Consider the following 69,435-nt stretch of genomic DNA (forward strand, 5'->3'; position numbering starts at 1 on the left):
GCCAACGCTAATACATAGCGTGTTTTTTTTTCACCTTTTCGAGCCAGGCATGGATCTATGGACACACTTTCTTCCAAAAGAAACGTTTTTTAACAAATTAAATTATGGTCAATTTTGTTTCCTAAAAAATTGCAACAGAAATTCATCTGTATCTTCCAAGAGGTAAATGCTGCATACTCCTTGATCCTGATGTTTTTTATGATGTTGAGACAAAAATGGGCGTGAAACAACAAATTGCAAATCCCACGAGGTACAACCATCCTGTGTGCCAAGGGCCAAAAGTTTTGGAGATGGATGAGAAGCATGCAAGACTAAAAGAAAAAGGCGAAAGAAGAAACGATGGGCGGAGCTTGCCGGTCGCAACGGGCAACGGCATGCACCACCGTATCCCCATGCCGACGATGACGATGATGCTGATAGTGAAACGGTGACAAACAAAGCCGGACAACGATGGAGACGCCACCGGAGAATCTCTTCTTCCGCTCTTCGTCATGCGGCTCCTATCGGATCGGGTTCAGAGGCGAGCTGATGGGTGATTCAGCAGCCAAGACAATGCCATTACTGCCATGGTCAAAAGAAGAATGCATGGACAAAGTTCAACACGAGACTTGCTAAAAGACTCGAAGACAACAACATCTCGACCTCCTGGGTACACTCGTGTCGCTGCGTGCAAATCTGGAGTAGCTAGGATTAATTCCTCCCAAGGCTGAGATCACACCATCCTTTCTTTTGTTTCAAAACACACACACACACACACCCCATCCTTTCTGTAAACGAGAACTATTCGGAAAGTCGAATCGAGTAGTGATGCAATGACCTACCCGTACACAAGAGTTAGAATTTACTGATGTACGAGATCATCTGTAGCGTATATATGCATGGACAACATAATGTTGATGTTAAATTTTGCAAATGCAATTGTGTTCATCTATCTTCACAATAATATCACATAAAGGTAGGTATATGCTAATTAAAAAGGTGAACAATTTAAATAAGACTGATAACACCACAAGAGAAGTTAGTTGTCTTTTAAAAAAAAAGTTCAGTTGTCTCATTCAGCCCTCGAGCTTCTAACTTACTTTCCACACCCGCTTGATCTTGCAGGGAAGTAGCATTTCCTCCCTCTGGTGTCACTGGCTAGCATCTCCCCTATCCTCACCTATAAATAGCGAAACAATCAATTTTCCCTTTGAACCTCGCATAGTTATGTGATATCTTACAAGTTACGATTACTAATTTTACTATTACTAATTGGAGAAGTCTCACGTGAAGCCACCTAGGATCCTAGGTGGACACTTACAAAATAAAAAAATTCCAAACTTTCTTATAAAAACTAGAAACATCCTATCATCAATCCACAACTCTAATCATAATAATAATGGGATATGTTATCTTTCATAATAGATTACCCACCTCTATCATTATGAAAATAGACTAACGTTAGCCCCCTAAATATGTATCTAAATTACTCAACTCTACCATTATAAAAATAATACAAATAACCCCCTAAGTTTGTATATAAATTATCCAACTATATCATTATTAAAAATTAAAGTAACATCAAAATTTGAATATAAATTATATAATTAATAAAAGTATTAAATCGCACCAATATAAAATTCTAGATTACTATTTCTATCATTAATAATATATTATTTATATAAAAATACTACCCACGATATATGTCATCATGTATTCATGTATGATGAAAGAGACAAGAATACCAATTCACAAACAAATAGTTCGGATTAATATATATCAAACATACATGGAGATGAAGATGTGATGCAAAATAAAATCTATTGCAACTAGATAATGATAAATATATATTTAGAGTATGTGTTAGAATACTTAATAGGTGAAAGATGGCACGATAGATAATTATAATTATTCACTATAAATTTTATTCTTATATTAATTTTAGTTAGTCCTTGCGGGCGGGAGTACGGGTTCATAGGCTAGTGTTGATAATTTATTGGATTGTAAGTAAATTCAAATACAAATTAGTGACAAATTTGATTCTTTCACCATAGGTGGTGACAAAGAAACCGAGTTTTTTGTTTGAAAAACAGAATTATAATAATAAACTGTTTTAAGAAGAACATGAGGCAAAGGGGAAGCAAATCCCTACTGCTGCTGCAGCGTATTCGGCTCTCCCCCATAAATATGATTAGCCAGTGGCACCCAACCCAAACACCTGCTTGTGCTTGTTGGGCTCCCGGCGGCGTCTTCCTCTTTACTCCGTCCACCTTCTTGCTCGACCATCTACTCCACCTTCACTCGTCTCACCTCAGCCGCTCAGCGCCTCCTCCACCGCATCAGCATCAGCATGCGCGCGGCGGCTTGTTGTTGGCGTTTGTAGATGGGCTCCTCCTCGCTGCTCCTCTTCCCCTCGTCCTCCTCCGCCGCGCCACCGCCCACGGCTTCTGCTGCTTATTCCCATGCCACCTCCTCTCACTCCTTATTGCCGCCGCTCCCCTCCTCCCAAGACCATTTGCTCCTCCACTACCTTCACCTAGCAGAGCACCACCAAGAATCCGCCGCCGCCGCCATGGTCCGCAAGCGCCCGGCGCCCGACATGGACCTCCCCCCGCCGCGCCGCCACGTCACGGGCGACCTCTCCGACGTCACGGCCGCCGCCGCTGGTGCCGGCGGGCAGCCACCGCATCAGTCGCCCGCCAGCGCGCAGCTGCCCGCGCTGCCCACCCAGCTCCAGCTCCCCGCGTTCCAGCAGCAGCAGCAGCACGCGGAGGTGGACGCGCCCCCGGCTGCGGCGGGCGAGGTGGCGGCGTCCACCACGGCGTGGGTGGACGGCATCATCCGCGACATCATCGGCAGCAGCGGCGGCGCCGGGGTCTCCATCGCGCAGCTCATCCACAACGTCCGCGAGATCATCCACCCCTGCAACCCCGGCCTGGCCTCCCTCCTCGAGCTCCGCCTCCGCTCCCTCCTCAACGCCGACCCCGCCCCGCCGCCGCTCCCGCATCCTCCTGCTCTCCTGCACAGCACCCCGCCCGCCGCCGCCCCAGCAGTGCCCGCTCTCCCTCCCCCTCATCCGCTTCCAGACAAGCGCCGCCACGACCCGCAGCAGCAGGAGGAGCCCAACCCGTCGCCGCAGTCGCCCAAGCCCCCGACCGCGGAGGAGACCGCCGCGGCCGCCGCCGCCGCGGCTGCCGCGGCCGCCAAGGAGCGCAAGGAAGAGCAGCGGCGGAAGCAGCGCGACGAGGAGGGCCTCCACCTGCTGACGCTGCTGCTGCAGTGCGCCGAGTCGGTGAACGCCGACAACCTCGACGACGCGCACCAGACGTTGCTGGAGATCGCCGAGCTCGCCACGCCCTTCGGCACCTCCACCCAGCGCGTCGCCGCCTACTTCGCCGAGGCCATGTCCGCGCGCCTCGTCAGCTCCTGCCTCGGCCTGTACGCGCCGCTGCCGCCGGCGTCCCCCGCGGCGGCGCGGCTGCACGGGCGCGTCGCCGCCGCGTTCCAGGTGTTCAACGGCATCAGCCCGCTCGTCAAGTTCTCGCACTTCACGGCGAACCAGGCCATCCAGGAGGCGTTCGAGCGGGAGGAGCGCGTCCACATCATCGACCTCGACATCATGCAGGGGCTGCAGTGGCCGGGCCTCTTCCACATCCTCGCCTCCCGCCCCGGCGGCCCGCCCAGGGTCAGGCTCACCGGCCTCGGCGCCTCCATGGACGCGCTCCAGGCCACCGGCAAGCGCCTCTCCGACTTCGCCGACACGCTCGGCCTGCCATTCGAGTTCTGCGCCGTCGCGGAGAAGGCCGGCAATGTCGACCCGGACAAGCTGCTCGGCGGCGTCGCGCGGCGCGAGGCCGTCGCCGTCCACTGGCTCCACCACTCGCTCTACGACGTCACCGGCAACGACTCCAACACGCTCTGGCTCATCCAAAGGTGCCTGCCTCCTCTTCTCCTCCATTGCTACTAGCTTCCATGTCAAATCCTCCTTGTTGCTTCTACCATCATCATGACTACTTTTCAGCAACCACTTCACATTTGTGATATGCACATCTATCAAGCATCAATCGTAGCAATCGGGATTCCCTGACTTGCTGAAGGCAAGTCAGGGAATCACTGTAGCGGTGACTTTCGATCCGTTCCCGGCCGCAATCGTAGTACATCCGGTACAAGCATACTCCGTAGTAAAAAAATTGCGTTTTGGAGCTCTAAAAGTTTACTACCAGTGATCATGACCAACTTTCTAGGCTAAAAAGGTTGCATCTTTACAATGCTTTGACGATCTCTTCCATGGTCTTTGGTGATCCCAGAACCACAAAAGATCCCGCTTGAATTTGGTTAGTGGATCACTAGGAGCGAGCTGAAAGTTCTAATCATCATGACCAACTTTCTATGCCAAAAAGTTTTCTAGTTCCTAGTGCCGGAGTCATGATTACTGAAATGGAATAACTGTCATCTTCGACTAACCATATCATTTCGTAATAGATCAGGAAGCTAAACTCAAATGCTTATCAAAGGCGCTATCTTTAATAGTCGATTGACTGCTGCTGTTACATATCTGCCCAATGTACTTTTTGGTTGGGGAACCGTGAGTTAAACTGCATTGTCCTTGATTTGATGCATCATTAAAATGCTAGAGTGTTGGTTGCTGGTTGAATCTTGTCCTGCCAGCAGAATCTAATGGCCACGAAATGCACGTACTGATGCTGCTGTCTCCGTGGACCACGCACGGGTTGCAGGCTGGCCCCCAAGGTGGTGACAATGGTGGAGCAGGACCTCAGCCACTCGGGCTCCTTCCTGGCGCGCTTCGTGGAGGCCATCCACTACTACTCGGCGCTCTTCGACTCGCTGGACGCGAGCTACGGCGAGGACAGCCCGGAGCGGCACGTCGTGGAACAGCAGCTCCTGTCCAGGGAGATCCGCAACGTGCTCGCCGTCGGCGGCCCGGCGCGCACCGGCGACGTCAAGTTCGGGAGCTGGCGCGAGAAGCTCGCGCAGTCGGGATTCCGCTCGGCCTCGCTTGCCGGCAGCGCGGCGGCGCAGGCGTCGCTGCTGCTCGGCATGTTCCCCTCCGACGGGTACACGCTCGTCGAGGAGAATGGTGCTCTCAAGCTCGGGTGGAAGGATCTTTGCCTGCTCACTGCATCTGCCTGGCGCCCAATTCAGACCCCATGCCGTTAAATTTGAGAGCAAATTTACAGAGCTAAAGCATTACTATTACTGCTAGATCTTACTTGGCGTTATTGCTCAGATCTTTTGCCTGTTTAGCTAGCTGCTGCTCAATTTAATCAGTTCCGAGATTAGGAAAATGATAACATTTCTGATCACTAATTGCTAGATCTCTTCACAGTGATAGTTACTGATGTAAGCTTAGTTTTATGGTAGATTTTGTTCAGCTGTCGATCGGTTATCTTCACAAATCCTGCCAATCTGCCCTAGTTTCCATCTTCGTTTGTTAATTAATAGAATCACTGTTGCTTCATTATATGTAGAGCCCGTGATCACAAATTACATTATCGGGTGTTCGTTTAGGTTCTTGCTGAGAAGGTGGAGGCGCTTTTAGGAAAGTATTATTCTCCAGAAATTAGGAGAAGCTGGGGAATCCATTATCAGTCCAATACCAAAGCCACTGGTTTATTATTTTTCTTCTTTTTGGAGAAGTAACCGTTAAGGATTTTTTAACCTCAAATTTGTGGCCTTTTTTAGATAACAAACCTCAAATCTGTGGCTACATAAATGGCATCCTAAATCCATGTTTAAAACTAGTGCAGTGTGCAAATTGTTCCTTCTTATTCTCATCGTGTTGTTTACTACTCATTTGTGTCTTAGCTTGATAATAATGTTCATGTGTGTGTTGCATAAGGCATAGTTACCTTTAGTGGACTCCACCTTTTTTGTGTGGATATGCATTGTTTACTTTTAACATCGTTTTCACCTTTTCCTTCATGAGGTCATCAGCTTGTCAATTCTTGCTTCCTGAACATCTTAACCAATTAGCCTTGGCATGATGAGCTTGCATCCTTATTATTTTTCCCAGTGACATTCCACAAGTGAGAATATGGCGTATTTTGTCAGTTCACCATCCCCATCAAGCAATCCCACTTCACTAGTTGTTTGCTAGTACTATTGTACTTTTTTTTTGCTCTTCTTGGCTTAGCTCACTCAGAACTGTCTTTCTGTGTATTGCTTGTTAAACTGCTCGGTTGTGTTTTATTTAGTAATTAGTATACAAATGTTGTTGAGATCACAAGTGGGGCAAGAAGGAATTGTTGGTAGCACTGGGACCTGGCTTAGCTTGCTTCCTAGTCACATGTCCAAACTGGGTTATGAGGCAAGCAAACATGACAGTCATCAAAGCACTATGCAGGCACAGTGGGGCGGGCAGTCATGCCATTTGCAGGATTGTCCTGTGATAACATGCTGCTTGCTCATTATGGACTGGACATGAGAGAGGTTGATGAACGAGGGAGGCAAGTAAGGCCCTGTTTAGTTTTTTACATGTAAAGGCAAAAAAGCCGTAAACGCATTAAAGTAAAAAGGAATTTTGCTAATTTGAAGTACTAAATGAAGTTTATTTACAAAACTTTTTGCATGGATGGGCTGTAAATCGCGAGACGATTCTAATGAGGCTACTTAATCCATGATTGCAACAGTGATGCTACAGTAGCCATCCGCTAATTATTAATTAATCATGGATTAATTAGCATCATTAGATTCGTCTCGCGATTTACAACCCATCTATGCAAAAAGTTTTGCAAATAGACTTCATTTAGTACTTCAAATGCCCTGTTTACATCTTTACAAGTTTTTGCAAAATGAACTAAACACACCCTAAAGCATTGGCATCGTCCTAGAGAGTTTTTCTTCTTCTTTTTTTTTTTGAAAGAAGATGTCCTAGAGAGTAGAGAGTGAAATAAGGTGGCATGATTGGGGGATGGCGCTCCTCTCTCCCACTCGTACAATGCTTTTTTGCTCTGCCGTCCCTATCTTTTCCTGTCCGAGGGGCCCACCATTTCTTCTTCGGAATGACCAGTCCTTTTCTCACAGCAGAAGCAGAAGCAGAAGCCGTGCCCTGACCCCTGAGCTGTTGTCTTTTGCTCTCTCGTGTAGGGAGGTCAGCAGCACAGCATGGCAAAGACACTCCTTTGTTGCTCAGGGCAGAGGGCTGAGGCTTGGAGTTGCAGCAAAAGCTGTGGGGCTGTGTTTAGATGAGGTGAAAAGGGGAGAAAAAGTCACATCAGGCACTGTAGCACACTGTAGCACTTTTCGTTTGTTTGTGGTAAATATTGTCCTATCATGACCTAACTAGGCTCAAAAGATTCGTCTCGCAACGTACATCAAAACTATGCAATTAATTTTTTTATTTAACTATATTTAGTACTCCATGCATGGATTATTTGCTATATTTAATGTTTCGATGTGATAGGAGATGTGATGGATGTGATGGAAAGTTTGGAAATTTTGTGGGAACTAAACACACCCTGGATGGTTTTTGGGGGAGTGATGATGATAGTCGGGCGTGGTTGTTGGACTTGCCCAAACCTAGGGGCCGTTTAGTTCCAAACACGAAAATTTTTGGATGTCACGTCAATAGTTTGACTAAATATTGAGAGGGTTTTTTGAACACTAATTAAAAAACTAATTTCAGAACTCACTTGAAAACCACGAGACGAATCTTTTGAGGCCTTTGACCGCATCATTAACACATGTGGATTACTGTAGCCCTAATGACTAATCATGCACTAATTAGGCTTAAAAGATTCGTCTCGTCGTGTACATCCAAACTGTGTAATTAGTTTTGTTATTTAATTATATTTAGTGCTTCATACATGTATTTAAAGGGGAGTTGAAAATTTTTGGTAACTAAACGGCCCCATGGTTTGGTTTGATCTCATCTGATGATGTGGGATGTGATAGTTGCATCCTTACCAAGGTTGTGTTTAGTTCCCGAAAAAGTGTAAGTTTTGGTACCGTATATTTTGTTGTTATTTAACAATTAATGTCCAATCATAATCTAATTAGACTTAAAAGATTCATCTCGTATAGATCAGTTATATTGTGTAATTAGTTATTTTTTTCAACTGCATTTAATATTTCATGCATTTGCCTGAAAATTTGATGTGACAGATAGTGTAGGAACTTTTTTTGCCAACAAAACAGGGCCTAAGTTAAAGTTGCCACGAGAGTCTAGCGAAGCTTGGATGGCTAGCAATTGTGTGCGGGCGATGTGAGTGTCTCGTGTCCCAAAAATATTTGGACAACCTAGTCTACGTTGAATCCGGTCAGCATATAGGGTCTAACCTCTTGCATGACAGGCCAATGCTCCTGACTACTTAAAAAAAAGAGAGAGTCAAAGTTACCATGCGCTGCTTTGTTTGGCAGATTGAGGGGAGGAGCTCCATTATGAAATTGTGGGTGTGCAAGAAAAGAGATGGAATGGAATGGATGGGTGTGCCTCAAGTCCTATGGCGGAGCACCCTGTTGAGTTGTGGTCGTCGTCGTCCTGCAAAGAAAAGAGATTGGACTAGCAGCAGCAAAGTCAGCTGCCTTGCCTTGAAGCAAGTGTCGTGTCATGTGATGACATGTGATTCCAATTCCAACAGGAAGGAAGTCGAGTGAGTCTAGCCGTTTTCTATATTTTTATATTTTTCAAAATCGTTTTTATAAAAATATATTTTCGGTTTTACAATTTACAAGTTTATACCACTACCGCCGAGCAGGGGGCGGGAGGGGCCTATATGTAATTAAAATTTGTGTTTTATCGCATGTCGGGTGGCAGGCTCCCCCCAATATAAAAGCGGAGGTCCCCCCACCTGCATTTGCAGCAAACAACATCCATAAAGGGAAAACAACATCCATAAAGGGAAAAATGAGAGACGTGGGGTGAGGGAGGGAGTTGCAACAGCGAAACCCTACCGGATTCCGCACTTGTGATCTGCAGGTAAGTTACGTATGAATCCATTAATATTGTAAAGCAATTTAATTTAATTAATGTTATAGTATTAAAATTTCAGTTCAGTATTAAAATTTAAATTTATTACAGACTTGTTTCTAAATGAATTATAAATTAAAATAGAACTAAGTTTTGGATAGTGAAATATAGTATTAAACTTGTTTCTAAATATTGCAGCATAAGTCAATGGCTGTCTCCAATTTTGGAGGATTTTCATGGACCGAAGAAAAATCTAGTATAATACTTGAGATCATGACACATCTTATAATCAGTAAGAAGTTGGATGTATTAGCGGATGGTACGATAGAGATGGTGTTGTCAAAATTAGTTCAATTTAAAGATTTCACATTGTTTCGAGGTATTACAATGCAAGATGTAAAAGAACACCTGCTAGAACGTCGGAATATATACATGAGGGTATGTGAACTAACGAATCATCCTAATATTATTGGATTCTTACAAAGTACTTGAAAGATATGAATGCGGTCAGAGGTGTATGAGATGCACATTAAGGTAACTCTTATTGAGTTCTAATCTCATCCGTCATTTGTAATCCATATTTACGAAATAGTAAAATTATTGTGTAATTATATGCTAGGATTACCCTGAGGACACGGAGTTGATTAACAAATCGATACTAAATTTCCGTAAATTGGTATGTATCTTCGGTGGAGTTATGCCGCAAACTAGACGAAGGAGGTGGAAAAGATCTTCGGGTGATAGTTCTTGGCCTCCGCAAGAACAGATGACCGGAGATTCGTCAAGTCATGCTGCACCACCTCAAGCACCAACTTGTGTTAATTGGGATGATGATATGGATGACTTCATGCCCCCCAAATGATGGCCTCCAACACATGATGTTCCTCCCCCTGTACACGAACCTAGAACCAGAAAAGAGAGAAAGGGAAAGGCAAGAGGTTCGTCAAGTAATGCTGCACCACCTCAAGCACCAACTTGTGTTAACTGGGATGGCGATATGCATGACTTCATGCCCCCAAAACCATGGCCTCCATCACATGATGTTTGTCCCCCTATACATGAATCTAGAACCAGAAAAAAGAGAAAGGGAAAGTCGAGAGGTTCGTCAAGTCATGCTACACCACCTGCAGCACCACCATCTGTCAATTGGGATGACGACCTAAATGATTTCATGACATGATCTATAACATATGATGTTTATCGGTTTTAGATTGTGATGTAAATTGTGACAAGACGGCAGACCTCATGTACCTTTAATTGCAATATTTATATTGCAATATTTATATGTTTGCTATGTTTGATTGCAATGATTATATTTATTTATGAATCTTGAACCTCGTGTGGCTCTATGATACAATACCACATAAGATACAATGAACGAAATATAAATAGAACGTTAAACAAAATACCACATAACATATTACATTGAAGGTTTCATTCGTTACAACCAAATTCGAGAGAAATACGCACTGCCAACTAATAAAACAAGACATCTAGACATAGTATATACATAATATACTTAGTTTCGTACACACAAATATATTGCAAGATGTTACGTGCACAACTAGATGCAGCGAATTCTTGTAGGTGGAGCCGATCCATCCGTCAGATTCCCGGAAGGTCCAGCCTCGGCAGCAGCAGTGGGTACTGAAAGCTGTGGGCACTTCTTGTAAGTGTGACTGTCTGCTCCACACAAGTTGCAACATTTTTTCTTCTTTCCAACCTCGGACTCGTCCATTCCGTTCTGGATACGACGTGTCTGCCGTCGGCCTATGCCCCTCTTCATAGCTGGATCTGGGATGAGCATTGGATGGAATTTTTTTTGAGTGAATGGTCCTAAAATACTGATGCCGTATATCTCATGACACCAAGTTTGTGCAGCGACTTCCTTTGTGAAATAGTGAGAAATATACGATGCAGTATTTAACCCAGATACAGAACAAGCCGCGATGACATAGGAGCATGGTAAGTGATGAACCTTTGGCTTCTGACATCTGTAGAACACCCTCCCGTCAATGGTTATCAAAACTTCTTGAACTACCCTTTGTCTGCGGACACCCTGTTCGGTCCTGTCCCTGCATGATACCTCAAACCTTTGCTCTTTTGTGCATGATGAACTCAACAATTCCAACAAGAGAAAATCCACGAACACGACGGATTACCATATTGTAACACTCAGCATGGTTGGTCGTCTGGATCCCGTAACGCCTCCCATCTGTGTCATACAGAAGTGACCACTTCTCTTTAGGTGCACCATCAATCCACTGTGTAAATGATTTTGCACCTCGAACAAATAAATCTGTAGAACGTCTCCTATTGGATGATGAGGCCTGGCTCTTAAGCAATTCAGCGCTCATGTCATCAATTATACCCCCGCAAAGCATCGAACTTCCTCTGCTGATTCTGAGTGCACAATCGCTTGAACAAATTCATCAGATCCTTATTCTTGAACCGCTCATAAAAGTTAGCAGTCATATGCCTCACACACCACCTATTGACAACATCTGGCCATATAGGAGGTGAAAATTGACTACCTTCTTGGAGCTGCCTTATAGCTGCAAGTAGACCTGCATGCCTATCACTGATAAGGCAAACATTAGGCCTTCCAGCAACAACGTGATTCTTCAGACGTTCAAGAAACCAGTACCAGCTTTCTGTGTTCTCATTCTCAACAAAGGCAAAGGCGGTGGGAACTATCTGCTTGTTGCAATCAATTCCGATCGCCGTCAATATTGTTACCTTATATTTCCCTGTCAGAAAAGTGCCATCAATACACAGAACAGGAAGGAAGTAAATGAAGGCCCTCACACATGCACCAATGCAGAAGAAAGCTCGCAGCAAAATGCTTGGCCCCCCTGACAAGCTCGGTACACTGTATGTATCATAAGCACTTTCATGATTTCTGTGCACAATTGCTTCAAGCATACGAGGTAGGTTGTCATATGAAGCCTCATAAGTGCCAAACTGCATCTCAAACACTTTTTGTTTAGCCCACCAAGGCATTGCATAGCTGATCACATACTGGAAATTCTGTTCAATGTCCCTAATTATCAATGCAGGCTTGTAATCCATTTTGTCAAGAATCACCCCATACATCTTTTTGGCCACGAAAGTAGATGTGATATTACAGTGATGTCCCACAACACCTGTCAATCTACAAGTATGTGGTGTAACAATTGAACATTCCCAGTGTGTTTTGAACTTCCCCTTGTAGGCATGCACTCGCCATGTATAGTCTCTATCTGCACACCTCACCTCGTATTCTTTGCTGCTAGACTTCAACACTCTGAATTCCTTTCTCAGAGATATAGCCCAGACCTTCACAGCATCCTTCACATCTTCAATGGTACGATACTTTACCCCTTGTATGACCTCATTCACTCTGTATTCAAAACTCCGGACATCTAATATCTTGTACCACTGGATTCCCAAAACCCTCTTCACGCCATTCACTTAACACTGGGAAGCGCTCATCGTTCTCATCGTCCGATAAGTCCCCACATTGCTCCATTATTTGTGCATCATGGTCTTTTTTCTCCATGTCCCCCACAATTCCAGGTATCCGCTCGCCTTCATCTGCTAAACGTTGTGGTTCTGGTTCTATAGCTTGTACGTTCTCATCTTCTTTATCCTCTTTGAATGTTGTGTGTGTTGATCCTTCATCATATGTTGTGTGTGTTGATCCTTCACCTAAATCACCGACCTTCTGGTGAATCTGAATTACCATTGCGAGAGGCCACCGTCTTTGAAGAGCTGCGTGCATGTAATGTTTCCATTCTTCCGTACTACTTATAAGCGTCAACTCCTAGAAATCCCCATTTGTTTCCTAGGAAGTCACGGTATGAACCGTAAGCAAATGATTCTTTGGATTCACATTGAACTTCCCGTGAAGCCATTTGCGTATGGAACCAAAACTCATCTCTAGGGGTTTATCTAGACTGCACTGTCTTCGTTCCAACGATGATAGATTTACTCCATAGGAATCACGAGTAATTTTATAGAAATCACCGTAATGAACTTGAAACGCCACCTTGCTCGACATATCTGGCCATCCAAACACTTAATTTTCATTAAACCAGTTTCTAAAACCATGGTACGGCTTCAATTATAACTACTAATCCGAACCCTAAGCGGTTACAATTATAAAAAAACACTAATTATAGAATTAAAAATACAAAAAATTTAGAATGACAAAGTTGAGAAATATTGGTTACCTGCGGTTCGGATCCAAAATCCGATAGGGCTTCGCTGTTGCAACTCCCTCCCTCACCCCACGTCTCTCCTTTTTCTCTCTATGGATGTTGTTTGTTGCAAATGCAGGGGGGCTCGGCTTTTATATTTGGGGGAGCCTACCGCCCCCCTGCCGGGCGGTAGGGGCCTCCATGCGACAAAACAGAAATTTTAATTACATATAAGCCCCTACCTGTAAATTGTGAAACCGAAAATATATTTCTGTAAAAAACGATTTTGAAAAATATAAAAATATAAAAAAACGGGTGAGTCTGGTGTTCGTGAAGCCCATTGGCTTGAGTTGGTGGGCCAGGCCTGAAGCCTCAATGCAATGGCCTGGGCCGGCCGGCCCTTTATTTGATCTACAGCACAGGACGTTTTCCCCTTCCGGCCCACGAGCCCAACAAGGCCGCCATTTCCTTGTGGCGCGCGGCCGCCTCCCGCCTTCTCCTCCGCCGTCGCTCCCCGTCCTACGCACCTCTCCTCCTCCACACGCGCCCCTTCTCCCCGCCCCAGGCCGAGGTCACCCCCGCCGAGGCGCGGCGGCTCGTGCGCCTCCTCGCCCTCGAGGCGCTCAAGCGCCGCCTGTGGGACGGCCCGGAGGAGGTCGTGGGCTACGCCGACCTCCTCGACGCCGGCGCGGCGCGCACCCACGCCGATGCCGAGGCGCTCGCGCGGGCCATGGATGACGCCGGCGTCGTCCTGCTCTTCAGGGACAAGGCCTACCTCCACCCCGACAAGGTGGTTCACATTTCCAAATTCCAACCCATTTCCTCATTCACCATCAGTTACTACTCCACTTCCTTCCTTTAAATTTATTCTGAATTCCGATTCGGATATGTCCCTTTCACCGGCCTACTGCTTTGGATTTGGGTTCACATACTTGCTAACCACCTAAAAATGGAACTTTCCGTTTTTTAAAAAAGGAACTTAATTCATAAATTCCAACTTTCATGATTACAAAAATCCCATCAAATCCCAATATTCCTATATTATTCGAGATGATCTTGTCATACTGAATTTCTTAGTCATGTTTGTGACATGTAAGGAGGTACTGTTTGCCAAATGGGGTTCTAGCATCAATTACCACAAGTCTGAGTAAATGAGGTGACAGACACAGGTCAAGATGCACATGGAATTCTCAGCAATGTACGTATGCAGTTAGCTGAACTACCATAGGATCAACATTTACATGGAATTACAGTAACGTAAAGATTCAACGTAGGATGGTTATACGCTCAATTGTGTAGGCTCCAGTCCTCCTCAACCGTTGTTTGCTCCTCACCTACCCTGGTCAGAACAACGACCAAATAATTCTCTCGGAGGAAAAGTGGAATCTTGTTATTGACGTCCACGGCACTTAAGACATCTAAGCATCCACCTGAGATAAAGCTGCTGCCTGCTGCTTTATTCTTTGAGTGTTACACAATACATTAATAAAGGCTAAAGTTTTATCCAACAAGGATTGCATCACCAGTGTGAGATTTTTCCTTTTCTGTTGCTTTCAGCTGACTGCCTGTAGGAAAGCAACAATTTCGCAACCCTTGACAGTTAAAATAACACATATCAGCCTATTTAGTAAGAGTCAATTGCTTTCTGTACTCAACATGTAAAGATGGGCAAAAGGAGTCATTTGTGTAATTTTCTGACTGAATCTTGTATTGTTGATTATTGACCATTTTAGGTGGTGGACCTGGTTAGAAGAGCTGTGCCACTCGCGCTCGGACCTGAGAATGACCCGAGAAAAGAGGAGTTCAAGCAGCTCCAGGAAAAGAAGGGAGAGATTGACAAGTTGGCGCACAAGCAAGTACGGTGTATCCTGTGGTCTGGCTTAGGGTTCTTCATGTGCCAAGTAGGGCTCTTCTTCCGTCTCACATTCTGGGAATTCTCATGGGATGTAATGGAGCCGATCGCCTTCTTCACCACTGCTTCTGGCCTCCTTGTTGGCTACGCCTATTTCCTCGTCACCTCAAGGGACCCGACGTATCAGGACTTTATGGAGAGACTGTTTTTGTCGAGGCAGAGAAAGCTTTGTGCCGGACAGAAGTTTGATATGGAGAGGTATCTGGAGTTGCAGAAGCACTGTAGGTGCCCTCTGGAAGGCCATCACCCTCATGGTCCTAAGCTTCATGGCTTGTGACAGCCAAGGAACTATAGTTTCTCCTCTGTTACCTGATGCTTCACTGTGCATTCTCTAGGTTGTAGTTGTAGCCTTCATCTGAGACTATAGTTCGAGATAGCAACGTGGTCCTGATAGAATGCCTGGATCATATATAAGAGTTACCCTTTAGCTACATATCAAGGGTGAATGGTGAACCAAACTGAATGTTCAGACCTTGCAAATATATCCTGTGTGTTTTGACAGAATGTTTCGAGGACCCTAACGTTCTGAGCTGTGCCGGTATATGTTGCAGGCATAGCCACCAAGAAAACAAGATGACAGTTATGCAAATATCAAAGAATATATTTTTTTTCTTTTTTCGTTTGCTGTGCTTGGTTGCAGGCCCTAAATCCAAATTATGTTAGGCACAGCCGTCTTAATTCTCATTCCTTCACTCTTTGTAATAATGGCTGGATGCACTGCACTGCGATGTAAAAGCAAAAATATTGCTTTATTCCTTTATCTAAAAAAGAGAAGCAATCAAGCGAATGAGATTTGTACGACAGAAAGGTCCCCCCAAAAAAAAATGAATGCCATTTGGTAAAACAAACAACCGTCCATTATGCTGTCAATGGGATATCAGCGTCCCACAATAACAATAGCAAGCCTTACGGCAAAGAATTACAAGCGACTGCTCGCTAATTCAAGCAACATTTGCTGTTCCCTGTACACGATGTGCTGCAGTGAGCATTTGCCTTAGTATTGCTCTTATACAATGAGCAAAAGAATAAAATTAAATATTTTATACAAAATATCGGCAGCAAGGGGACTGCACTTTTGCAACTCCAAGCAGCAAATGAAAAAGGTCATCCAACCGTGCACAATCGGGTGAAAGAAATCGTCACATATCTTGGTACTCAGAGGTTTCACACTGGTGTCCTGACAGACGCTTACAGTTGCAAGTTTTTGCAGAAGGCATTTCAGTTTATTCTCCTTTTGGAATTTGGGCACTGTCTCCACAGGGTTGTATGCGGGCCATCTCCAGGTCCGGATTGTTTTTCTGTTCACCATAACCTTGTGGTTTAAGCAAATACATGAGGTCAGAGGTTCAAATGTTGAGTTTGGTGCATGTCATGTGATTCTTTATTAGTGAATGTTGCATTCCCTCATGAATATCTCTCCTGTAGTCATGTACTTCCTCCAGTAGCTTTTGTAATTGTGTATCCCCAAATCAAGCCAAGGTTTCATGACACCATTGTAGTGTAGAGTAGCAGCCTTTTCTATATGGTCTTTACTAATTCCATAATCATGTCCAAGGCCTGACTGAACCCATGAGTCCTCCAAAGGGTATATCAGATCTTGAAATGCAAGCATACTAACAGGGAGTGCTTTCAGTCTCTTTGATAGCAGGCTCTCCTTTTGCAACTGTAAGAAAAGCATAGGCAGTGCATCAGAAGAGATATATATTGTAGGTCATGAAAAAGGGTAATTCTCACTATGCCCCTGAAATATCATAGTTCCATTCACGGTCAAATGTCAATGAAACATCAGTGGCATACATGGGAACATCAATTTTTCAGCGGCATACGAGGAATTTATCTGGAAAAAGTAAGATAGCACTAAAGCTACTAGATGAAAACCAAACAAAATTTTCTAAGACAAGCATTGATAATTTAAGGTGAATTCTTTGGATAGGACTAAGGGGAATGGTGAGTTCTACTGACCTTTTGGAGTGATTGATCATACAAACTGGTGACATGGAGGTCCCTCCATTTTTCCAATTCAATGACATTCAGACCAGACAACCACACACATGCATCGGAGTTGAAACTATGTTCAGAAATATAAGATCTTAGCTGTCCTAATTTAACTCCACAGAACTGGACAGCACCAATCACTTTGCCATCCATATTGAGGTTCCACAGAGATGACAAATCTTTCTGGACAATCAAATCATCATCCAGAACAACTACTCTATTCAAACCAGGAAGAAGGTCAGGCAACAGGAAATGTGAATGGCCAAAAACAGATATGTACTCAGTTTTCATCTGCCTCAGGGAAGGTTCAGAATAATTACGAATTGTGACACGGAATTCCTCTGAAGGCAATAATTGTTGCATCTCTGCATGCTTTGGGAGTTTCAGATGATCCTCAATGTTAGTTACATGAACAGTAGCCTCCGAGTATGAATTTCTCTCAAACCAATGCTTCATCGCATAAAAATTTTGCGCATCAGTGAACAAATGGAAAACAATGCTGCCAGAATCCTGAAATGTGTTCGATTACAGAAGTTAGCAATCAGACGGATATCTCAACACGTTTTCAGTTTTTTCTTCTTCAAAATAACAGTATACCTGGCAATTTAAAACTGTTGAATTAATAGTGGTTGAAACTGCAAGTACGTTTCTGGAAAATATTACGTAGTGCTGGAAGGCAGGACTTTCAAGCTTCTGCCTATTTTGTTGGTCAGTGCGAATTGATCTAGATTTGAAATATTCTAATGTTAATCTCATGTTCAAGCAATGATGAGTTTTTGGCATAGTCTGGACACCAAGATGATATAGAATTGCACTCTGTCTTGTATGGAAATAAGCTTCATCTTCAGTTATATCAAGTAGCTGCCTAAGTTTCCGTTCAACATTAGAGCATCCTACTTCACAAGACTTGGCTCTCTCAATCGTGTGCTCCATTTTCTCTAGCTTCTTTGCAAAACTGAAAAGATCAAGCAGGCATTACCTTCAGAAACAATTTGAGAACAGAATAAATAAAAATAATTTGGAATGCAATATTTTGCAAAATTAAATCACACGCATCATAATGATCTATGCTACATTCTTCATAGATCATAGTTCATACAACAACAACAACAACATAGCCTTTTTTCCCAAGCAAGTTGGGGTAGGCTAGAGATGAAACCCGAAAGAAATAAGTTCAAGGTTCAGGCACATTGATAGCTAGTCTCCAAGCGCTCCTATCCAAAACTATCTCTTTAGAGATATTCCAATCCTTAAGGTCTCTCTTAACCAACTCATCCCACGTCAGTTTAGGTCTACCTCTACCCCTCTTTACATTATCGACCCGCTCAAAAACCCCATTACGCACCGGCGCCTCAGGAGGCCTTCGTTGGACATGTCCAAACCATCTCAGCCGATGCTGAGTAAGTTTCTCCTCAATTGGTACCACCCCGACCCTATCCCGAATAACTTCGTTCCGGACTCTATCCCTCATTGTGTGCCCGCAAAACCACCGCAGCATCCGCATCTCTGCTACACTCAGTTGCTGCACATGTCGCCTTTTTGTAGGCCAACATTCAGCACCGTATAACATCGCCGGACGAATTGCTGTCCTATAGAATTTGCCCTTTAGCTTTTGTGGCACCCTCTTGTCACAAAGGATGCCAGAAGCTTGCCGCCATTTCAACCAGCCAGCTGAAATTCTATGCCTAACATCTTCATCAATGTCGCCATCCTTTTGTAGCACCGATCCTAAATACCGAAAAGTATCCTTCTGGACCACCACTTGCCCATCTAGACTAACGTCTCTCCCCTCATGCCTAGTCGCGCTGAAATCGCACATCATGTACTCGGTTTTGGTCCTACTAAGTCTGAACCCTTTCGACTCTAACGTGCGTCTCCACAGCTCTAACTTCCTATTAACCCCTGCCCTATTCTCGTCAACTAGCACCACATCATCAGCAAAGAGCATACACCAAGGGATCTCACCTTGTATATCCCTTGTGACCTCATCCATCACTAAAACAAATAAATAAGGGCTCAATGCTGACCCCTGGTGTAGGAATCAGATGTCAAGACAAGAAGGCGTTATAGAAGGCATGTCAAGCCATGGAGATTTTGGTCATGCAGTTCTTTGCCAACCATGGATGGAGGTTTAGCAATAGGATTTGCTCTTAATAAACGTCTTCATCAAAACTTTCAGGTTGGCTGTTAGTCTTATCAGTGTTCTAGCAAACGGATGTTTTGAAAAATTTGTAATAATCGGTTGTAGCCTCTTTTGAGGTCAAGGCTGGGTGCTCTCTTTCCCATTATCTAAAAAAAATTGAAATAAGAAACCAAGCCATGTAAATGAATTACCACAGCAATGTGGGCGAAAAAATTTATTAAAAAAAAGAGATCGTATAAGGTTTAAAATATAAGATGATACTAACACTGTTGGCAGATCAGCATCTGTGATGGTGTCACTTAGCATGCGTTCATGTTCTTGAATGCTTTGCTTCAGTTCACGGGTAAATCTTTCGCGCTGCTTTATTTTTGCAATACTAGGATAATGAGCCCTTGCAATAAAAAGTTGATCCTTAAGCCTCTTCACAATAGCATCTTTCATAACTTCCCTATGCTCAGTAGACCAGAGGCAGTAACTTCCATATTCATGTTCACAGGACTTGGGATTCCCCTCATGCACTGTCTCTTGACCACGGTTCTGTTTGCCGTTAACAACAGTATCCTGTTGCAAAACGGTGTCAGATTCCTACGGGACAAAATTAAAGCAGTTATGAAGGATCCCTAGTAAAAAAAATTCCTGGCCTTAATTTAAAACAGTATGTAAAACCAATTTCACAACTAAGGAATAGTTGATCAATATGGCCTTAAATGTTGAGTGGTTGTAGAATTGCCGTAAAAGCCTCATACCATGAACTGAGCTCAGGCCCTGTTTAGTTCCCAAAAAATTTCCTACAGTACCCGTCACATCAAATTTTTGGACACATGCATGGAGTATTAAATGTAGTTGAAAAAAATAACTAATTACACAGTCTAACTGATTAGCACGAGATGAATCTTTTAAGCCTAATTAGTCCATGATTGGACACTATTTGTCAAGTAACAACGAAATGTGCTACAGTACCAAAACCCAAACATTTTCGCGAACTAAACACAGCCTCACTTTTTTTTGTGTGTAAAGCCGTTGAGTCTACTCCACTATTATTCAAATCCGAAAAATGCAGAGTTGCAGACTACTTTAATACTAAAAAAACGCAGGACAATGAAGAGATTGTTTGTTACCTTTGATCTCCCGGACAGGTCCTTCCTTTGATATCTTTTCAGCATATGAGGTCCTGAAACACCGATGGATACTGGTATAGTGTTTTTCGAACAAAACTACTAGCAATTTTTGTTGTTTGTATGCTCCAAATACTTACCTATACTTTCGAAGGTGTCATTATTTAGCTCAACTAAAGAGAAAGCACCTTTGAGCTTTGCTTTTGATTTGGATCTAGTAGATTTCTCAACCAGGATCCCGTTAGATCCAGATGTCTTCTTTTTGGAAACATCCTGCATACAAATTTTAAAAAGAAAGGAGGTTAGTCAAGATTGAAAAGGAAACATTTGAAATTTTTTGTATAGCTGGCAAGCCAGGAAACATTGATGCGGCGAAGTGATTCATCTAACTAGCTAATTGGGCAGCAGTTTCAGATTTGAGCAAAGTTTCATCAGCAGTGTTGGACACACCACACGCAGCCGGTGTTAATTCAGATTTCAGAGGCTATGTAATAATATTTCGCGTTCATTTTCAATTCAGCTATGGATTGGCAAAAAAGTGGTCACAGAATATAGAAAAGTGCAGCCACCAATTTTTTGAAGAAAATAAAAAAAGCCAAGCAATGGGCGAGGAATCCCACAATGGAATTCTAGAAGGTATAGCAAGGGAGCATCTTGCCAGCAGCAGCAGTTTTGGGAACATTTTTATCGGAGGCATGGCATGGCATGATGAAAGAAGCAATTTTTCGTTGCTACATACAAGAATAGCAACTTCGGAATGGAGACAAAGGCTGTAGGTTGTTAAGCGTCACTGCGCGCAGATGCAGACGTGCGCAGAACACGGACGCACACGCTTAGCGCGTGAACGCCCTAAATCTGCAGCTCAGTTTCTCATTTCCACGAAAACAGGGTGGGAGAAAAAAAACCAACTTGATTCTCGTTGTCGATGACATAAATTTTTACCGCATTTCGCGCAACTTGGCGTGGAGACGCAGTTATCTCGCTTTCGCCAAGATAGGAAAGCGAAGAGCAGTGGCTGTGTGAATGCAGTAAGGGAGCGCTGTAGCAGGCAGTGGTAGTTGAGTGGTAGCAGCAGTACCTTGAGCAGCTTGTGCTTCATGGCGCCCCCATTCTCCAGATGCTGCTTGTTACGCGCCCCGACACCGGCCAACTTCTAATTTCACAGAAGGAATCAAGGAAATCAACAATCAGAAGATGGAGTCTGGTTGGTACCCCGAGAATGAGAATGCAGTAGAGTTGGAGAGGAGAATGTGAAGTTGGCGCGAGAAGATGCTAGTTTACGGTGCTGATGACAACCGCGGCGTGCTCCTCCGATCCATAGCCTGCAGGGATGACAGAGCAACACGGTTAGAGGGGCAAGCAAGAGAGGCGCACAGATCCGGGTGGCCGACCCTAGAGGAGGCAGCGTACACACCAGGGCGATGGAGGCCGAGGAGGAAGACGAGCGGGAGCAGGATGGAGCAGACGACGAGCGCCGGCACGGCGGCGGCGAGGGCGGTGCAGCGGCGCTTATTGGGCGGCAGCAACAGGGGAGAGGAATGCTGCTGGTGCCCCTTCATGTTCATGGTAGTGGGCTCTGGGCAGTCTGCTCCCGCTACCGCCTGTGCTCTGCTCTGGCTCCGCTCCTAGCGCCGCCTGCTGCAGCTCGGTGGTGGGGCTGGTGATGCAATTACTTCCGCATTTAAGCTACAGGAAACAAGGAAAGCAGGCCGCTTTCTTCCTCCTCGGTTCTGCAACTGCAATGGAACCAAGTGCACCACTGCTACGCCTACACCAGGCAGGGGTGGAGTGGAGAGAGGCTGGAGTGAGGAATGGGGCGGGCGGAGGAACACTCTCAACTCTGAATCACTGAATGGACCCCTCCGTATGGCCCAAAACCCCTGCTTTTGCAGTTTTGCTTTGGACGCGTCTTTCTCTCTCTTCGTCTTTGACAGAAAACAAGTGGACTACCTTGCTCTGCAGGGGCCAGCTTGTGTGCTGGAAAACACAGAAACTGCTCCTTCCAGTTCCTGATACAAAGTTTATTTCTTTCTTTCTTTTTCTGTCGCTCCTCAGTAAAAAAATGGATAATTTAGAACAGTGGCTCTGCTTGTTAAACGTCTCAAGAATCAAGACAATATTACTGATTACTCCCTCAGTTATTTGTGTGAAAATAGTATGAGTAGATAGGATTGTACGGGAAAGTATTTTTCATATCAATACACTTTTGCTATGTACTAAAAATATGTTATAACAAAAATAGAATCAAAATTTTATTTTAACTGCCACATCAATTGTTCAATATTCGTCACTAGAGGACGTGGAGAAGACAAGTTTAGGGGTTAGTTGCTCTTCTTTTGAGTGACATGTTTCTATCATTGATTCATTTCCTTTCATTTCCCCACAGGTAGAAACGGAAAAGCACCCGGAGATGATGCCGCCGGAAAACTGAACCGAAAGGAGGAAAAGAGTCTGAACTCCTGACCACGATGGCCATCTCTGTAATGTGCACGGCGTTGAAGACAGGTTGGTGCCTCGCTTGCCATTTTGCACGAGACGGAGAAGACAGGTCGGCCAGGCGGCCACCGGACGACGGATTCATCTCGGGTCCACACTTTTTTTTTCCTTGTTGTATACCGACCGTGGATGATTGCTTTGGTACCGTCTAGTAATCGACCGACCGGATCGGATCTCTTTTTTTCATGGCCCTCTTTCACTGCTGTCTTCACATGCATGCTGCATCTGCCGCCCGTGGATGTGTTGGGTACCTAGTACTAGTTACTGCTTACTGTTCAGCGCCAGCTACGCCACCCAAAGTTTAAGCTGGTCTCGTCATTAGTTATTAGGAGCAAAAGGAAAAGTGATTTTGGAAAGAAGATAAACAAGTTCAATTCAGTTTACCTGGAAGCTAGCACTATTACAGTAGTACACTAAGGCCGTGTTTAGTTCCCTTTTTTTAAAATTTTGAAAAAGAATCTTTTCATATTTGAAGTACTAAATATAAACTAATCACAAAATTAATTACAAAACTCGTCTGTAAACTACGAGACAAACCTAATGAGTCTAATTAATCCATCATTAGAGACATTTAATATACTATGCAAGCGATTTACAAAAAATTTGGAATTTTGAAGTTTGAAACTAAACACACCCTAAACAAATTTGAGTAGTAGAAACACCATCTACCATCTGCGCGCACATGACATCATCAAACACGTCAGCCTAGCTCTCACTTGAATATGATATACTAGTATTCTACAATGCCAGATTGCCAGTGTCTGTCAGTCAGTCAGGCGCTCGAATCTCTGTTGCATCAGACACAAGGGTGATATCCTAGTAGTACTCCTGTAGTAATTAGTATTAAACTCGATGGTCGGCGGTGAAACGCTGCGTGATTCGTGCTGATCCATGACCGATATCATCGGGGTTCCCATTTTCTTCTCTTACTCTTTACTCATCACACAGTTCACGACAGTAGTATATACAGTATTATATGCTGGTTGCTGCTGATCCGGCCGGCATGCCCATTCTTGACTAATTAACCAACATCCTGCTGGTGAAGTGAGTGAATCAGATCAGAGTGTCGTCGCTGTATTGTTCCCTGCAGTTGCTTAATTTAATCTGCATGTGATGCCAATAATCTCATGCGTTGCATGCATCAGAAATTCAGAATGAGAGCTAGTATAGTATGTGTGTCGCCCACACTTGCAAGATCGCACTAACGCAGACTAGTACTAGTACTACAGTACAAAGATGGGCCTGGCATCCTGGCTTCTTTCTTTCTTTCTTTCGCGTCTTGATATCAATCAAGATCAAGATGGTTGGAGGTTGGTGCCAGCAGAATTAACCATACTATACCACTTCAGGTCACTCACAATCAATGCCCACCCGACTCGACTGGATGAAGCTTCAAAATAAGGAGCAATGCAGTAAAAGTAAAAAAGAAGCAGCAACGACTTCACCCGACTCGACTGGTTGAAGACGCTCCGTTTGGCTCGCTATGATTGGTGATTGATGTTAATTTATTATGAGAGAAAAATACTGTTGACTGACTGCTGCTGGTTTGGTATGAGAGAAAAATATTGTTGGCTGGTTGCAGCAGAACAGAGTGGAGTCGTGATACACATAATACGTTTCACTGTACGACACGATACGACATACGAGCAGGTACTTGTTGCAACGCAACACAAAAAGGAACTGATGAGCCAACTTCCAACAATCTCAATTCTAAAAAAAGAGAGTAACGCAGTACTTTCAAGCTACTGCAAAGCAGAACATCCGAGGGCAGGTGGTCGAAACTGAAATGCTGAATGCCTCTGTATTCAATAAGAGGATCAGACACTGGCTTGGGATAGATACACACAACCATCAGGAAGTCGACCAGCACGTTCGTGCAACATTTTTGGGTAGCACTATTCGCCGGCGACCAAAGCGGCCAAGCCACCGCAAACATGTCCATTATGCAGCACTAGAATGCTGCACATTATGCAGCACATCTTTTAGCACCAAGTTCTCAAAGAGTGGAGTAGCGGGCCAGATCGAGGCACATGCTGGGAACAAGATAGGTAGCCATGTCTGTATGCCTATCGACTGAGCGTGCAAACCACTTCGACTCGACTCCATGCATCACAACTAGGGTTCCATCATCATTTCCTCTCTTTTCTTTTCTTTTTTCTATTATTACCCTCAGGGTCAAAAGCCAAAACTAGAGGCGGCCGTACATCAAGAGCCTTCCTTTGAGACAAAAGTCCCATAACCATATATCATATGCTTGGCCTGGGCCCAACAAAAATACAAGCTTCAAAGTTTCCGTTGTATGTTTCCGTGATCTCTGATGGCCTGCTTCGTCAGTCTTCACACGGTGGGAAAAAAAAGGAAGGCAAAGCATCGTGAAAGCAAAGATACGGCCACCGGCTTTAGCTTACCACTTCACCTGCTATCATACCTATCCAGATTCTCCTATGCTTTTCTTTAACCTTCAGAGTTCCAGCAACGCTCAAAATGATAAATAAATTTCAACTTCCTGTGGGATTATACGGGATGGGTGTATGTGTACACCATTTTGCCCTCAATCAACAGTGCAGATTATACAGCAGGCCCATAAGCCATAATGGTGGTTTAATGTCATTCTAAGTCAGAGGGTTAGATGGTGCCAAAAAGAACGGGATGCGCCTATACTCATCATTTAGTAACAAACCAAAATTTTCAGTTTCTCAACAAATACAAATGCCCGCCCTTTGTACCATGGGTCCATGGATAGACAACACCAATAGTAACCATTGATGCCAGCCGGGATGGTCTGTTTCGCCCAAGCAGGTTTACCAAAATAAAATTCAGAATACTGCAAACTACGGACAGCATCAGGAAAAAAAAAGTGGTGGCTTGTCCCACAAATTAGGGGGCACGCTACTGTCTGCATCAGCTAGACATGAACTGAGAGCATTTGAGATAGTTAATGCTGGCAGCATCCAGTTTTTGTCTCGTCTTATAGCCTGGTCAATCGATCAGTAATGAGTCTAGAAGCAGAACAGAATAAGGGAGATGTAAACACAACTGTGAATTAAAACTCATCAACTGCATACTTTACATCACCTCTTGTCATGACTTAATGGTGGCAGCAGTTTCCTCATCAACTTGAAGATTTCCAGATGTTTCCATCTTGCCGCCATCCACTGAGAACAGAATAATATTGTTGTGATTTATAGTGCCCTAGCATATAAATTGAGCTCATGCAGCTTGGGGGGATACTCTAAAGATAAAATAACACTTGTCACATATCCTCCTAAAAAGAACTAAGTTCTTCATGTGAGGCAAATGGAAATTTCACAGGCGTGGTGCATAATGTCTGAAAGAACTTTTTCACATGAGGAATGGAAACTAACCGCCTGTCTTATTCATCTCAGTCCTTTTGGATTTGGAGCCTTTCTTTCGATCACCCCGAGATGGCTTGTTGTATAAATCTTTGTATTTTTCAAGCAACATTTTCTTTTCTTCTATTAGTCCAAGCATTTCATATGCATCTTCAACTTTCCGTATAATATCTTTGCGTGGAGGTTTACGACCACATGCTTCTAGTTCTTTGAAGAGCTAAGTCATCAGAAAAGGCAGGAAAATTCATTCAAATAAGTTATGTTTTCATATGAAAATAAGTGGAGCATAATCTAAACTGGATCAGAAGTGACAGAGTTCAGGTTCAAACCTTCACGAGCCTATCTATCCTATTATTTCTGTAATAGATTGCCAACATTAGATGACAGAAACGCCAAGGAACTGAATGCAAGTCATGGGATATTTTCTTCTGCCAGAATCCATGTGCTTCCTCAGCTCTATTATCCTTCTCAAGTGCACGCACTAATTGCTCATATGTTCCCATTGTGTTTCCTTGCCCTTTGCTTAGCATCCATTTTATCACCTGAGTATGTCATCAGACGAAATATACTTAAGAATGCATAGAAGACAAAAACAGTTGAAAGTAATTTAGAATACAGTACCTGGACAATTCTATGCCATTGTTCCTCCTTTTCAAGAGCTAGAAGTGCTTGCCTTAGTGGAGCCAGAGGGAAATCCTGCTCAAAGGCAACCCAAGCATCAAGGGTGCCATAAACAACTTCTCTTGAATCTTCAAGGCCAAGGAGCTGCAGTTAGATAACACTGTATTTAGTAATTTTGTTGCACTGGGTGTTGGAGTATATTGAGCCCATGTATAGAGGCCCATCCAGAGGCCAATGTATAGGAACTATATATCCCACCCTTCTAGGGTTTGGAGGAATACAAGCCACTATTCTCTCCTATCCTCTCTTCTACATGGTATCAGATAGGGTTTCCTGGCTACTGTAGCCGCCGCCGCCGGCGGCGCCATGGCCGGCCGACAGCCGGCGTCCTGATCTCCCGACACGTCGTCTTCGACGAGTCGGATTTCCCCTACTCCACCTCCTCTACACCTTCTCCTAACCCCGAGCTGGAGTCTCTGTTTCTGACTGACCCGGTGGTTCAGCCACCGTTACCTGTCTGTCCTTTTCCTGCAGGTTTTCCCGGCACGCCGGCACCGTTTCCGGTGATCCCTGCTGCGCCGAGCGCGGCACCGATGCCCGCGGTCGCGCCACGCGCGGTCCCCGGACCTCCGGTCGTGCCGCGCGCGGACCCGGTGTCACCCGCTGCGCCACGCGCGGCCCTGGTGCCTTCCCCTGAACCTGCGCGGTACGCTCAGCCGGTGCAGGTGTACCGGCGCCGCTCGGCGCCGACCCCGACACCGCAGCGGTACGCTGAGCCGGTGCAGGTGTACCGGCGTCGTTCGGCGTCGACACCGGCGCCGCCTCCTGCTCCCACTCCACACCACGCTCTCTTCGGTACCCCTCCTCGCTACGACCACCTTCGGGTCTTCGGGTGTGCGTGTTACCCTAACACCTCCGCCACCGCTCCTCACAAGCTGGCGCCCCGCTTGACTCGTTGTGTGTTCCTCGGTTACTCCCCTGACCACAAGGGGTACCGATGCTTTGCAGTACCTCACCTTCACCAGGCCGGACCTCACCTACGCTGTTCAGCAGGTCTGTCTCCATATGCATGATCCCCGGGAGTCACACCTTGCTGCACTGAAGCGTCTCCTCCGGTACGTCCGTGGCACTGTGGACCTCGGCCTGGTACTTCACCGCTCGTCCTCTGCTGAGCTGGTGGTCTACACCGACGCTGACTGGGCTGGCTGCCCGGACACTCGTCGCTCCACCTCCGGCTACGCCGTCTTCCTGGGCGGCAACCTGGTCTCCTAGTCGTCCAAGCGGCAGCCAGTTGTCTCCCGCTCCAGTGCCGAGGCGGAGTACCGGGCTGTCGCCAACGGCGTGGCGGAGGCGTCCTGGCTACGACAGCTCTTGGCGGAGCTTCACAGCCCGCTCGCCAAGAGCACGCTCGTCTACTGCGACAACGTCAGCGCTGTGTACCTCTCCACCAACCCCGTCCAGCATCAGCGGACGAAGCACGTGGAGATCGACCTACACTTCGTGCGCGGCAGAGTCACCATCGGCGATGTTCGGGTACTCCATGTCCCGACTACCTCACAGTTTACTGACATCTTCACCAAGGGGCTGCCCTCGTCGACCTTCTCGGAGTTTCGATCCAGCCTCAACGTAGCCGGTGGCTAGTTGTGGCTGCGGGGGGGTATTTGCCCTTTGTACTCTATTTGTACTCTCTTCTTGTCCAGTCTTGAACACCGCTGCGTCGGTAGTTCAGACTGCGGGGGGTGTTAGCTTTCTTGTTGTCCAGTCTTGAACACCGCTGCGCCGGTAGTTCAGACTGCGGGGGGGTGTTGGAGTATATTGAGCCCATGTATAGAGGCTCATCCAGAGGCCCATGTATAGGAACTATATATCCCACCCTTCTAGGGTTTGGAGGAATACAAGCCATTATTCTCTCCTATCCTCTCTTCTACACTGGGCAATATCAGCTAGGTGACTGGAAAAAATAACTTCTTGAAAAAATTTAATAGGCACAAGTGGTGTAATTTTATCCATGCTGAACAATAATATACTATGTGCACCCAGGTCAATACCAAATGATTAACACACTGTTTGACTGTTTTATTCATGGAGGATACAATCCTATTAGTCATTCAAAGAAGAGCTAACAGGTGCTAGCATAATCTACTTTCCTAGGAGACCAATTCATCACATAACAAATTAGCTGCTCTCATTCTTCTACCGAAGTCAAGAAAACCATGGAGAGATGTGAACTAACTACTATCTGCCATCATTCTTCTACCAAAGTCAAGAAAATCATGGAGAGATGTGAACTAACTATATCTATTATCCTTCAAGTGAAAGAAAACTGTCTATAAAATGTACCATACAATTTGAATCTGGTAAATAAAAAAAATGGAATTACATGCATGCTAAAAAATTCGTCACTGTACTTTGTTGTCAGTTATAATTTTCAAAATGTTTCTGTAGAGTGTAGACACATTATTAGTGCATGTATCATCATCATTTGAATTTGAAACATAATATGCTATCTGAACATACATACAGTATTGACAAGATATTCTCTTTTCTCCGCCGAAGACAAATTTTTTCCAATAGGCCCTCGTTCCAATTCCCTTGTGCTCTTTTTTATGCGATCAATTATTATATCAGTATCCTGTGTAAGAAAGATAAATTCTGTAATCCACATCTCATATAACGCCACAGTTTTGAAGCTAAACATAATCTACCAACCTCAAGAATCATAAATGCTCATATGGAAGCAACCTGGAAATGTGCAATAAACTATTCTATTTAGTCAGTGCACCCAAGTAGAAGCACTGAAGAAATTCATCTGGTTTGGATATCTACTGGGTTGTTTGACATGCTGCTGGGCAAATAAAAATAATATAGGATCTCTGAATAGTAACAACAAGAAGGAAAGACTGGCAAACAAAATAATTACAAGATATATAGAAATATCTCAATACAAAACAGAGTGATATTGTTGTGGGTACCTTTGCAGGTGTAGTTGGTTCTAACTCCTCAGGCTGATATACTCGACCTCTGGTAACTTTTTCGGAAGTAGAGAATTCTCTAGTAGCATGCTTGTTATACCAACCAGATATGGGCTAAAAAGATGAGCCAGAGGCGCAAATAGTTTAGGACTAAACCATGGTTCTTAAGGCGAAAAGGCATCCTGTGGCGCCATAGGTACATCTTGCCGCCTAGGCGATGCTTTAAGAACACTGGACTAAACAGAATTAAGGAAAATGAAATTCTTTATTCAGATGCAGAGGTGTGTACCACTATATGCGAACTCCAGAACCTGCACAGTGTAAATAAAAAGGAAGAGTTTATGAAACATTGTCTCCTTAAGAAATCAACTATGAACCTTGTAAGGGGGAATGCAAAAGTTAATACTTGCAATTTATAGTTCGGCAATCAAATATTTAGAAATGCAATTTCCAGCATCATCGATATAGACGCTTGCCATCGGATAAAAACTACTTGAAAAATGTTTTCACTCTGAACCCCTACAATGGCATCAGCGCACAAACTACTGCTTGAAAAATGTAGCAAGTATCAGTCCTAAGTAGTTAATCGTTGCATTTAGGTTGGACCAGAATTACAGAACTCAAATTTCGAAACAAGAATGAGTGAGAGAAGAAGAAAAGGAGAAGTTCGAACCGTCTCTTGTACTGTCACATTGGCAACTCCATTCAGTACTTGACAACATCCGGGGGAATGGGATGAAGTATCGACGTATCGTAGTTTGAAAGAAGAGGTAAACATAAACAAAGTGCGGCGCGGCAAAGTGAACTGGCCGTTGTACACCGCTACTCTGGCTAGGTAAGTGGTAGCAGTACTGATTTGCTGGGAGACGGGCATGACAATTTGAAGGAAGGGGGAAAAAAGGTGGGTTTACAGAGTAATGGTATGGGCCTGGGCAAACTCACCAGTGGAGAGGGATGGGATCGCAGGCTGCGTGTCCGGTGGTGGATAGGCGGTGAAAAGCGCGGAGGGGTCGCCGGAGATGCCTGAGCATGGCTGCGGCGATGGGAAGCACTGGACGGCGGCACGTCTGGGAGTGGCAGACCCAGGATTTGAACCTTGGGTAGTTCTAGCAAAAGAATTTCAAATGCAATATGGTACAAACAAAACAAAATCCATCCATTCGAAATATCTCCAAACAATTCGGAAATAACCAAAAGTGCAGTAATACATTAAAAATGTCTCCAAATAACAACTTAAATTGGACATAACATCTCTTGATTTAACCCCCTCCCACTTTTCTGACAAATGACAAGACATAACAGTAGTAACAAGAAGATATCAACCTCTAATTCTAAGGCTAAATTATTGCAATTTGTCAAACCAAGTGCTCTACTGACTAATAAATCCCTAAATTGCTTTACTACTAATTCACCACTACTAGCGTATCCTAGTCCCAATTTGTACACAAATATGATGGAAAGAAAAAAGATCAACTTGTTGGAGAGACCCTAACCTGTAGAGCAGTGAGCACAAGGGTGAAGGACTGAAGGGACGGCCGGTCGAGCGAGCGAGTTGGCGTCTCAGGCGGCCGAGCCCCTGAGGTCGAGGCCGGCAAGGTCAGGTCGGGGCACCGCGAGTCGCTAGGGCTGGTTGGTGGGGGCAGGGGCGTGGGGTTGTATGGGAGGCGGTGAGCCGCGCTGCTGCTGCGGCGCCGCCAGCCGGTGACGACCGCGGGAGCCGCGCCGCCGAGCCTGGTGACGGGGAGATGCGGTCCGGGAGTGGGCTGGGCTGGGCCACCTCCGATCCTTTTATGGGCCAAATCAGTAGGCCCGCCAGTGGCAGCGAAGGCCTGAGGGCTGGGCTCCAAAGTTACTTTCACACGGGCAGGTAGAGGTAGAGTAGATACAGGCCCATATGTTTACCCAAAATCGTCAAAGTGACGTTTTTTTATATGCGGAAAATGCCAAATGGATGCTCTAGAGTAGAGTAGACTAGTATTTTTTTGCCTTTTTCCGATGATGTAATGAATGGAGTACTAACTTGTTGAATGAATCCATTTGTCGCCGTTGGGAGTTGTTATTACAATCTAACAATAATATTTTTTTTTCTGAGGGATAATAACAATAATAATTAGTAAAAGAGGAGGAGGTAGTGTGGGATCCAGCTTTATTGCCTATATATATATATATATATATATATATATATATATATATATATATATATATACACACACACACACACATACATACCAAGTCCTTTGCATATTGTGAGATTATTTTATATTATAGACCGTGTGGGCCCCGCCCTAATGCCTAATTTGTTTGTTGAATCCATTTGTCGCCGTTGGGAGTTGTTATTACAATCTAACAATAATATTTTTTTTCTGAGGGATAATAACAATAATAATTAGTAAAAGAGGAGGAGGTCGAGGGGATCGAATAGAGATATTTTTTTTAACGTAGTGTGGGATCCAGCTTTATTGCCTATATATATACATATATATATACATATGTATATATATACATATATATACATATGTATATGTATATATACATATATATACACACACACACCAAGTTCTTTGCGTATTGTGAGATTATTTTATATTATAGACCGTGTGGGCCCCGCCCTAATGCCTAATTTGTTTGTTGAATCCATTTGTGGCCGTTGGGAGTTACAACATTCCTAAGGGGGGCTAATACTAATATAACGTTGTTTCCTTGGATGTGTCCGATCAGCGTGTTTACACCGGCAGCTGATTGACAGACAAGAGGCGCGCGATAATGACAATTAAAATGAATTAATCGATACAGACTGTATATGTACTCCTATAGGGATAGATACAGCAAGCAGAGAAGAGAAGTCGTCAGATCGGAGATGGCAAAGCTCATCAAGGTGAAAAGCGGGATCAAGGTGGCCGTAATTGTGTTCACGAAAGAGACTTGGTTGCCGGAAGCAATACTCTTCGTGAGTGGTTCAACAACGTGGATGTAGGGGCGCTTTTATGGCAATCCGAACCACGGGATAAATCTTCGTGTCAAGAGTTTGGTTCCTCTCATCCATCTTTTAAGCTTCCACATTTCTTATTGCAATTTGAGTGCCTTTACTTTCATAGAGTAATATCTTATTAGGAATGGCTATAGGTTGCAAAATTCTTTTGGGACGAGGGTTTTCACACTAGATGAACTATAGTTGCACATCTAGATAGCATACAATAGTTTAATTTTATGTGCAAACTAGTTGGAGCAATAGGTTAAGTTTTTAAAGAGCCTAATTCACCCCCTCCTCCTCTTAGGCTAGAGTACCCGATCACTTTCAGGGATCTAGCTTTATTGCCTATATATACCAAGTCGTTTGCCTATTGTGAGATTATTTTATATTATAGACCGCGTGGGCCCTGCCCTAATGCCTAATTTGTTGAATCCATTTGTCACCGCCGTTGGGAGTTACAATCAAACAATATTAGTGTTGAAGGATAGTAGTGATTACTGAACCAATGCAAGGTAAAATAAATATTCCTAAGGGGGGCTAATACTAATATAATGTTGTTTCCTTGGATGTGTCCGATCAGCGTGTTTGCACCGCCAGCTGATTGACGGAGACAAGAGGCGCGCGATAATGACAATAAAAATGAATTAATCGATACAGTCCACATGCATATATATGCAGCTTGCTTCTTCCATCATCCAGCTCGATCATATAGTATATCGATATCCAAGCAGAGAAGAGAAGTCAGAAGTGGTGGAGGTGGAGATGGCAAAGCTCAAGCTCTCCGGGGCAGCCGTGCTGCTCATCATCGTGGTGCCTCTGTTCATGTACACGGGTGCTCTCCTCATCGGCATCCAGCTGGGGCGGGCGCTGGAGAGGAGGCCGGACAGCATCAGGGTCAGCTTCACCATCAGGGGGGCCCTCGGCTACCTCGCCAAGGTAGCACTCCACGCCGCCGGTCCACCGCTGTAACTAACTGCTGATTGTTGCCAAGGGAACGATGAAGCTGGTTTTTCAATGATTTATTTGTTTGTTTCAGGAGCTTTGGGATACCAACAATATTTGGGGATCTGGAAGACGGCAAGGCAGCAGGGTAGAGCAGGTGATGTGGGTGCCCTTTCCGGCGAGCCGCAATCGTGATGAAAGCTCAGCAGCTAATATGCAGTCGAAGCAGCAGCAGCAGCCCTACATCCCACTGTCATGGGTTGAAGGCCGAGATAATTCTAGCAGTGGTGCTAACCCCAAGGCCCACACACATCACACAAATCATACTTCGGTACATGCATCTTTCTTTCTTCCTTTCTTTTTTACTACGATATATATAGGGTACTATATTTTTTTTCAATTAACTGTTTAATTATTGTGTGTACTTGTTGCAATATATAATCGATCAGTTCCTCTTCTGAACATATACTATGTTTTTGTATTGTATGACTGGACGTCGATGGATGGATGATGCAGCCTCGTGGCGTGATCAGCGTTGGGCCATGGGGTGGATCCGGCGGGCAGGCTTTCTACATGCACGGCCCCGTCGCTCCTCGCCTCCATAGCATCATCTTGCACCACTCCGTCAGTGGCATCCACTCCTTGGCCTGCCACTACTCCTACTCCTACTCCTTCTCCTTCTCCGGAGATGAAGCAGCAGCCAGCAGCAACCGAATCCGAACTGCGGGCCCGTGGGGTCGCCACCAATCCGCAGAGTTACATCGTGCCACGGTATTTTATCTTACTATTACTAATTGGAGACTCTTTTTGAAGCCTCCAGGTGAAGCCACCTAGGATCCTAGGTGAACAATCTAAAAAAATAGAGAAATCCTACAAATTTTCACAAAAATCAAAAACATCCGGCCATCAATTCAGCAACTCTAATCATAATAGCCATTAGACCTGTTATTTTTTTAATAAATTATCCACCTTTGCTATTATAAAAATATACTAAAGTAACCCCCTAAATATATATCTAAATTACCCACCTCTACCATTATAAAAAACTAATCTAAAGTAAACCCCTAATCTTCATGTAAATTACCCACTTATGCCATTATAAAATAATATCAAATAACTCTCTAAATTTTTATACATATTATCCAATGATAACATAATAAAAAGTTAGAATGAACCCCAAATCTGAATCAAAATTATGTTATTATAATAAAATCTTAAAGCACATCAATATAAAATTCTAAATTACTATTCCTATCATTATATTAATATATTATTTATAGAAACATACTAACCATAATGTGTTTGTCACCATATATTCATATATAAGAAAAAAGATAAGAATATCAATTTTCATATTGTTCACATAGCTCAAACAAAGTGTCCAGTTAAACGTATATCAAACATATATGGAGGTGTGATGTGAAGTGAGAAAAAATTGTTAATAACTAAACCTATCACATTTATTACAATTACATAATGATAAATATATATCTTTGCAGTAATGGATTAGAATATTTAATTAGTTAAAGAGAGTGTAAGATAGATAATTATTAGATATCTCTAACTAGTCCGTGCGGAAGCACGAGTTGATAGACTAATACCGATAACCCCAATACGCGCATCATCGACTTATTGCTTGCTTGTGCTCGATCTTGCATGCATATATGCAGATCAAGTTGTCTGCAGGCGAGCGTGTCACTGCAGTGGAGGGGACAATTGGGCGTTTCGGAGGCGTCCCCGATGTCGTCATCACCTCGCTGACCTTCCGCACCAGCACCGGCAGGACGTACGGGCCGTACGGCAACACCGCTGCGGCGGCGGGGACGCTATTCTCTGTGCCGGCGGCGGACGGCGCCAGCATCGTCGGCTTCTGGGGACGCTCCGGCTGGCTTCTCGATGCAATTGGGGTCTACGTCAAACCCGGCCGGCGGCCGGCTACACTATACAACACCAGGGCCCGGAGGAATATGAAATAAACTATATATCTTGCTTAATTATATATGCTGCAGAGACATGCATGTTCCCATCCTCTGCACAATAAAATTATGGAAATCGTCCTGCTGTGTTGTATAATTACTATATGGAAATCGTCCTGTACTGAACCTGCTACTTTGTATCAAATTTGTTTCGATCTTATTCGTCTCCTTCTGCTTTTTTTTTTTGTTTTGCACGTTTGGCGTAATAATTAGTTACTTGTATGATAATTAATGAAACACGTAGCTCAAACAAATTATAAGTACTCTTTTGTTTTTGCATCCATGGATTGGATGCTGATGAATGACATATATATACTCCCGGCCGGGATATACCACCAATACTCACGTAGACATTGCAGGCAACTAGTGTGCTCAATAATGTGCAGCGACTTAATTAGTCAATATACTTAGAAATTTTAAACTTTTTTTGTTTTGAAAAATTAAACTTTCATGTATCGTAGTGGACACCGGCCTACTATCTCCATGGAGGATTAGCTCGAAATTTGCTTCGATGATTGATGTTCTGCACCAGTGGGTGCTCTGATCCTGAGCGACAGTCGCGGCATCATGCTTGTATGGCTTTTGTCCACTCCTTTACCTCCCCACCCTATGATTTTTTTTTTGGAATGCAGACATGTCACTTCACTACAACAGACTGCGAGGACTATAGTTATCATCTACAAACGAGCATACCAGATGGACCTTTTGATCTTTGTTCTTGATACCCGCAGGAGCTACTAAATGACTATTATTTACCTAGAGCTAAAACAACCTAGATTTGTTTCTTTAATTTGTTGCTGTTTGTTGTTCCCTCTCTGAAGATATTCCTACTATTTGTTAAAGCTTTCTACCCTTTCCTCCACTTGATGGGGTCATGATAGTCCCTGCAGACACATAAAAATACAATTAGAACAATCATCGAGAGGTCCCAGAAGCTAATTTTATACGTGTCATGATTGACTAGCTGATTGTTCCAGGCTTACAGGACTCTCATAAAGAAAGACAAGGTTGTTTATACTTACTCCCAGATTAGAGGAAAGGAGACCCCCTCTTTTTTGTTCTGCATTCACATGCCAATCGCTTCATGTCCAGGAGAAAACCTGAAAAAATAACAGAGGTAAATAATCTTTCTTGCCACATGACTAGCAATAACAAAACACCTGCTGTAATTGTAAATAGTAATAAGAAAAAAAATTGTGTCTAAAATCCAGTTTTAGCTCAACCCCTACCCAAGAGGCAAGCCCATGTATGCAGTATGCATAACACCTCGATTATTTCAAATGGGTTAACTCAAAGGACTATGTTTGAAGCACTAATAAAATTACCAATTTGACTATTAGCCCCCAATGCTATCTAAACTACCAATGTTCCACTACTTCGACTAAAATGAAATACTTAGGTTACACTTATGAATAAGAGTTTTTAAGTTGTGTAGTTTTGTAAATACTAGCTATGAATGATTGTTACTGAATTTTTATTACTTGGGCACCTGAAAGAAGCAGGACCTGTATGGAGGCAGCTCAAGGTTGGATGTAGGTGGGAAGAGGGATGAAGCCACATGATGAGGGCTGTTGTTGTCGATGTTGCCATTTTGGGCTATTGTATCAGTATCAATAGAGGTCTTGGTTGGAAATGCAAACGGGCTCTCAGGTAATATGTGGTCCACCATGCCACTGCAATTCAAACAAACAAGGAACATATCAATCCTGGAAAGACCAAGACCAAATCCAAAAAAAGGGAACAAGTTGAACCGAGATACTGCTTAACAATAGCCATTAGTTGTGGTCATTAGTTTATTTTCTCCTTCCCCCTATTGACAGCCAAATTTGGTACCTGCCGAGGCCGACCGGTCTGACCGGTCAGACCGGTCCGGTCTGTACAGTCCGAGTAGAATTAGGGTTTTTGTAAAGAGTCTTTTTATAATCCTACTCGTGAATGGGTACGTCTTCCTCGGCCTATAAATATAAAGGCTAAGGCCGATTGAGGTTATTCCCAATCGAATCAATCAAAATATCGCATTATTTTTTGTCTCTCAAACCCTAGCCTTTTTCAACCCTAGACTGCTTTCTTCCTTCGTCTCGACGGCGTTTGAAGACGTTCTGAGTGGCCTGCCGACCTCAGGACAACCCTACGTTCACGAGCATCGACGAGGTCCCTCCCGAGCTCGCTGTGCTAGGTTTTCGCGGGTTCCTTGCCTACACCAGTCAGACCGGTTGGCGGCACCGATCAGACCGGTCTGCCCAGGATTTTCACTGTGTTGATCGTTTTGACGATTGTCGCGCGTTCTAGCGCATTCGAGTGTGTTTGGCGCGATTCTGTGTCAACACCCCCTACCCATTGCCATGGATTTTCTTTTCCCCTTTTGTTACTTCCATTCAAGGGAACCTATCACCAGTCACCCTAACACCCTATCTACCTCACATCCTTTACCAATTCCTTTTAAGCCAGTGATACATTAGCTTTAAGCCAGATAATACCTAGAAGCATAAAGACAAAATGCACGCCTTATTAGCTATCACATGTTGTCACCTCTTTGCCAAACTATAACTATATATAAGTTGTTGCAATAATTTATTGCACATGGCAAATTTAGAGTAAGCTTTTCAAAAAGAGAAATTAGAGTCAATGACAGAAGTGGGAAAAGTGTGGCGGGAATAAGAATATCACCCATGCAAACATGCCAAAAGAAAGGAAAAGTTAAGGCAGGTTTGCCTTATTTCTCTATGCTGCTCTTTTCCCACTCCTTAACCGTTCGGTAAATATTTTACTCCATAACAACAATCTTACCTTTCTTGGAAGCCAAAAGCAACATTTTGAGTTGCTGTCACAGGACCAGATTCTCTTTTCTCCACTTCCCTAAGGTTGACCGTCTGCTTGCGACTGGCATCACCATCCTCTTCCTGCTGCTCCTCGTGCTTGCCTTCTGCATCAGCTGCAGAGATTGCAGCAGCTGCAGGCGCACTCATTGCAAACCTGGTACTGTTCAAATTGTTATCTACAACCAAAAACCATGGATTCAATGTCACAACCTGCAAGCACCTCACCAGTGCAAGAGACAAAAACTTGTCAGGGTCAAGAAGTTGACCTTGAGCTTGTCCAAGAGGCATGGGGGAGCCAAGATGGTGATCCCTGCTCCTGAGGTCAAGGGGCTGCAGCCCCATGAACCGGCGTCCCTCCATCTCAATGGCTTGCTGCTGCCCTTTGAGCTTCCTCCTCAGATACACCTCGTGGTTAGTAATGGTCCGGTACATCATCCTGGGTCCTAACAATTGCAAAATCAACATGTCAAAACACCTGCAATCTACAACAATATGCGGCAAGAATACATGCATGTAGAAAAAAGAACTATTACTACTCACCAATCTGTGGCTGCTTCAGATCAAAGGGGTCCTTGGAATCAAGCAATCCAGTGGGCGACGTGCAGCCAGCGAAATCCCCATGGTGCGGGTGCTGCAACTTCCTGCAATCAGACAAAAATAAAAGCAACTGAAAAGTTCTTTTAGAAACAGAATCCGTCAAGAGACAAGCAACGTGCATTGTCAGGATGGGAGACACAATGGACCTGAACCTGTCGCGGAACTTGCCCATCTCCTTGTATGGCTTGACAAGCACGCGCGCGTCGCACACGAAATGCGGGTTGCCCTTGCTCAGGATGATCCTCACGCTCTCCGCATAGACGAAGGTGACGAAGCCAAACATGCGCTTCTGCTGGTAAGGGATGCGCACGTCCTGCACCGGCCCATACATGCTGCTCGATTGTTGCAACCAAAGGTGCATCACGATCAATCAATTTTGTCTCGTCCATTACTGGACTACTAGGAGACAACGTAAACGAAACAGAACGCAACAATGGCGGCGTGCTTGGTACCTGAAGTAGTTGGACACGTCTTCCTCGCTGAAGGTGGAGTTGGCTGGGAATGTCAGGTAGATCTGCCTCGCGGCAGGGCCGGCGATGAGGTCGCCGCGGTCCATCCGAGGCGAGTGCACCGGGAACCTGTGCATGTCGCCACGGCCAAGTAGCATGGCCTTCCTGAAACAGCAACACAAAATTAGGAAAGGACGCAAGATAGAAAAGCAAAATGCAATCTTTGGTGGTAAAAATGGTACCTTTGGGGTTCGTTCTGCTGCTGGTGGTGGAGCAGGAAGTTGAGGTCGACGCCTTTGAGCGGCGACGGCGAGAAGGGGAATGCCGGTGCCATGTGCTGCTGCGGCCACGCGGCGGCCAAGGCCTTGGCGCGCATGACCGCTATCTCACGCTCCGTCGCTGCCGCGTCGTCCTCAGGCGGGCCGTGCAAGAACCGGCAAGAGGAGCCATACTTGCAATAACCACGCGCGAAGTATGTGCACGGCCTCCACGCGGCCACCTCGGCATCACTCAGCGAGAAGCTCCGGCGGTGTCCGCCGCTCACCGGGGACCAGCAATCATGCTTGTTCTCGGGGTAGAACGTGTCGCCGTCGTCATACCCGACATACTCGGCGGTGGCGAATGGCGACTGATGGTCGCCGCTTCCAAGGCTCGATATGCCCCAGGGTGGGCCGGTCTGCAGCGGGTTGAGTACGAGCAATGGTGGAGACGCGGGCTTGCCGGCGAGCTCAGCGCGCGCGCTGGCGATGAAGGCGCGAAGGAGGTGCTCGGGGCCGAAGGCGAGGCGGATGAGCTCCTTATCGCTGTTGTCCTGGATGAGGAGCAGGCCCATGATCTTGGAGGCGTTGTCGGGGTCTAGTGCGCGCACCCGGTCGAACACCACCTTGGTGGCCTCCCAAGCGTCCATGGCACCCGCCTTGGGGAGCAGGAGCGCGTCTGTTATTATCAGGTGGTGGTTTTTTTGCTTCTTCTTGAAGGGGTAGATCGATGGAGAGGAGGAAGGGGTGGTGAAAAGCAGGGGAATTACAAGGAGAAGAGTCAGGGTACAGTGAATTAAATAGGCTGGTTGGATTGCCACCACAACTGGCTGTTCCGTTTTCCTCCATCAATGCTTTGGGAAAATTTTGGTGCGGAATTTGAATTGAGCGGTTGTCTTTCTTGCATGACAAGGAGCCAAGGACCAAAGAGATGCTTTGATTTCAAACTAGGGATGAATGATCGGGGAGGTTCAAATTTTGATTTTGACGCTACTGGTTGCATACCCCAATTTGATTCTAATCATATTTTTGTGCTATCGAGCTTTCTGAATGTAAATATACAAATCAGTAGTAGTAATATTCGTTGAACGATGGTAAGACCAGTCCGCATGAGAAGTTCAAAATTTGAACCAAAGGCAGAAAAATCGAGGAGCTGTGTTTTCAATTTTTTTTTTGATATTTAAGAGACATGATTACCCAACGTTACTAGAGGTTGGCATAACACCTTTATTTGGCTTTGAGCAGTCTACAGTTTTTTGGTGTATTAATATTTGTTGGCATATATGACTAGGCTCCAGCAGTTTTACAGCCTTTTGTGCAAGTGGAAATGGCATCCCAATTTCAAAGGAAAAAAGAAATAACATTCCAAGAACACTGCAATAATTAGGTAGTTGGCGTAGATTTTGTTTTAGAATTGGATTCTGATGTGGGAAAAATAAGGTGATTGCCCTTCTTCTAATTTTTTAGGTGTTAGTGATACTCTCCGCAAACAACAAAATATATCTTAAATAGCAAAAAATAATTACTAGAATGGTTAAGCAAAGCATTAGGAGGTGAGACTTTCTTTAAAAATTATACATTTTATTTTCCCTAAAGTCCTAAACAAATATTTATTAGCTTATTACATGAATGGTATACACTATTATAGAAAATTTCTTCCAAGCCATTGTTGATCATCATGTATATAACCATTTCATTATCATTAGGAATTGCATGTCATCAAACACTATAATGTTATAGTGATTTGTTTTATACTTATATTAAACATCGTACTTAGTTACTTTCTCATACTATGTAGCATTGCTTTCGATGGTAGAACCATTGTTGGTGGGAGGAGTTCCCGAAATTTCAACAAATGGCAAAAAAAAAAAAACACTCTTACGTGTGGCACTTCTCCTTTTTTGGCATTTAGTATTCATGATTACCTAAGGTTGTTTCTAGTAGTTGGCGTAGGCAAACTAGTTGCTAGTAGATAACTTTTATTTTTATGTGTTACTGCTATTAGTACTATGATTTGGCACAATTGCTAAGCGTTTACACATATCTGGTGTACAAGCACAAATTGTAGGTGATGTGTCTATGGAAGATTTATGGAAACAAACAATACTGTTTTTCTTGGAAACAAGCGGTCCTGTTTTTCAGTTCTTCTTGGAAACGAGCAGTCCTGTTTTTCAGTTCCTGCCGGGCTGCCTTGCAAGAAACAAAACTGCTGTTTTGTCCTTAACTTGGATCTTGATGCCTCATTCGCTGCAGCGCATCGATGGACGCATAGGCTGATGAGATCACACGAAACAACACTCGTGTGGGTCACTGCATAGGCTTTGCCTTTATTTCAAAGAACGACCGACTGTCCCTTGATCAGATGATTACAAATTACAGGGTGCACTGGCAACAGCCAAGACTCGCTCGGTTTTAATGAGATTTCCAGACGCGACAAAGAAACGGTTGCGTGCATTCAGGGAAATAAAGCCCTACTTATTGGCATTTGGCTTTATATATTGCCTTCAGTCAGTTTGTTACGAGTTTGGCTCTTTTTTCGTCAAATGCATGCTACCTAGCCTCTTTGTACATGATAAATCCAAACCTCGATCGATAGTACATCTTTTGGTGATTGCCATTTGCTGCCCAGTTTGCATGCATTTCTGCTGGTACAGACAACATGCATGTGATCTGACACTTTAGGCATACGGGCGTATATATACTGCGAAGAGAATAGTGTTGGGGCAGGAAATGTGGGGAAATCAAGTAATCTGATCAAGTATTGATAGGATTCATTTGCCCAGTTCTGATCCCGGCTGAGTACTGAACTGAAACTCTGAAAGACTGCATGGTCATTGAGGTCCGGTCGAGCAACAAACCGAGTGCAACAGCTAACATTATCCGAGCACAAGCTGGGAATTAAAGTGGCATGCGGATTAGAGATTCTTGGGACTGTGGATGCGGCACGTGCAAATGATCATAGGGGCCAATTCGTTCTGGTTTCTGGGAGCATGCAACATCAGGATACAAGTGATGCTTGCTAACACTAGTAGTAAGAATGATCGGTGGCGGTGGGCATGGAAATTCAGTTGCTAGGTGGAGCATGCGGTGGGCTTTGGTAAGGTGACCATCAGGTCAATTGCCGGAACCAAGATGACTGGCAGCCTACCACGCACTTGTTTCCAAGGTTGTCAAGGGCCCAAGTGCCACTTTGCATTTGCATTGGCAGACATGCAGAATTACAAACAAACCTAACCTGACCACAGCGATGCGGCCGTGATGACTTCATCAATTTTGAGGATTTACCGGCTTAATCTTCATCAATCTCGAGGATTTACGCTCGTGTGTTCAATTTTTTTTTATCTAAGAGCAATTCTAATAGATTCACTCGCTCCTCGCCCGCTGCAGGTGGTAAAGCACGTGCCATGATGGCGGGGCTGCCGCTATTAAATGCACAGAGGACTGCTCAGGCAGTAGTAGCATGCACATCATCTCTTTGTCGGACACTACGGGCGCTTCATGAAACGCCCATCCACTTCTCTATCATCATTTCTCTCTCGTCCATGTAGATATAAGTCAGCTGGTCTCTCATCATAATACTTGCTCAAAGTTGCACTATCTACAAAAAGTTGATTAGAGTTTTGATGGGACATTGATGGACCAGCCACCCCATTGGAATGCGATGCGTGTTGGCACGTCCATTATTCATATTACTTTTTCAAAAAAAAAAGGCAGGAGCACCATTGATTGGATCATCGAGAATCATACAAACTAGGCGTATAGTCCGCGCATTTGCGCGGCTAGTATTGAAAATTCAAAAATTTGCATGTCGTTATATCTTTACTTAAAGGTTATACTATTTTTTTTACCATACATCATTCTATTCATTATCGTAAATTATGTATTATTGTTGATTAAAACAATTCAACTATGATCTACCTATAGTAACAATTTAATTTGTTGAGCTTTAATAATATTATGCAGATAATTATTGTTATTTTCATTTTATTTTGATTGGTTGTTGTTAGCTTTAGTTTTTATTAATAGTATATATTTGTAATTGATACATAACTAAATGGTATTTTGTATTTAATTTTACATAATGGTATTGGTGAGTGATTTTTAATTAGGCACAGGGGTATTTTAGGCTAATTTTTATCGTAATGGCAGTGGTGAGTAATTTTTATTTTTCTATTTTTCTCTGATTAATGTGGGAATTTTTAGACCTTGAGAGCGAACGTGAAGTCTCCGTTTGTTGGCCAAATAATAAGATAATAGATAAAGGTGCTAAAAGAAGGTCCATGTTGAGAAAGAACCGCAAAAAAGGAGTCTAGACACCTCTCGTGCTACACGTGTGATCGCGTCTGTCCTGAAATTTAATTTACATTCTCTTCTAACTTTGAAATAAATAAACTGCTATAGGCCACACTCCTCAGCCCCAGCTCCCCCCGGCCGACCGGCTACTAGCTACTAGCTATAGGCCTATAACTAGAGAGGCCATTGCGACGCAACGGCTGCAATGGCTCGCCTCGCCGGCGGTCTCACAGCTGCCCTGCTTCTTCTCCTCCTTGCCTCCGGCGCCGCCTGTAGTGGTAGCGTCGCGCTTGGCCGGAAAGGCGGCCAGGTTGACGAGCCAGTAGCTGCCAGATCGGCGGGGAAGTACAAGTACGCGGTGATCTTCGACGCCGGGAGCACGGGGAGCAGAGTGCACGTCTTCAAGTTCGACAACAAGCTCGACCTCGTGCAGATCGGCGACGACATCGAGTTCTTCGCCAAGGTATATATATGATAGTGTGCAGTGCTTGATGATGACTACGACTCAGATCGATTTACACAATATAAATTGTAATATACTAGCAGCAAAGAACACATGGAAATTAAATATATTTAATTCATGCCACCATTGAACAGCCGGCCATCTTCATTCTCTATACATGTGATCGAAACAAAACTACTGATTGATGGGTGGTAAAAAAAAAACTAAACTTCTATGTCTGCATGTTTGTAATTGTTGATCCAGGTAAAGCCCGGGCTAAGCTCATATGCTGGCCAACCTCAAGAGGCTGCAAGCTCCATACTCCCGCTTCTTGAGCAGGCCAAAAAAATTGTCCCTCTCCGGCTTCAAAAAAATACTCCGCTTAAACTTGGGTTATTTTTTTTTCTTCATCTAACTTCATTATTCAGTAAAATAAATCTCAATTCAGGTCTCCTTTATGTTAGACCTGTTAGTTGTTAATTATTCTCTGATCACGTTTTAAGAGCGCGCATGTCATCTGGATATAGCTAAAAGTTAAGCATATCATCATGTCATCTATACTATAAATCTATACTATAAAAGTTGAAATAATTGAAAACAATTCTCACCAAAGTGAACCACCCTTACCCCTCACAGATGGCCCCACACCGCAGGTCCCAAGATGGTGGATAGATGGTGGATAGATGAAAACAGTTATTTCTAAAATGTTTCCACTCAAAACCTCCAACTTTTCTCACCATAAATCTCCTATGTACCCACCTATTGATCTCATATGGAAAGCCAATTAGCTACTATGAGCAGTTAATCTCATATGGAAAACCAATTAGCTACTACGAGCAGTTAGCGTACGCGGCCTCATGTTTCCAAATTTCCATGCACGGTGATCTCATGTTTCCAAATTTACACATGGAATCTACCGATCTCAGGGTCATCAGCGATTGCATAGGGTCATCATCACCAAGTTCGGCACCGTCCGGCAGCAGGCCGCTGCGGCGCGTGGCAAGCGACCGCTCGTCCCGCTCGGCGAGTGGGTCGCCGAGCCAGGAGCAGCCTGCTGCATTAGCGCTCGACCAGATCAGACGGCCCGCGGCAGAGGTACATCTCCATCACACGCTAGCCTTCACATTGTCAACTAGCTGGTGTCTTGTCGTTCTTCCATGGTTGTGATCGATCTGGCCTGGTTCTTAGTATAGTTCAGGTGCGGCAAGGAATCAGGAAACTTGCTAGCTAGGCGTTCTTCCTTATCGCCGTCAGGAGGCAAGGTTGCTAGCTAGGCGTTATTCCATATCGCCATCAGGAGGCAAGGTTGCTAGCTAGGCGTTATTCCATATCGCCATCAGGAGGCAAGGCACGAGACACACGCACACTACAGTCGCGGCCGGCGCATCTCGGCCATCGTCATTCATCATATATATCATGTCAGCTGGTAAGTTCTATTCAAATTCCTCTTGTCGGTACCCCAGGACTGGGGTACCCCCTCTTGCTGTGTCTAGGCAAGAGTCTCGTAGTTATCCTTAACTACGCACTGACGGCCGAGTAGCCGGACCCTGTGGTCCGGAGCCCTACTCTCTAGGCAAACGACCCGGACCCGCTTCCCGCTTGGGAAAGTCCGGTGGCGCCGCGTGTCCCGGAGGAGGTAGCCCTCAGACAAAACAGCTGGGGGCCCCGGACCTCCCAGGGAGTACCGGACCCCCGCCAGGTCCCGGATCCCCATATACTATCCGGACCCCTCAGCAGGGAACCGACACCCCGCCTGGGGCGGGTCTGGAGCTGCCACGTGTCCGTAGGTGCGGGCACGCGCGCAGGACCGCGTGGCTTCCACTGGAAGACTCGCCTACCTACCGCATTCAATACGGTATGCGGAAGAACGCTCTGCCAGAGCAGAGCCCGATGCGGCTTTTGCCAGGTTGCACTGTTGGTCGCGTGTTACCAAGGCGCCCAGTGCAGTCGCTGGCGCCGCTCACGCCGCGTGTGTCAGTCTACTATACCAGCTGGACACGACGGCTCGGTTTCGCCCATTATGACGCCTGCGCGGTAGCCTCGACAGTCTACGCCGCAAGCTACATTGCCCCCAACGAGCGCGTCACCGATGGGACAAATAAAGACCCCACTTGGTCAGAGAGTCTACAGGGCAATGAAGCGTATCCGAGAAGAGATTCTCAACCGATGTAGCTCCATTGAAGCATTCTGCACAGTATATTATACATCCACGTTAGACCCACCTGTCGGGGTCGGAACGCCTGTGTACGCATCCCCCTTGTTCTATAAAAGGGAGACGCTTGCCAGAGGAAGGACTCAAGCCCAGTTGGGCAAAGGATAGACTCATTCATACTAAGAGCAATACATCTCACAATGGATGTAGGGTATTACGCTCCGGCGGCCCGAACCACTCTAAACCCAAGTGTTCTTGCATTCTTGCCCCCAAGCTAGATCAGCCTAATCGCTTAACACAATCCCGAGTACTCCCCCTCTGGGATTAGGCGGGTGCGTTCCGCCACCCGGCTGTGGGTACCCTAAAAAGCCCACAACACCTTTTATGCTTCATATTCTTTTATGCTTCGTATATAACAACTAAAGCTTGCGCATATATTAACATCTACTATTCTAGGTTATCATACTTTTCTATTCGTGTGGCACATATGCATTTTTTGTACTGGACAGGTAGGCCAGAGTCATAATGATAGTTGATCCTTCACCTGTGCGTCAAAGCGCCGCATATAACCACCCCATCTTTTACTACCTTCCTCGAATACATTTGATCGTGCCATGGAGGAAGTAGATCCTGCATGGAACGATGACATTTATGATTGGAATCCTATATTTCCTTTTTATATTCCTAAAAAACACTAGACGGGTAATACTTATTTTTTTGCCCCAACACCCCTTTCTTTACATCAATAAACTGAAATATGAAATATTTTGACTTGATAACTTTAAGTGTTCTTAGAAAATTTAATGATGTGTAGGAACTTGACGGGGTATATAGTCTATGAACTTATGAGATTGTGGGATGGACAACCATTCCAGCAAAGGCTCTTTGTGGTTAGTAATTCAATCCATTAGATATTCTATGTTATAACTCAAATTCTCCTTTACTAAAAATGTTTTCAATTGCTCTACAGGATCCATTTGTTCTCAGAAAGTGGTTCCTAATTGAAGTTTTAAAATGCCATTTTAATGAGAGCGCAGACAACATCCCAGAAGATAAAAGAGCTGTTGTCTACTCCATAAGGAACATGGATGTCGAGAAGTATTATTAAATTTCCTTTATTGTAATGCACACGTCTTATAGTATTTATTATTTATAGATAGATAAACAGGTATAAAGACTTACATCAAAGACATATTTGGCCTCTATTCTATACAAACATGTAATATTTTTAAATACAATTGTTCTTTAAACACGTGCCTGCGACACATGCATCTCCACTAGTTCCTTTGAAGATCTGATCTGGTTTCTTCTCAACTCAAACTAAAATATTTCTAACATATAAAAATTTTAGGCAATAGCTGGTCTGAGATTAATCGGAGATGATAAGGCAGAGGAGATTCTTGAAGCAGTAGATGCATCTCAAAATTATGACTCTTGTGGAATCTATATATATATATATATATATATATATATACAAGCAAAGAATGCTTGCTTTAGTTTGTTGTTTCTTGGTACAGGTCCGGGATCTTGTCCACACCAAGAGCAAATTTCAGTACAATCCCAAATGGATCACTGTTCTCGAGGGGTCTCAAGAAGGGTCTTACCTATGGGTATGTATGTACAAATGTACATAACTTCCGTGTACTTTAAACAGCATCTCCTAGGCAGTACTTCCTCCTTTCTAAATTATAATTCGTTTGGATTTTTTAATTCTAAATTTGATCACTCGTCTTACTCAAAAAATTTGCAACAAAAAAAGTGACATTTTGCATAAATTTTTGAATATAATTAGTGGTCAAATTTGAGGTCAAAAAAATCAAACTAACTTAGCCTGTAACAAATTAAGCTGTGATGCACGTGGGTGTGGCATTTGTTGCAGGTCGCTCTGAATTATCTATTGGGTAAGTTGGGAGGGGACTACTCTAAGACAGTTGGTGTGATTGATATGGGGGGTGGATATCCCAATGTTCTTGATGTACCTTATATATGCATGGATCTTGTCTACTAATACACATTACTGGTGGATGGCTTTGGTAAGTACAAAATGTATATATTTAATGTGCGTTGTGAGTGTTGTACTGTGTAATCTAAAAAAACTAATCTTTATTTTCTTATTATACTACAGGTTTGGATCCATCAAAGGAGATAACGCTAGTGGCTAGGGTGAAGTATGGAGAGTACCATATTGAGGCAGCTTGGCCCCTGGGTACTGCTATTGAAGCTGTTTCGCCCAAGAAGATGAACCAGGACGCATGATTTAGTCTAAAATTTGAGCCCAGAAGGCCACAACACAAAAGGAGACACTCTATCAGTGTCAATCTGTTAAGATCAATGATGAGCAACAGTTGTTACGGGCAAAACATGCTGCCTAGTTTGTTTCCCACTCTGCAAACAGATATAATAAGATCAAGAAAGTAATTAAATAAGGTGGAATTAAGCCCAACTACAAGATATATGGGCCAAGCGTCTTTTCGTTCCCGAGTTAACTCACAGCCCAATGTCAAGTTGCAGCCCACCACTACGAGAACTTTTTTCATTTTTATATTTTTTAAAAATTAAAATTTCAAAAATATATGTCCGTTTTCAAATATTTCAAAAATATACCCCGGTCGCCCTCCCATAGGGCGACAGGCCCAATGTGTAATTTTTTTTTTCAAATTTGCAACGAAGTCCCTGGAGAAAAAAAAAGGGGGGACCTGTCGCCCCCCCCCCCCCCAACGGGCGACAGGCCCCCCTTTTTTTTCTCGGACTTTTATTTTTGCAGGGATCTATTTTGAGCTATTCGAGCGTGTATTCGTCATCATCGTCGGCAAGATCTCGGCCGCTAACTCCTACCGCACGTAACTTGTCCTTCATTAAATCACGGAAAAAAATCGCAAGAACTTCCCTTATTTCACGTGCATTATGGAACCCACAAACATAATAAGTTCACATAAATAATATCTATAAAAACAAATGACAATTAACCTACCACAATCATAAACATCGGATACAAATAAGCGGTCCACAGCTATCTCATTACAAATAAACATCATATACATCTAACCACCCCTAGGGCGTCGGACCCTCTTAGCCCTCTGCTGGGCACGGACATGTCCCTCGGAGTAGGTGAGAACATTCGGAGACCTCACCTGTCGCTCAGGACGCGCAAGGGGCTGCGGTGTCTGCTGCTGAGAGATCCCAAGTGGTGCTCCTCCTAGCTGTGAATACCCCAAGACATCGGGGTCACCTTGCGCGGCAGGCTCTTCTGGACTCAAGCTGTCGAAGTCGTCTAAGGTGAATGTCTCGTTATCTGGTCGAAAGGAGGAAGAAGAAGGTCCGGCGCCCGCATCGGGGTAGAATCCTACGCAAAAAATGTGGATGTTAGCGTACGCTCGTATATTTCGTAATGACATGTAGAAACCGAAATACGAAACATAAATTAACCTGTGTAGGCCGGTATCTGTGGCCCCGGTACCATCCCTGGATACGGTCCGCCAACTGGTGCTGTCCCTCTAAACATTCAAGTATGGCCGAACGCAGTAGCTGGATCGTATCTTGTATGTGATATTAGTAAATATGTAGGAACACTTGATGTAATTTTAAAGAGATATGTACGTTACCTGTACTTGGGAAGAACTGCGACGTCGGCCCGTGCATGGTCGACGGACACGGGAACGACGACGAGGCCTGAGACGACCCGTGGCTGTCTTCGTACTGCACACGGCTTCCGAAGTTGTGCGCTACCTGACGCAACTGATCACGCTGCCTCGACCATGCCTCTGTCTGCTCAAACTGGGTCATTGGGGATCCGACACGTACCCTCGTCAGGTAAGTCGAGCAGTCCGTCTCCATCATGTTGCAAAGGCGAAGCTGCATCAATTCAGTAAAGTTACAAACATATGAATTATCTTATGAATATGATTATATATATATATATATGCAAATATGATCAAGAGACTCACCTGCGCCAGCTAGTGCCTCCACGTGGTGCCGGGCATAGCCATCCTGAGGCCTCGCCTGGTGTGGCTGCGGGTGAGTGTCAACAAAAACCAGACGAGCCCGAGTCCGGGGTAAGTACCAGGTGAGGTAAGCCCTAAAGGAGCTATCTGTGTGTGGTCCTGTTGGATGGACCAAGTGCTCGTCTACCTGTTCCCATTGGTCCACCCACGGCTGGATCTTGGTGAGCCAATCATCAGAGCACGGCAAGCCACTCCTTGACAACCTACAAAGTGGACCACGAAGAATCGTTAGATTCGACACGAATGTATGAGCCAAGTTCATTCATAATTACCTGTGGTCCTGGCGACTGACACGCTCCAACGCGGTGGGCACCGGAAACTCCTGGCGCTGCCCAAACTGTCTCCTGACTCTCCAGGGGCAATATGCCTCAACCGCGATGTCATAAACCAGGACGGCGGAAGTAAACCACAGGCTCGCATTCGCGGAGCAGTGCGAAGACAGGCCTGCTGGTGCACGGGTAGCCACAGCCTCTGGGCTGTAAGGCTCCCAGACAACGTCCTCGGGCGTCAGCATGTCGAGCTCCGAAACAAACTCAGGATATGCGCGTTTAACCCGCGCATGTGCCCAGGACCTCTGCATTCCGAATAAGTAAAATTAAAATTGCGCTAATACATCATGTAACAATGAATAACAAAATTAGGTTTGTTGCGAACATACCTGACGCCAGATCCAGATAGTTCCCATAGTGGGCCTCTCGTCCTCCTCGTCGCCGTACATGCCCCCGTGGTAAGGCTCGTGGCTGACCAAGGGGCGACCAACGGCTAGCCTCTCGTACGACCAAAGCTGTAGCAGTAGTGGGCACCCTGACAGGATAGCGTTCCCATGTGTCTTCATGCACCCATCGCAGAGTCCACGGTAAGTGGCTGCAAGTACCGCGTCACCCCAGCTGTAGGGCGGTACGTCCTCGTCCCCATCCGCAATCTCCCGTGCATACGGAAGGAGAATCCTATCGACCGAGTTGCCATGAGTGTTGTTGAACATGATGTAACCAAACAACCAAAGTAGGTACGCCTCCAGCGATCTGGTCACGCTGTACTCGTCGGCATCCGCAGCCAACAAGGCAGGCTGCATAAACAATTAAGATTAATGGTTTCAATTGGCAATGGAACATGTGAATTGTAATAATTAAATTTATATATGCAATGAATACGTACTGTAAACTGTAGGAACCAGGTCTTCGAAGGACCTGCTGCTCGTGGGTGCGGGTTGATCGGACCTGCTTCGTCCACGCGGTCAACCAGGGCAAAACTGGGCCTCCAGCTCATCCTTCCACGAGGCCGCCACCACACGCGGACCTACAGCCTCCCCGACGATAGGGAGGCCGAGGAGGTAGGCCACGTCCTGCAGCGTAGGAGTCATCTCCCCACACGAGAGGTGGAACGTGTGTGTCTCCGGCCTCCATCTGTCAACGAGCGCCGTCAGGAGGGATCGGTCGAGCTGAATAGGCCCAACCTCGACAAGACGGCTCAGAGTCAGTAGGCCGGCCTCACGTAACCTGCAAAAAACAAAAAATGTCGAAACAAAGGAATACCGGCGAATACAAAAGTGATAAACAATAATATTTCATTACATACCGGTCACACCAATCGTGGTGTATAGAGATCGCCTCGCCGGGTGGACGAGGATGTAGCACCTCTAGGGCTCGGTGCTCAACAGCTGCAAAGTAAGACCTGTGGCTCGAGTCGATCACTGGGTCTAGCAAGGAGTCCATCTCCATACCTGCATTCAAAAATATATGAGAACACATAGGTAAATATATATTTCATACAAACTGGACACATAAATACAATAATACTTCATTACATACCTGCCATATTTCATTACTACATATTACAAATAATGAAATACAATTGTGGATCATGACACCGAATGCCTTCCACGAGCAATTCTCGCCGATGCTCGTCTGAACGTAGGAGGTGCTCCATCTCTGGGATTTCCGGAAGGACCGACGTCAGCAGCATCGTGAAGTGCATTCTGAGGACACTTCTTATAGTTGTGACTCAATGATCCACATTGGCTGCAACGCTTTTGTGCCTTGCTTGCTTCCGACTCGTCCATACCATTCCGAATACGACGTGTCTGACGGCGGCCTTTGCCTTTCTTAGTGGCTGGATCAGGAATAAACATCTTATTCTCATTATCCTGAGTGAAAGGCCCCACAATTCCAATCCCGTATACCTCATGTCCCCATGTGGATACAGCTGCTTCCTTGCTGAAGTACGGTGAAACAAATAGTCCTGGTTGTAACGCAGACTCTGCACATGCCGCAATGAGATGGGAGCATGGCATATGCAATAACTTAGGCTTCATGCAGGGGCAGAATGCTTTGCCATCAACTGTAATCAAACTCTCCTGTACCACTCTATCTCTACGGATACCACGACCACTTCTATCCTTACATAGAACCTCAAATCTATGCTCCATTGTACCTGTGGATATGACGCGGTGCAGTTTTGCCTTTTCAATCTTCTCTTGCATATATTGTGTCACTCTTTTGCAAAACTGAATTTGGGGGTTGCTGATGTTTATGCTTGCAGCCGTGTAACGCTCTCTGAAATACTTCATGCACCCATACATGATGAACTCAACAATTCCCACAAGTGGAAAGGCACGACAAGAACGCATAACCATATTGAAACACTCTGCATGGTTCGTTGTCTGAATACCATACCGTATTCCGTTGGTATCATAAAGGAATGACCATTTCTCCTTAGGTGCACCTCGAATCCAGTGTGAAAATGGCTTCTCAATTGAATCCCTAGCCTCTGCAGCCTGACTCGTGCCTGCTCCTGATGCCCTTACCTTCACTAGCTCTGCAGTCAACTGATCAAGCATCTGCCATAATGCATTGAATTTTCTCTGTTGATTTTGGGTGCACAACCTCTTAAACAGGTTCTTAAGATCCTTGTTCTTGAAGTGTTCATAGAAGTTTGCATCCATATGCCTAATGCACCACCTGTTTTGGACATCAGGCCATAATGGAGGCGTTGTCGCAGTTCCACGTTGCAATTTCAGTATTGATTGCAGGATACTTGCATGCCTATCACTAATAAGGCACACATCTGGACGTGCAGCAACAACATGATTCTTCACTCGTTCAAGGAACCAATACCAACTGTCTATGTTCTCATTCTCAACAAATGCAAATGCGAGCGGAACAATTTGGTTGTTGCAATCTACACCGATTGCGGTGAGTATCTGACCTTTATACCTTCCAGTCAAAAATGTGCCATCAATGCAGATCACCGGAAGACAAAACTGAAATGCTCTAACAGAAGCACCTATGCAAAAGAAGGCTCGTTGCATAATTCTTTGTCCCCTAGTCACGGCTGGTAAAAGGTATGTGTCATAAAAGCTTCCAGAATTTCTAGCAGCAACCTGGGATAACATACGAGGTAGGTTATCATATGATGCCTCGTATGTGCCGAACCGCATCTCGAACACCCTTTGTTTAGCCCGCCATGCCTTCAAATAACTGATGATGTACTGGTAAGTCTGCTCAATGTGTCGAATAATCATTTTTGGCTCATAATTTAGGTTGTCCATAATAAACCCATACATTTGCTTTGCAACAAAGTCGCATGATATATTGCGATGCGAGGGAATAACTTCTGACAGCAAACAAGTGTGCTCTGTGACAATGGAACATTTCCAGTTTGACTTCCATTTTCCCTTGAATGCATGTACTCGCCATGGACATCCAGCATTCACACACTTCACCTCATATTCTTTACTGCCAGACTTCACGACTCTGAATTCCATTCAACTTTTCTTTCTCAAGAACAGAACGCAAATTGAAAGCGGAATTGTTACTGGCAGACATGATCTACAACATTAAAGTAAAGCAAGATTTCAGCACTAAGTTTATGTAAAGACTTTCATTAACTGATTTAACAAAAGACAACCTATTATATCAAAGTCATCTTCCCTCTAATGACATATAGTGGTTCAAGATCCATAATCACTAAAATTCTAGTGAGCTTTAGCATCACGGCTAGAAAAGTAGTGATACAGGTAAGTAACAAATTACTAATCACATCTCTATGCGACTCTTGTTTGTTGGGTGGCATCCAATGCCCCGGCCCCAACCCTATGCCTTAAAGCCCAAAACTGTTTTGATAGCTTTGCTGAGTAAACCAATACTATGCTTGTGAATGTCCGACATCCACCCTATACAAAAGTGATAGCTGAGGGTACTCTACTTTGGTAAACCTACCACACAATGACCAAATTTATAGGTGCAGCTATTGGTAAAAGGCATCAAAAACTCAACCTTTTCTGAGGGAAGCTATTCTATCATGATTAAAGCATCCACCATATGTAAAAGCATGAAAGAATAGTATGACAGAAAAATAAACATCACAAGCATATAATCATATTATATTGTAAATAGTATGGCCTCTTGCATCACAATGGGCACCATCGCCATGGCTCCAAGGTGACCTCCATTGCCATCAGTCATGTCTTGTGGTGATCATCATCGCCATCATGATTGAAGCCTCCATGAAAAGATACTAAGCTACTACATCTAATAGCTAGTGAAATAATTACATGAGGATTCAAACATCACAAGTCGACAAGCAGGTCGTTATACAATAATGGTGCAACCTCAACCCGGTTGTGTTAACTTGCGACACGCAGGCCGCACAAATCATCACATACATCATCACATGACATTGAGGCCATACCATTCACATCACACCCTGCAAAAACAAGTTAGGCGTACGACGTGTTCTACCAAAGTAGCGCTTGAGAAGCCGCTACAGCGAGAAAGCAACGGCGGTCCCATAATATGCCGCTAGATGTGCGCTTAAAGGCAGAAAGATCTACTCCATTTGGCCCATACATAACATTGTATTCACCATAAAATACTTGAAACTGCATTTAGCTCGACATATCTGTATATCACATAATACTTATCGAGTTATACTCTTTACTTCACTACCTTATTCAATAATCCGTAAAAACTAAGTATGGAATTCAACTACAACGTATAAGTATTCATAACTATGTGATGACTCTCGAATTCTATACTGCATATGCCAAATTCTATTCTAAATCATAATTAATTTATAAACATGTCTCTAATAGCACTGCAATTGTAATAATAAATGCGTAGAACTAATTTTCTAAACTAATTTACTACTACGTAACTACAAACTAAAGTATCATTGAACTCCTACTTAAATGGATCTACTATAGCACTAATTAAATTAAATTACTCATATTTAAATACGTAGTACTTCAATATAACAATATTTAAACTAAATGTACTAACCTGCAGATCACAAGTGCTGAATCCGGCAGGGCTTCGCCGTTTTCCTTCTCCTCACTCCTCTCTTTTTTTCTGGATTTTTGGTGGAATTTTCGGGCTCAAATGAGGAGGGAAGGGGAGGGCTGGGGCTTTTATAAGGGGGGAGACCCCGGTCGCCCGCGGGGGGGGGGGGGGCGACAGGCCCCCTGCCACGACTGTGGGCCGAGCCCAGCGGCGGTCGTCCGTGGGCCGGGCGACAGGCCCCTGTCGCCCCCCCAACGGGCGACAGGACTTGTTTTTTTTTCTCCAGGGACTTCGTTGCAAATTTGAAAAAAAAATTACACATTGGGCCTGTCGCCCTATAGGAGGGCGACCGGGGTATATTTTTGAAATATTTCAAAACGGACATATATTTTTGAAATTTTATTTTTTTTTAAATATAAAAAAGAAAAAACCGCCCACTACGATCCATTTCCAGTCGAAACAGCAGGCCCAATGTCACTATGTCAGGCGCTGAAGAACACATTTGACTTTGCAGGTAAACTAGCCAGGTGTCAAGTATCCAAGTAGGTAGCCGGCCGGCCTGTTGATGAAACTGACAACGGGATAAGACCCAGCTGGCGGCAGGCATCTACTCCTCAAATTACACACGTGCCGATAGCTTCGCCTTACCTTGCGTGTTTGAACAACAGTCTTGAGTGTCCAGTACTCCGTACAAAAAAACAAATCATCCTAGGAATTCTAGGATAAATTAATAAAAAAGTAAATGATAATGTTTGCCTCTATTTATTATCCATATTTGTCACTAATTGATTTTTGCATGCACATGCACTTTTTAAATAGGGTATTTTTAAGACAAATTTTAAATCTTAGAGTGACTTGTATTTTAGGATGGAGAGAGTATATCAGTTGACCTGCTGTTTACGTTTTCCTTCTTTGCATATGTCAATAGCAGTGTACCATGCATCTTACTTTTCATAAATTTGCATACAAATTGCCCGCCTTTACTTTTATGGAAATGAACACAAATAATGCCTTCAATTTATGTCCAATGACAAACATATATTATTATGAAAAGATACCATAAATAGCCAATATGTATGTGCTCATAACCACTCATTTTTACCACTATTAGTATGTTTAAAAACTAAGTCAGAGTCAACATATATGTTGTGTGCCACCATGTAGACTAAGTATGCATGAACGATAAATTACCATAGTTTAAGAATTATGAAAAAAATACTTTAATTGTTCCAGTTGCCGATAGTGTAGGGAAACGGGTAGGCTACGCTAGCATCACTACCGCATAAACCCAAGATACTTGCGAGTAGAAGATCATAGATCGTTACCACTAGACGCGCAACGCAGCGGAAGAAGTCGCGCGTCGATGTAGAGGAAGTAGTCGATCACGTCCCACGAACCGAGCTCCTCGTACTTGATCCCAGCAGCCGATCAGCGCAGCAGTCGCAGCAGCGTCTCCACGGAGTCCACACGTACGGGGATGAAACGCCGGGCGTCGGTGTGCTAGCACCGCACGCACGGCAAGGGCGGCGGCCGAGAGAGAGGGAGGGGCGGCGGCTAGGGAGGTGGCGCGGCTCAGGTCATCGCCCCCCTAGCCCCTCCCTCATATATATAGGCCGTACTAATGGGCTTCTATCTCATAGGCCCATTAGTAACCCTAATCCCTCTTGGATCAATATCCACTTGGGCCTTTAAACCGTATTGTGATGATGGGCTCTTGGGCATATCACCAACAGATAGTGCTTGAGTCAGATTATGCAATGGCCATTCGTTATCTCAAGGAGTCGAGGACTATGAAGCTGGCATGCTTCTCTATGATCCAAGAGGTTGTCAGAACACCGAGCATACTCCCTAACCTTGAGTTGTGTCATGGAGAGAGAGAGAGATGGTGTAGCAAATGAGCTTGCACTTTTAGCTAAGCGGTTGAATCACAGTGTTGAGCAAACTATTGCTTATGATTGTAATACCTTTTTGATCAATTGATATAGATCTCTCTTTATTACTTGCAAAAAATATATATAATGGATCACATATCAATGATACTAACAGTATATTTTAAACAACATTAATACTTTATGGCAATATATTATGTTAATTTTACTTTAGATAAGTATATAAATTCTGGTTAAACAATCTGCATTAAAATTTTAATTGCAAGCGTTAACTTTTCTTTTAAAAAACAAAGTATAATACAACCCTCAAAATTGTTTGGTGGTAGAGAAAATTAGAAATTTATTTTGGCCAAAATACTATAACATATATGCACTAATAGTTTAATCGCAAGCATTCACTTCTTGTAAAAACCAAAACAAAGTATATGTGCACTAATTAACATGGCCCTCCTCGCTCGATATGGAGATAGGCATGGGTGTCTCTGCCGTCCTAGGAAAAGCTAGTAGGATGGCGACTGAATGACCAACAAATAATTGGCTGCTTCTCTTGTACGTGTGTGATCATGGATCGACCTCGTCACGCACGCAGCTAGCCACCAAGAGGCCGCATGCAGGAAGGAAGGACGACGCCACTGCACAGCACAGGTGGCACTGCAGATCGATCGAGGCCGATCGACAAGATGGAGGCGGCAGCCAGCTAGATCGATGATCAGGCATGCTTTTCCATGGAAAGCTCCATCAACTAGCTAGCTACCACACCATCCTGTACACAGGTCATCAGGCCACTCGTACGTGTGCAAGCTCTTATATTATGAGGGGGCCAAACCTGTGTGATGAGATGACAACTAGTTTAGTTACTCGATCGCACAAGCAATTCATACGCGTCACTCTCGCACATTTCGTCACTCAGTCCGTCATCATCCCGCGGCCACGTATTACTTTCCTTTGGCGCAAACTTTCTTTTCCTTTGCACATACATTCAGTCATAATTCGCATCATTATTTATTTTGAAAGGATAATAACTGACATCATTATTTTATGAAACGAAAAGAAAGACATGTATTATTTTTTGAAAATAAATGAAATCGTTGCCTGATGGAAGAAAAACTAAATACGTGTATGTGGCATGTACATCTCCACTAGTCATGAAAATTTCCTGGTTCCACCACTGGAGGTAGTTACGCTTCCTACCAAACCATGCACCAGAATTATGCAGAAAATCGCTCACTATAGGCGTCAGAAACTAAAACTCATATAATTTTTTTTGTGAAGTCCAGGCACAACCAGAAAGCATTACCAAAGCATGAAAATAAATACAGCCCTTGATATTAAAGTCAACCACGTTTGCCAACTCTTTGAACCATTCAAGGCACAATTTCAATCTAGTGTACTCCAAACAGGCATATATATATATATATATATATATATATATATATATATATATATATATATATATATATATATATATATATATATATATATATATATATATATATATATGGTGGTTTCCACGAGGTAGGCCCCAGCCTATGGAGTGTGGATCAACCTCAACAGGAAAACAAAGGAGGACCAGTCAAAAAGCCACGCACGAGCTCGTCGCAATGCACGCGGCCACACCGTCACATATCATTGGCGGCAAGGGCAGGTCGACACGTGGCACTGCAGCCATCGTCGTCTTCATCCCCAAAGCCATTCCTTCGCTTTCATTATCCTCGTTCTTCCCCCCTTGCACACGGGTGCCTTGCGTGGAGCCACGCCGATAACCACGCGCCCCATTAGCTTCAAACCAATTGTTTTGTGCGTTTGGCGCCGCACACTCTGAAGCAGGCATTAGCTTACGGTAATCACAGTACCTGATGCTGATTGATTAGGTGTGAAAAGAGTGCCGCCCAGTAGCAGGCTGAGTTATTGACGCCTGGCATGATGTGCCACTGTGTCCATTGTGCCCCTGTACTACGTTCGTCATCCTAATCCACAGCCCACCAACTGCACGCTCCCGCGAGCAAGATCAGGACAAGGGCATGGCGCCTATAAAACGGAGCCCCAGTCCCTCCATCTCAAAAATTTCAAGACTCATGCTTGCCTTCTATCTAAGCACTACTCCTCCTAGTTAATTAGCTAGTAGCATCTCTCATCTCCTCCTCCCTTCTTGAGGCTCCGATCTATACAGTAGCTAGTAGTCAACAGTAGTATAAACTGTGTGTAGTAGTAGACTGTTGTGTAGAGGTTGCTACAGAGCAATCCAACAGCTAGCACATCAGAGCTGAGCAGTCACCATTGTTTATCAGTCGCCATGACGAGCTCGACTAGACTGCCTAATCTTCCAGCTGGGTTCCGCTTCCACCCCACAGATGAGGAGCTCATCGTCCACTACCTCATGAACCAAGCTTCCTCCATCCCATGCCCTGTCCCCATCATCGCCGAGGTCAACATCTACCAGTGCAACCCATGGGATCTTCCTGGTAATTAATTATACATACTATATGAATTCTGACAGCACCGCACAATCTGTCTCAAACGATTCTTTCTTCATCAACTTCAGTTTCTCAACCTAACAAAAAATTATTCCTTTTTGTTTTCGTCAGCCAAAGCTTTGTTTGGAGAGAACGAGTGGTACTTCTTCAGCCCGAGGGATCGCAAGTACCCCAACGGCGCCCGCCCCAACCGCGCCGCCGGATCCGGCTACTGGAAGGCCACCGGCACCGACAAGGCCATCCTGTTGACTCCGACGAGCGAGAACATCGGAGTCAAGAAGGCCCTTGTGTTCTACGGCGGTAAGCCTCCCAAGGGTGTCAAGACAGACTGGATCATGCACGAGTACCGCCTCACAGGAGCTAACAAGAACACCAAGCGTAGAGGATCCTCCATGAGGGTCAGATAAATTTCTCCAAATATCTTTTCAGTTTCTTGATATATACCTAGCTATGACATTTGCTGATGTTTTTTTTTTAATTTATTGTGGTTGATTTCAGCTGGGACGACTGGGTCCTCTGCAGGATCCACAAGAAGAGCAACAATTTTCAGTTGTCTGATCAGGACCAGGAAGGCTCCACTGTGGAGGAAGAATCCCTCAACAACAAGATGAATGGCACAATTACAGCCTCGCCCAAGTCTGAAGCCAATAATGATGGTCATGATCATCAGTTCCATCCGACGACGATGGCCATGAACAAATCATACTCAATCACCGATCTCCTCAACACCATCGACTACTCGGCGCTCTCGCAGCTCCTCGATGCCCCAGCTGAACCTGAACCACCGCTAATCTACCCAACAACAACACAAACACATCACGAAGCACTACTTAACTATAACAACAACGTGAACAATAGCCACTTCAATATGCCACAAGTAGACGCATATTCAGATCATGTTGCGACTAATTGCAACGGTCTGAAGAGGAAGCGAGTGATGACTATGGATGGTGCTGAATCCTCCTTCGACGATGATGGCAGCAGTAACTTCAGTAGAAAACTACTGAAGCTGCCAAGTGATTCACGGAGCAGCAGCCACAGCCATTTTGGCAGCACGACGAGCAGCTACTGCAACCAGCAGCTTGTGGACACGAGTGGTTTTCAGCACAGCAGCCTGCTGAGCTATCCATTCCTCGAGATGCAGTAGTATCTATGTAGTATTACACCGAGAGCTTGGTGTGAATGAATTCATACAGCTGAAACTTCGACTGGGTCAAATTAAACAAACTGAGCTGAGGGGTGGTGCTTGCTTGTGGCCGGAACAATTCAAAATTTCTGGAGCATTTCGTTTTCATTTTCATGTAAAATTAAAGGTTGTAAATTAGGGAGGTGTACTACTGAAAGTCACGTGTGAATCAATGAAAGATGACCACGTTCGTTTCTTGTACTATTTGGCATGTGCTCTGTTGGTGTCCTTATCCAGTCGGAAAGGGTTAGATGTACAGATGAATCGGGACACTTGCTTGCTGTTCTATAGGAATGGAATATACCTTTTCTGCTTCCTGCTGATCCCGTTGTACGTAGACCTTACTTGTCGTTGTGCCGTTGATGCATGCTAGCTAGGTTATCTTGACGTGTAGCTTAGTCATACTACTCTGATCCATACGCGTGCCTGGTGTCTTCGGTCATTCCACATCACAAAACATTCTTGCTCATTTCTGTCAGTGAAACAACCAAGCAGGTCGATCGATCCAAGAGACAAATTAAATACTTGAGGACAAATGGATCACTATATTCAACCTCTTGTTGGGATTAGATAGCTCCATAATTCAACGTTGAAGAAGAAGTAGATGCATGCATCATGCATGCTTGGCCACACACACACACACACACACATCATCCAATGAGCATGCATGCGTGCATGCGTTGGTGGACCAATGCAATGGCAAAACGCCATCACCGGAGCTACTGCTAGTTTAAAGGCCGCAGGACACCAGAAAGACAACGACGGCGGCGGCGCACGTTGATCGATCGAATACCACTTGCATTGGTTATTATTTATTCACATATAAGCGTGCACACTTGGTTGGTGATGGTCCACATATGACATGCTCCATCAGTTAGATAAGCCCTACTAAGTTGATTAATCCTAATTCCTACCCCATTTGGTTAAGAAAGTCGCCTCATTGGAGACAGCCATTTGTTTATGGTTTAGCTTGTAGCTACCTCTTTCAAACCATCGTACCACATGACAAGAAGATAATGCAAACAATGTCATAGCTAACTTTTGGAGCTCATGGACTTCCTCTAAACCATGCTTTGAAGCAATCACGAAGACATTAAACTAGCCGCAGCATGAAGTCACATGTTAAAGAGCCTAACCATGTACGATTGGTGCTTTGATTCTTCTTTAATCCTACTAGTGCTTGGAGAGGATGATAGTCTAGTAGCTAGAAAGAGCTGATGACTGATGAGAGTAGATAAGAGAGAGGGTCCGATTAACTAAGTCATGCCGTAAGCATATGCGTGCGTATCATAAATTATACCTAAGAATATGCTTAATAAGAAAAAGTTAAGATTCAGGGTTTTGGGAGCTTACTAGGATCTCTGTAGTGCTCTACTATGTCAAAAGGCTAGCTGAAGCCTTTGCCTTATCCATGAATCATGATGTATAGATAGATGACATGCACGTACAGGCAGTTGATTCCTTTTCTAGAATGAGCTATCTAGCCACTAGCCATGCGTTAATAATTGGTTGATCAGAGTGACGTGAATGGACACAGGTGTTCTGATCCTGAATGGGCTGAATCAGCTTGGAGTAATCATTATGCATGCTGCATGGTGAATCACATGATGCATACAAAATGTCAGTTTGAGTAACCCGGGCCAAAACCTCAGATGGGCCATAAAGCCCAAGACGAGGAGTTCCAGGCCACAAATAGGCTGTTTGGGCCGAAATTTTGCTTTCCCTCCGATCTACCGTCACTCTTTATATGATCATCATCTGTTCCGTCATTTTTTTTGAGGGATCAACGGAGGGGGAGAGGCCCCCCACCTGATTCATTCATTTAATATTTGGCCTTTAATGACCAGATAGTAGCAGACATTACATTTGTGGTTTGGGCTTACATTGCCAAAGAAAATAAAGAGCACCAATGGGCAGCAATATTTCTCTCGCCGCACGGCAGGCGGCAGCTCCACAGTCGAGCTTCGTTCTTGCACGCTTGCAGTGTCTGCCGCAGCGACATGCTTTCTTGACGGAAGGTGATCCCGTTCCTTCTCTTCCAGAGATGCCAACAACATAATAGGACGAAGGTGTCAAAGTGGCTGCCCGCAATGGAAGCTGGGCGGGGCAGTTGATGAATGTCACGAGCCTCGAAGTCATCTGGAATGTCAAACCCAAGGGATCTCCAAAAAGAAGCCGCAAAGGAACAGTGGAGAATCAGATGTGATGTCGTTTCAGGCTGTCCCCCACACAGCTCGCAGGTACTGTCCATTAAGATCCTTCTCTTCAGTAGATTCTCCTTGCACTGGATCTGCCCGTGCACAAGCAGCCAGGCAAAAAATTGTACTCGTGGTGGTGCACAGCTACTCCAGAATTTACTGACTGTGGTTCCGGCCGGGGCACTCATGGACTTGAGCAGGGCATAGAGATCTCTAGTGTGTAGCTTCCCATCGTGATCAGCAAACGGAGAGTACCTCTTGTCAAACGTGGCCGTGAGAGTGACCTGGGATAGCAGCGCTTCCACCAGGGCCAGTTCACCAAGTGCCTCAGTAGTGACCCGTGGAGCAAGGTGGCGGCGCAGGCCGCCGATGACGATATCAGAGACAGACTGATCAGTGTGCTTGCAGTGGCTCTGGAGAAGATGGAACTGCTCAGATAGGCATTCCTCCCCCAGCCAGATATCATGCCAAAAAGATGTAGACTGGCCGTCCCCCACAACCACTGTCGTGATGGCCTGGTATAGAGGTAGTAAGCTTCGCATAGTGTCCTAGTGCGCACCTTGAATGTCCCCTTTCAGATTAGCCAAGCTGACATTGCGCCGTACCCAAGCAGCCCATGACGACTGTTCTCCTGCGTGAAGCTTGTGTAACAGTTTCAGAAGCAAGCATGTGTTCTGAATGGAAAGGTCCTTCATCCCTAGGCCCCCATCCTCACGGCGTTGGCGGACCTGATCCCAGGCAATCAGACAGTTGGAGCCGCGTGCATCGCTTTCGCCTGTCCAAAGAAAGCTGCGTCGCCGCTTATCAACTTTGGCGATCACTCCAGGGGGTAGCGACACTGCCATCATGATGTAGGATAGATGTCCATCCAGAACTGCATTAATCAGGATTGACCGACCCATTGGGTTGAGAAAGAAAGCCTGCCAGCCGGCTAGATATCTATCTGTTCTGCTGATGTAGGGATCAAACGCTGACAGTTTGAGTTTATCACATGTCAAGGGAAGTCCGAGGTACGTCTGCGGGAACCCCTCCCTGCGGCAACCCAAGACACTGATGCATTGCGGCACAATCGCTTCATCCATATGCAAGGGAACAGTTGTACTCTTGTGATAGTTAATGTGGAGCCCCGTAGCAGCCGAGAACTGATCAAGCACAAGTTTCAGGTGTTCCACATCCCCAAGCTCTCCTCTGAGCAGTATAAGGGTGTCGTCAGCGTATTTCAAAATAGAGCATGAAGCTTGAGGATCCAAAGGGTTGCGTACTGTGTTGTGCTTGATGAGCGCCTGGAGGACATCAGCCACAAGCAAGAATAAGTATGGCGACATGGGGTCGCCTTGGCGTAATCCTCTCTTGCAGGTGAGCCACGGACCAGGGCATCTGTTGACCAGAACAGCTGTGTGCGAGGTCTCCAGCAGCAACCGGACCCAGGAGCACCACTGCGGCTGAAATCCCCGTGATCACATCACTTGCATGAGACAATCCCAATTTACAGTATCAAATGCTTTGGCAAAATCAAGTTTGAGAACCAGTGTTGGTACCTTCCTTTTGTTGCAAACCTGTAACATTTCTGCGACATACACAAAATTTTCAGCAATTGATCTCTCACTGTAGCTGCGTAGTCAGCAGCTTGGCCGCGATCTTGACACTACAATTCTGAAGACATATCGGGCGAAAGGCATCCACTGTTACAGCCCCTGGCTTCTTCGGCAACAACACCGTATAGGAACGGTTCACTCTGTCCAATTGCACACTGCCATCATAGAATGCATGTAAGAAAGCCATGACATCCTCCCTGACTGTTTCCCAAGCGGCCACATAAAAGCCCAGGCCAAAGCCATCCGTACCCAGGGCGCTGCAGCGGTTCATGGAGCGAACGGCATGCAGCGCCTCCTCTGCCGTGAAGCTTTCAGTTAACCGTGCACTCGTCTTCGTTCTCCCTGCATAGAGCTCACTGAGATCAAAGGAGAAGCAGCTCGAGCCTGGCTCCCCTAAAACGTTCTTGTAGTAAGCAGTCAAAGCAGCAATTTTCCCCTCGTGTGCCGTGACTTGTAGCCCATCCACCTCAACGACCTTGATCTTGTTCCGACGCATGCGTTGGGTAGCATGAGCATGGAAGAACTGGGTGTTTAAGTCACCCTCACGAAGTGCCCGATGCTTCCCACGTTGTTTCCAGTAGGCAGCACGTTCCTTGACAGCCTGCGCGAGGAAGGCCTGGCACTGGTTTCGAACTTCCACTTTCTGCAGCAACAAATCACGAGTCTCCTCCAAATAATCAAATAGCATTATGAGGAATTTGCAATTTGGGATGAGTGTAGGTGGCGCCCGCGTACGCCGAGCACAAACCTTCACTGCTGCGCGTGCCGTCTTGAGGCAACCAGATAGCCGGCCGGCAGCATTCGCATGAGGGGGAGCCGTATGCCAAGCAGGGAGCACCGATGGGAGAAAGGTGTGATTGTGCAGCCAGGAGTTTTCAAAACGGAAAATACTTGTTTTTGGGATGAAGGTGGCAATGGTTAGCAGAAGAGGTGTGTGGTTGGAGGTTGGTCGAACTAAGGATGTGAGTGAGGAGTTTGGGAAGGAAGTGCATTGCTCAGAGTTGACAAACACGCGGTCTAGGCAGGCTAGGGTTGGGTTCTGGCGTTTGTTACTCCAAGTGTACAACCGATCGAGCAGAGGGAGCTCCACAACTCCTAGCTTTTCAAGGGTGTCATTAAACAGTGTGCACAGACAGTGGTTTACATTGCCAGAGTTCTTATCCGAGGCGCTGCGGATTAAGTTAAAATCACCAGCAAGGATCCACAGCCCATGGATTTGTGGCCGCAGCTCGTCGAGGTCTTCCAGGAAGACTTTGGAGTCACGATGATCGGAGGGGGCATAAACTTTTGTGATTGTGAACTGGTGCTCAGTGACAGTGGAGGCAAGCGTGGTGGTAAGGGCGTGCCGCCTACTGATATAGCTAACCAGTGAAAAGATACTAGAGTTCCAAGCAGTTAGGATCCCGCCGCGAGTACCAGCAGCGCTAACAAAATGAATCGTGTTTGCAAAGTGTGGTGGTAGGAAGTTGTGGGCTTGGAACTGACTGATGTGGTGAAGTTTAGTTTCTTGTAAACAAATTACGGATGGGTTAGCTGAAACGAGAGCATCCTTAACCACAACACATTTTTTCGGGTCACCCAACCCACGCACATTCCATGACACGATACAAAAGTTTTTAGATGAACTACTCATTAGCAACAACACAAACACCAATACTCACCAAGATCACTAGGGGATCAGGGGGAGCAACCAGCAAGTTCAACAAAAGCGTAGAACAGACCACCCCACCACGGGGAGCAAAAACAAGTTCGACACAAAAACACCACAGCGAAACAAACATAGGAAACCGAAAGCGACTCGTCTGCCAAGGAACCGGCGGCCACATTCCAGCAGACAGACAGAGCACAGGCGCGCCGGAAGATAGCTGGAGAACACTGATCATGCGGTCTGTTCAGGCACCGCGGGCTTCTTCCCAATCCCTGCAGCAGCAACCATGCGGCGAAGGTCTGCAGGCGCAATGGGCAGCTTGGAGCGGGTGAGCAGACTCTTCTTGCCTACAACTTTCTTCAGTTGGGAGGAGCAGGGCAGCAGTGCATTTTGGAGCGCCTTGAGCTGTACTGCCTTATCAGTTGAGTCCACGAACAGACCTTTAGCTTTCTCAGCGAGGCGTGTGCTCTGACGCTGAGGCTTAGGAGCGCTGAGTTGCAGACCAACTCATGGGCGCTGTCCACGCTTGGTGACCACTATGCTGCGCACCGAGGACCTAGCCGATGAAGGAGGTGGCGCCACGGGGTCCTCATCATCGGTTGTAACAGCAGAGTGAGTCAACTCCACATTTGTCGGGTTAGCAGGGGTTTGCAGGGAGCGCTTGGTAGCCGAGAGCAAACCGGCGAGCTGGAGCATGTTAGCAGCCTGAGCGCGGAGCGTGTCCACGGCAGCCGCCAGCCCAGAGGGCAGCTCAAAGTTAGCTTCCTCGATGCTAGAGGAGGCAATCATGCCAAGCGGGTCGAGAGCGGCAGTGCGGGCAGGAGCGTGTGCAGGGGTAGGGGGTGGTTGTGACAGAATCGCCAAATTAAAACTCTAATTAAGCGGTCATTTGCACACATCGGGCGTATTAGCTTAACGGCTTAATTTGGCGATCCTTTCTCAACCCACGGCCCACTCGAAACAACACCGATAGTCCCACGCGAAGGTGGACGCAGATGGTACAAGCACGACACATACTTGAACATACAATAAATATACATAAGACTTTACCTTAAGTTTTACAAACCAAGTTTGAATAAATACATAATTTACAAACTTTGCATTACTGAAATCCGAGTTCAACTAGAGGAAAGGGCCTACAGCTACCAAAAGTGTGCCCTAGGGAGATCCCTATCTAGACATCTGGCTCCACAACCTCCCATCCCTCTGCATCACGGCGGATGAACTTGGCGCAGCAGGGACAGAAGTCTACGTCTGCGTGTCCTGAAATAATGTTGGCAACAAACCCTAAGTATACTAATACTCAGCAAGGCTTACCCGACCAGTGGGTATAACTTAGCCCACATATCTAGACATGCACGGCATTTGGCTGGTGGTTTGTTTTGCAGAAGTAGCGACTAGAGGTGTATCCTTACTTTCAAGATTTTAACCGCATATTTCATATGGATAGACTCTCACTAATGTTCGCCTGTCTACACACGCATGTTGAAGCACCCAATTTAAGATTCAGAATAATATCCATTTTTCATATCTCTACCATCCTAACTCATTTGCTACGAGGTGACAAAGAGATCAAGGCCTTCATATCCGCGAGACACGGCGAATCGATCCGATTTAACCTTGCAAGGTGGACCTAACCGACACGGCACGCATAAGCCCCGTCGGACCACACGCACCAACCCTTCCCCTCCCCGCCTCGAACTACAGGACTTCCCCACCATCATATGGTCAGCCGAGCTCAACATGAGACCACCAAAAATAATACATGCATCCTCATTTCTCTGCGACTACTCGACTACCCCAGGAGGTGGGATGGAGTCCTGTACTTTCGAAGCAAGGCAGTACTAGTCTTACCGGTTTCGACTACCTCCTACTCCCGGCATGCGGTTAGTACAATTCAATCTCCGATCAGCACTGCCACAACGACCGGTCCTTAAATGACACAGACGGGGCTAAGGCACCCAGAAACCCTGTCCTGCTGCTATCCCTAAACATTCTCATCATTCCCCGTGCGGTCTCAATTCCCATATCAAAAATAATAACTTATGTACTGCAATATGAATACATATATATATCTTATATCTCGCGAGTAACCGGAAATTACTCGACTTCTAACATCCTATGTCTCGCGAGTGACAAGAGATCACTCGTCTTCTATCGGGAACCATTAAGCATAGCACTGCTATCGTCTTATACATACTAGTATAACTCAGGGGAACCTAAGGATCATGCAACTAGGGTTCCAACCAATTCCTGAACCTACTGCACAAGTATTAGAAACATAAGTAGGTGTCATAAATTTAAAAGTAATGGGACATGCAGCTTGCCTTGCGTCTGCTGCTTAGTGCTAGGGTCAGGCGGGCCTTGGGCCGGGTTCTCACGCCTCTCCTTCTGGGCTTGCTCCGGCTGCTCCTGCGGAGTCGCGATCGCCTCAAACACGACGCCCTCAGCTGCGGACGCTACACGAATGCATATGAAATAATTGAGTGCAACTCAAACTATGTACTCACTACACCCAAAATGTAAGGCCCAGCGGACTGTCCGCAACCAAATGGCGGACCGTCCGCAATT

The 69,435-nt window shown here is 45.0% G+C and overlaps 8 protein-coding genes and 1 pseudogene across 13 annotated transcripts; 5 read left to right on the forward strand and 4 right to left on the reverse strand.

The window, feature by feature from the left end:
• The first annotated feature begins 2,177 nt into the window (after positions 1-2,177).
• LOC120643466 (protein SCARECROW-like) lies at positions 2,178-5,458 on the forward strand. Its single transcript, XM_039919830.1, has 2 exons — positions 2,178-3,912; positions 4,716-5,458. The coding sequence occupies exons 1-2, from the start codon at positions 2,363-2,365 to the stop codon at positions 5,155-5,157; spliced, it is 1,992 nt and encodes a 663-aa protein (XP_039775764.1). The 5' UTR covers positions 2,178-2,362; the 3' UTR covers positions 5,158-5,458.
• Positions 5,459-12,447: 6,989 nt separating this feature from the next.
• On the forward strand, positions 12,448-15,609 carry LOC120646466 (calcium uniporter protein 6, mitochondrial-like). Its single transcript, XM_039923027.1, has 3 exons — positions 12,448-12,517; positions 13,452-13,879; positions 14,823-15,609. The coding sequence occupies exons 1-3, from the start codon at positions 12,448-12,450 to the stop codon at positions 15,276-15,278; spliced, it is 954 nt and encodes a 317-aa protein (XP_039778961.1). The 3' UTR covers positions 15,279-15,609.
• Positions 15,610-15,840: 231 nt separating this feature from the next.
• On the reverse strand, positions 15,841-22,102 carry LOC120646009 (probable galacturonosyltransferase 7). 4 transcript variants are annotated; one of them, XM_039922708.1, is made up of 9 exons: positions 21,669-22,102; positions 21,536-21,576; positions 21,333-21,404; positions 20,395-20,527; positions 20,258-20,310; positions 19,405-19,724; positions 17,594-17,951; positions 16,964-17,506; positions 15,841-16,664 (listed from the first exon to the last, which is right to left on the reverse strand). In XM_039922708.1, exons 1-9 carry the CDS (start codon positions 21,817-21,819, stop codon positions 16,386-16,388), a joined length of 1,950 nt encoding a protein of 649 aa, XP_039778642.1. In that variant the 5' UTR covers positions 21,820-22,102; the 3' UTR covers positions 15,841-16,385. The 4 variants fall into 4 exon arrangements, with proteins under 4 accessions (XP_039778642.1, XP_039778641.1, XP_039778644.1 ...); XM_039922707.1 differs by having other exon boundaries at positions 21,333-21,407; XM_039922710.1 differs by having other exon boundaries at positions 19,405-19,700; positions 21,669-22,101.
• Positions 22,103-25,380: 3,278 nt separating this feature from the next.
• On the reverse strand, positions 25,381-31,417 carry LOC120646011 (pentatricopeptide repeat-containing protein At4g18975, chloroplastic-like). Of its 3 annotated transcripts, none has more exons than XM_039922713.1 (10): positions 31,190-31,413; positions 30,639-30,802; positions 29,986-30,007; positions 29,697-29,810; positions 29,246-29,356; positions 26,725-26,868; positions 26,433-26,645; positions 26,116-26,320; positions 25,826-25,905; positions 25,381-25,749 (listed from the first exon to the last, which is right to left on the reverse strand). In XM_039922713.1, exons 2-9 carry the CDS (start codon positions 30,725-30,727, stop codon positions 25,832-25,834), a joined length of 972 nt encoding a protein of 323 aa, XP_039778647.1. In that variant the 5' UTR covers positions 30,728-30,802; positions 31,190-31,413; the 3' UTR covers positions 25,381-25,749; positions 25,826-25,831. The 3 variants fall into 3 exon arrangements, with proteins under 3 accessions (XP_039778647.1, XP_039778645.1, XP_039778648.1); XM_039922711.1 differs by having other exon boundaries at positions 25,381-25,725; positions 31,190-31,412; XM_039922714.1 differs by lacking the exon at positions 25,381-25,749 and having other exon boundaries at positions 25,851-25,982; positions 31,190-31,417.
• A 1,871-nt stretch (positions 31,418-33,288) lies between these two features.
• Positions 33,289-35,745, forward strand: LOC120646012. Its single transcript, XM_039922715.1, has 4 exons — positions 33,289-33,603; positions 33,704-33,940; positions 34,126-34,380; positions 35,280-35,745. The coding sequence occupies exons 1-4, from the start codon at positions 33,340-33,342 to the stop codon at positions 35,583-35,585; spliced, it is 1,062 nt and encodes a 353-aa protein (XP_039778649.1). The 5' UTR covers positions 33,289-33,339; the 3' UTR covers positions 35,586-35,745.
• Positions 35,746-36,651: 906 nt separating this feature from the next.
• LOC120646013 (zinc finger CCCH domain-containing protein 53-like) lies at positions 36,652-40,357 on the reverse strand. The gene is made up of 7 exons (XM_039922716.1): positions 39,693-40,357; positions 39,454-39,615; positions 39,148-39,333; positions 38,945-39,045; positions 38,373-38,847; positions 37,067-37,258; positions 36,652-36,685 (listed from the first exon to the last, which is right to left on the reverse strand). Exons 1-7 carry the CDS (start codon positions 40,355-40,357, stop codon positions 36,652-36,654), a joined length of 1,815 nt encoding a protein of 604 aa, XP_039778650.1.
• A 3,800-nt stretch (positions 40,358-44,157) lies between these two features.
• On the forward strand, positions 44,158-49,041 carry LOC120646014 (annotated as a pseudogene).
• Positions 49,042-59,814: 10,773 nt separating this feature from the next.
• On the forward strand, positions 59,815-61,627 carry LOC120646016 (NAC transcription factor 29-like). The gene is made up of 3 exons (XM_039922718.1): positions 59,815-60,225; positions 60,349-60,637; positions 60,739-61,627. Exons 1-3 carry the CDS (start codon positions 60,057-60,059, stop codon positions 61,382-61,384), a joined length of 1,104 nt encoding a protein of 367 aa, XP_039778652.1. The 5' UTR covers positions 59,815-60,056; the 3' UTR covers positions 61,385-61,627.
• A 1,675-nt stretch (positions 61,628-63,302) lies between these two features.
• Positions 63,303-64,163, reverse strand: LOC120646467. Its single transcript, XM_039923028.1, has one exon. The coding sequence runs from the start codon at positions 64,161-64,163 to the stop codon at positions 63,303-63,305; it is 861 nt and encodes a 286-aa protein (XP_039778962.1).
• Between the last annotated feature and the right edge of the window lie 5,272 nt (positions 64,164-69,435).

Source organism: Panicum virgatum, chromosome 8K (genome assembly GCF_016808335.1).
Source record: "Panicum virgatum strain AP13 chromosome 8K, P.virgatum_v5, whole genome shotgun sequence".
Classification (NCBI taxonomy): domain Eukaryota; kingdom Viridiplantae; phylum Streptophyta; class Magnoliopsida; order Poales; family Poaceae; genus Panicum; species Panicum virgatum.

Bases quoted from the DNA above. Each gene is read 5' to 3' on its own strand.
- LOC120646009 (XM_039922707.1), bottom strand. From the start codon at position 21,819: ATGAACATGAAGGGGCACCAGCAGCATTCCTCTCCCCTGTTGCTGCCG. The intron at 21,577-21,668 runs GTGTGTACGCTG...TCATCCCTGCAG, and splicing joins CCTCGGCCTCCATCGCCCTG to GCTATGGATCGGAGGAGCAC. The intron at 17,507-17,593 runs GTATACTGTTAT...AACACATTTCAG, and splicing joins CAACAGTTTTAAATTGCCAG to GATTCTGGCAGCATTGTTTT.
- LOC120646016 (XM_039922718.1), top strand. From the start codon at position 60,057: ATGACGAGCTCGACTAGACTGCCTAATCTTCCAGCTGGGTTCCGCTTC. The intron at 60,226-60,348 runs GTAATTAATTAT...TGTTTTCGTCAG, and splicing joins CAACCCATGGGATCTTCCTG to CCAAAGCTTTGTTTGGAGAG. The intron at 60,638-60,738 runs CAGATAAATTTC...TGATTTCAGCTG, and splicing joins AGAGGATCCTCCATGAGGGT to GGACGACTGGGTCCTCTGCA.
- LOC120643466 (XM_039919830.1), top strand. From the start codon at position 2,363: ATGGGCTCCTCCTCGCTGCTCCTCTTCCCCTCGTCCTCCTCCGCCGCG. The intron at 3,913-4,715 runs GTGCCTGCCTCC...CACGGGTTGCAG, and splicing joins ACGCTCTGGCTCATCCAAAG to GCTGGCCCCCAAGGTGGTGA.
- LOC120646467 (XM_039923028.1), bottom strand. From the start codon at position 64,163: ATGCGAAGCTTACTACCTCTATACCAGGCCATCACGACAGTGGTTGTG.
- LOC120646011 (XM_039922713.1), bottom strand. From the start codon at position 30,727: ATGCTCAGGCATCTCCGGCGACCCCTCCGCGCTTTTCACCGCCTATCC. The intron at 26,869-29,245 runs GTATGTATGTTC...ATCTAACTGCAG, and splicing joins GAGAATATCTTGTCAATACT to CTCCTTGGCCTTGAAGATTC. The intron at 26,646-26,724 runs GTACTGTATTCT...TGACATACTCAG, and splicing joins AATGGCATAGAATTGTCCAG to GTGATAAAATGGATGCTAAG.
- LOC120646466 (XM_039923027.1), top strand. From the start codon at position 12,448: ATGTCCCCCACAATTCCAGGTATCCGCTCGCCTTCATCTGCTAAACGT. The intron at 12,518-13,451 runs GTACGTTCTCAT...TTGGTGGGCCAG, and splicing joins TGGTTCTGGTTCTATAGCTT to GCCTGAAGCCTCAATGCAAT. The intron at 13,880-14,822 runs GTGGTTCACATT...TGACCATTTTAG, and splicing joins CCTACCTCCACCCCGACAAG to GTGGTGGACCTGGTTAGAAG.
- LOC120646012 (XM_039922715.1), top strand. From the start codon at position 33,340: ATGCAGCTTGCTTCTTCCATCATCCAGCTCGATCATATAGTATATCGA. The intron at 33,941-34,125 runs GTACATGCATCT...TGGATGATGCAG, and splicing joins ATCACACAAATCATACTTCG to CCTCGTGGCGTGATCAGCGT. The intron at 34,381-35,279 runs GTATTTTATCTT...GCATATATGCAG, and splicing joins CAGAGTTACATCGTGCCACG to ATCAAGTTGTCTGCAGGCGA.
- LOC120646013 (XM_039922716.1), bottom strand. From the start codon at position 40,357: ATGGACGCTTGGGAGGCCACCAAGGTGGTGTTCGACCGGGTGCGCGCA. The intron at 39,616-39,692 runs GTACCATTTTTA...TTGCTGTTTCAG, and splicing joins CAGCAGAACGAACCCCAAAG to GAAGGCCATGCTACTTGGCC. The intron at 38,848-38,944 runs GTGAGTAGTAAT...TGCAATTGTTAG, and splicing joins TCTGAAGCAGCCACAGATTG to GACCCAGGATGATGTACCGG.